This window comes from Marmota monax, unplaced genomic scaffold (genome assembly GCF_021218885.2).
Source record: "Marmota monax isolate L192 unplaced genomic scaffold, Marmota_monax_Labrador192_F-V1.1 WCK01_AAM20220418_F8-fsc00087, whole genome shotgun sequence".
Taxonomy (NCBI): domain Eukaryota; kingdom Metazoa; phylum Chordata; class Mammalia; order Rodentia; family Sciuridae; genus Marmota; species Marmota monax.
The window spans coordinates 4,358,519-4,430,607 of record NW_026693476.1 but is presented as its reverse complement, the minus strand read 5'-3'; the positions used below and the strand labels follow the sequence as shown (position 1 = coordinate 4,430,607).

The 72,089-nt window shown below is 41.4% G+C and overlaps 2 protein-coding genes across 3 annotated transcripts; one reads left to right on the top strand and one right to left on the bottom strand.

Annotated features, from left to right (window-relative positions):
• Nucleotides 1-3,676: 3,676 nt before the first annotated feature.
• Tshb (thyroid stimulating hormone subunit beta) lies at nucleotides 3,677-5,306 on the top strand. The gene is made up of 2 exons (XM_046458277.1): nucleotides 3,677-3,838; nucleotides 5,052-5,306. The coding sequence occupies exons 1-2, from the start codon at nucleotides 3,677-3,679 to the stop codon at nucleotides 5,304-5,306; spliced, it is 417 nt and encodes a 138-aa protein (XP_046314233.1).
• A 6,289-nt stretch (nucleotides 5,307-11,595) lies between these two features.
• On the bottom strand, nucleotides 11,596-64,524 carry Tspan2 (tetraspanin 2). Of its 2 annotated transcripts, XR_006854777.2 has the most exons (9): nucleotides 64,397-64,524; nucleotides 49,221-49,323; nucleotides 36,011-36,108; nucleotides 34,617-34,691; nucleotides 33,154-33,252; nucleotides 32,823-32,989; nucleotides 32,524-32,707; nucleotides 31,871-31,942; nucleotides 18,091-18,151 (listed from the first exon to the last, which is right to left on the bottom strand). XR_006854777.2 is itself a non-coding variant. In XM_046458300.2 (8 exons), the coding sequence occupies exons 1-8, from the start codon at nucleotides 64,463-64,465 to the stop codon at nucleotides 14,282-14,284; spliced, it is 666 nt and encodes a 221-aa protein (XP_046314256.1). In that variant the 5' UTR covers nucleotides 64,466-64,524; the 3' UTR covers nucleotides 11,596-14,281. The 2 variants fall into 2 exon arrangements, 1 of the variants encoding a protein (XP_046314256.1); XM_046458300.2 differs by lacking the exons at nucleotides 32,524-32,707; nucleotides 32,823-32,989 and adding an exon at nucleotides 11,596-14,347 and having other exon boundaries at nucleotides 18,068-18,151.
• Between the last annotated feature and the right edge of the window lie 7,565 nt (nucleotides 64,525-72,089).

Below are 72,089 nucleotides of genomic sequence, written 5' to 3'. Positions count from 1 at the left end.
AGGTAGGTTTCTATAATGAGAAGGCTCTGTGAAATAAAATGTTCTTATTCCAAGTTTCTTTTATTTTCAAAACTGTATTTAATTAAAAATTGCAAGTGTAAGAGATAATTTGTTTTAATAGGCTCTAAAATTTTTAATTATTGCTCTAAATTGTTCAGTAGTTGGTGAACTACATACATAAGTTAAGAAAAAATTCCATTAACTTAAAGGAAAAGAAACAACTGGTTGGTTTCCTAAGGAAGAATGTTTGATGTGCATGACATTCTCCTGTTTACATTTGATTCAAATGTTTTTATCAATTGAATGTGTATTAAATCTTCTCAATTACTAATGGTCATTTTTGATCAAAATATAATTCTGGGAAGTCTTAGAGTAAATTCAGTGTTTAGTACCTGCAGGGGCAATATACTCTATTAAAATGTTTTTTTAGTTATTTAATAGTCAAACCTCCTTGGATGATATCCAACACAAACATTTGCCTATAGTACATTTTGCTCTCTAGAAAAATGTACTGCTTTAGGGAAATTCTGGTATTGTTCATAAGATGGGCAATAGATTCTCCTTCCTTTTTTCTTTTTCTTTTCTTTTTTTTTTTTTGTTGTTGTTGTACTAGGGATTGAACGCAGGGTGCTCTGTCACTGAGCTATATCCCCAAATGGTCACTCCCTGTCTCCCCCCCCCCCTTTTTAAAAAAATTTTGAGACAGTTTTGCTTAGTTGCCAAGCTTGGCCTTGAACTTGTGATCCTCCTGCCTCAGCCTCCCAAATTGCTGGGATTACAGGTGTGCACCACCACTGGACCTGGCAGCAATTGATTCTTTACTTCCTTTCTGAAATCTCATAGAATCACAGACTATTTGTGCTGTAGAAACCCTCGAGATCATCTTCTGTTTTTAAGCCTTTCTTTCATAGATGAGGAAATTGAGGTTCAGAAAGATTATGAAGATGAAGTTTTAATTCCAATAAAGAAGTAAAGGAGAAAGAAATAGTTCTTACTTTCTGTATGTCAACAGAAGTTGTATCACTGTTATGGCTGGTAATTCAACACTTTTAATATTTTACTTTTGTTAGTTTAAAGTTCTGCATTTATAAGAAGAACTTCAAAAAATGTGTGCAATGAATAGGGCATCAATGGGGAAAAGTTATAACACAATTTTTTGATCCTAGAATTTTAAAGGGGGTCAAGTGTATTTGTCTGTTTCTATTTTGCAAACAAAATTCAGACAGATTAAATATTTTAGTCAATTTTTCTTAGATCCATGGAGAATTCTGTTGCTTAATTTCTAAATCAATCTTTTTATCACTTGGTCACCACACATCTATTTTATATAAAATTGTAGAGCTAGAGGTTAAAATAAGTGAAGTTAATTATTTCCTGTGGTAAAAGATCAGTAGGTAGCTGCCCAGACAGACAAGAACTGTATGATCATGGTGGATGAGTGTTTTACATAATTTACCTAGTTCATAATTTTAAAATCCTGCAGACGTTACTCCAGGTCTGTGGTTCTTAAATAATGAAACCAACTCTATATCATAGTGGGAATTCTTAAGTGAAACACTTAAGAAAACCTAATTCCATAAGTAAGGAATTCCTGTTGGGGGGCTGGGATTGCAATTCAGTGGTAGAGCAGGTTGCCAGGAGAGCAGATTGCCAGGCACGCATGAGGCCCCAGTTTGATCCCCAACACTGCAAAAAATAAGGCCATGGGATTTCATATATTTTTTTCTTTTTTTTTAGTTGTAGATGTACACAATATGTTTATTTCATTTGTTTATATGTGGTGCTGAGGATGAAACCCAGTGTCTCACACTTGCTAGGTGAATGCTCTGCCACTGAGCTACAACCCTAGCCCATAAATTCTTATGTTTTTGCTTCCTAAATCAAATACAAAACAAAAATAAACAAACAAAACCCCTACAAGGAATGCTTGAATGGGCAATATTTTACTTAAGAGTTCACTAGTCCTTCCTCCTAAAATGATTTAGTTCACTTCCTTTTCTATTCACAAGTATAGTAAACCTAAGGAGATCCTTGATAATTGTGAGTTATAAGTTGGACTCTTTCAGAGAACCTAGAACAATGGTATTATTTGAGTTCATACTTAGCTCCTCCACTGGACTGTCAATCCCTTAGATCAAAAACCATATCTTACTCATTTTGTGTCTCAGTGCCTGACTCTGATGCTCACTATATATTTTTCCAGTTTATCTTCATTTCTCATTCTAGGAATAAGAAGTTGGTTGAATGACTACTAGTTTTTAGAAGTTGACATGTAAGATAAATCCCTGATTACCTCTGAAAAATATGCTCTTCATTTTTTTTCCTTACAAGTTTATTGAAGACAAATTCTAGTTAACTGAGGCTTGTGTGTATGAGTTTCAGTAAGTAGGGGTATTAGCTTAAAGATACTGTTTATATATAATTGAAAGTTTTGAGAAAATATTGATAATTTTTTGATGATTAAATAAAGATGTTTAGTGAATAATTATTTAATATTATGAGAAAACGTCTTGTGTTCATAGATAATACTACTCCACTACAGGGTGTATTTTCTTTACTGACAATGATACTTGAGAAGAAAAAGAACCCAAACACACACACACACATACACACACACCCCTATCTAGTTGTACAATATTAGTAAAATGAAAAAATCTTCTTAATCTTTGAACTGATCAACCTACATCCCAAAGTCTGAAATTTGATTACCCTCTCTTAGTAGCAAAACAAAAATAATTATGTCATAACATTATCCAGATCATTACAATGCCCAATTGGTAGTGAACAAGTTTTCCATTAGACAGGCTCTATTGAGATGCATGTTCTACTTCTGCAAGGGGATCCTCTGTTGTTTCCCATGCAGCAAAAAAACATTTAGTATTTCTTTCTTACTCATAATAGATCATCATCATTGATTGTGTTATTTTCAATGTGTCAAACTGTATATTTTGCCTCTATATTCTATTCAAGATAATGAGTTTCATATATCTTCTGTGTAAAATTATCTTTTATTTGGTCCAGTTCCGCTTCTTTCAATCTTAAAGGAATATTCTATGGGTTCAGAAGGTGGGTCCTAGATTTCTAAGTTAGCCTATTAACACTAGTGTAATTTTAGTTTCGCTTTTCTGGACTTTCTCTAGCTTCATGATATCTTCCTTGACTGGAAATGGTGGAATTATATGCAATATTATTTGCACTGGAATGGTACTAAAATTTGGTTATGCCTTTTCTTGGTTTCTTTGTCCTTTCTGATTATGAACAAAAGATTTGTTGGCCTTTTAAGTTATTGGGCCAGAGTTTTTAGAAAACTACCATTCTAGGAAATCTCTTCCTGAAGGATAACTATTAATTGACTTCTTATAAAGGTAGTTATTTGGATTATATTTCTACTGAATGAATTACTTCCCATTTGATTCCCATATGCATCTCTGTGTTGTGTTAACTTCAGGCTTGCCATTTTGCTCTGGCAAGCTTTGTGGCACTTGAAAGCGGGACCTCTACAATGTGAGCTTCTCCTCTACTATGAGTATGTGAATCATAGCCACATCAAAATGTATATTTTAAGGTTTGAGAGTATTAAGTATATAAAAACATGTAAGCTTTTCCCAAATGTGTCTTCCAAATGTTCTGAAAGAATACATGTAATAGGTTTTTAAATTTTATCTTTTATTTTAGCATGACTGCCATCTTCCTGATGTCCATGCTTTTTGGTCTTGCATGTGGGCAAGCAATGACTTTTTGTATTCCAACCGAGTATACAATGCATGTCGATAGGAGAGAGTGTGCTTATTGCCTAACCATCAACACCACCATCTGTGCTGGATATTGTATGACACGGGTATGTAGTTCATCTCACTTTTGGACATAAATTATATAAACATAGAAGCAGTTCATTCCTATCTGTAAAGGAAATGAGGTAAATGACAACCTCATTTTCCAAATCCAATGATTATTGGCTCCTTAAAAGTAGAGCACACAGTTTATAATATTATGTGGATTTACTCAGCAAAATGGGTACAGATAAATTTATAATAGTTTTGCTATCCATATTTGTTTAAGCTTATCTTATTCCCATAATCAGGGATAAAAGAAAGGAAGGTATCAGTTTTGTCTCTGTAGGATTCAGTGTAGATGTGTTATTGGGGAACAGGGTAAAGGAATCCTCTCTTAGTTGTTATTTGTGACAAAGAATGGAACCACCATTTGACCTAGCTATCCCACTCCTCAGTCTATACCCAAAGGATTTAAAAACAGCATACTTGGGGCTGGGTTGTGGCTCAGCGGTAGAGCACTCGACTAGCACGTGGGAGGCCCTGGGTTTGATCCTTAGCACCACATAAATGAAATAAAGATATTGTGTCCAACTACAACTTACAATATAATATTTTTTTTAAAAAACAAACAAACAAAAAAAACCCAGCATACTTCAGGGACACAGCCACATCAATGTTTATAGCAGCACAATTCACAATAGCTAAACTGTGGAACCAACCTAGATGCCCTTCAGTAGATGAATGGATAAAGAAAATGTGGTATATATACACAATGGAATATTACTCAGCAATAAAATCATGGCATTTGTAGGTAAATGGATGGAGTTGGAGAGTATAATGCTAAGTGAAGTTAGCCAATCCCGAAAAACCAAATACCAAATGTTTTCTCTGATATAAGGAAGTTGATTCATAGTGGGGTTTGGAGGGAGGAGCATGGGGAGGATTAGACAAACTCTAGATAGGGCAAAGGGGGTGGGAGGGAAAGGGAGGGAGCATGGGGGTGAAAAAGATAGTGGAATGAGTTAGACATCATTACCCTTAGTACATGTATGAAGACACGAATGCTGTGAATATACTTTGTATACAGACAGAGATATGAAAAATTATGCTCTATATGTGCAATATGAATTGTAATGCATTCTTCTGTCATATATAACAAATTAGAATTAAAAAAACAAAAAAGAAAAAGAAATATAATGAATCAGCATTCATCTGTTTCCATTATCTATGTTTTCTAAAGTCCTATCATATTATGCTCTCTTATGTATTCATTCTCAGGATATCAACGGCAAGCTGTTTCTTCCCAAATATGCCCTCTCCCAAGATGTGTGTACATATAGAGACTTCATCTACAGGACTGTAGAAATACCAGGATGCCCACATCATGTTGCTCCATATTTCTCCTACCCTGTCGCTGTAAGCTGCAAATGCGGCAAATGTAACACTGATTATAGTGACTGTGTACATGAGGCCATCAAGACAAACTACTGCACCAAACCTCAGAAGTCCTATCTGCTGGGATTTTCTGTGTAGCTTTAAGAGCAATATAATTTGCGATTTGGTTAAATGTGTTTACCTGGAAAAAAAAAGCCTAATAAAATGTCATTATGTTTGACAATACCTTGTATATATCTTGAGTATTATTCCATCCACGTGCATACTTACACAGGCATTAGAGAGCTTAAGGAGCTTAAGAAAAGGTGAGTGAAAAAGCCTTTTGTAGTTTTCACATGAAAGAGGAGAATGGAGGTAAAACAGAACAGAGACATGCAGTGCTAATGAAAGCCAGACTTGAGCAGGTCCTCCTAACAGAGGACCAGGAGTTTGTCTTGACAGAGAAGGTGAATGTGGGTCCACTGCAGCAATGAAGAGAAAGCAATGTGATCAGAAGCTGAAGGAACACATGGCATCAGGGTACTAGAGACATTTTCTTCCAAAGGCTAGAAGCCAGGCTGGAATGGAGGTAGGCAGTAAGGAATATGTGAAATATGTAATATAAAGCTTTATCCTACTCATTCAAATGCACAGGATAAAACTCCACCAAAACTCAGCAGAGTATGGAACTCTTTAATTTAATTACTCTGGTGGGCCAACTGACCTATGAAAGTTATACCCCAAAAGGTCAATTTACAAAGCCTAGAAAAGAGGCCACGATCATTTTACATGTGGAAGTCTAAATCCTTCCTAGTCCTTGAAGTAACAGGAGATACTTTCCAGCATTTATACAAAAAGCTACTTGTACTGTTTTGACTTTTGATATCACATTCACTTTCTATATCATGAAAAACTAGTATAATTATGAAAGGTTTTAGGGACAGGGTGTGAGTGCTAAGGGATTTAAAGGAGTAGAACCATCCTAAATTTTAATCTAAACCTTCATTAATATTGAAACATTGTTTTTTTTTTTTGGTGAATATGCTTAGTAAATGGCTCTTTATTTTCTTTTCCTCCATTAGATACTCTGTGAGAGTTTGGTTTCAACAGACAATTGAATTGAGAGAGGTCTAGTGGCTTGCAGACTTGACCTCAAAAAGACTATCCTGTATTTGTCCATTACTTTCCATGCTCACTGCCATCATCAAAGTGAAAACTAATTGTCATTAGGGCCATTTGGCTTTGCTGTATCCCAATCACTGGTTAAATTCCACTGGGTATCTTGTAAATGTCTGTCTGCTGATAGTGCCCTTGGGGAGGATGATGCGGTGCAGATAAATTAGTACCAAACCCCTGATTTGCCCTTGGGAGGAAACAGATGTGCATTTATATACAAAAGAGTTAAGAACCTACGTTATTTTTGCCTTAATATCTGAAGTTAATATTTTTATAATCTCCAAATATTAATCTGGGGCTTTGGGTTCTCCTATCTGTGGATAACATGGATGCTTAAATCTACCTATCACTTAAAACTGTTTATCAAATACAGATTTTTAATTAATGAGTAAAAAGTCTAATGTTCAATCTAATTGGTACTAGCCACAAATGACTTTCACGTATACTGAAAAACATTTTTTTTCCATGGACTCAAACCCTGGAAAGACCAAGAGTTTTAGGGAGGCCACTCATAATAGTCCAGATGGAGATTTTAATAACTTAAGTAGGTTTCCTCAACTTGCAGTGAGACAGCCAGACCTGGACATGTGTATGATGGGCCTGTACCATCCTGAGCCATAGAACTCTAGAGTGGGTACAGGAGAGACAAGTTGTTTCTTCCACTGAAGACAATCTATTTGGATAGAGGCACACACGAATTATATTAAACTATTCTTGAAAGTGGAGTTATCCAAGACAGAAAAAGCCTTAGTATGGAGCTTAAGGATTGGGATGACCAGTTATTTGCTTCAGTTGGATCCAGAAACTTGAGAATATGATGTGCTGTTTTGGAGGGGCTTGGCATCTCTTGGTTTAAGAAAAGGAGAATGGATAAAGTTTAGAAAGGGAAAGCTAGAGAATCATTGCTTGCACAACAGGGGAAAGATGGAAAATGGAATATTTCTGAAGTGATTCAAACTAAAGTTTAGAGGAGTCAGTTCTTGGCAGAAGAAGTTTGAAACTCAGTGCTTTCAGGGGAAAAAAAATCTCTTATTCCTCATTTGACTCTGAAATATAAAGAATTCTTTCATAACTTAGATGGATTTGGGATCAGTATAGCAGCACCTCTGTTTTTCTAAAGACCAAACTCTTTAGGAATAAGTGAATGTACCAGGATGAATTTATTGGCAGGAAATTCTGGTAACTGAAGCTCTTTTATATAGAAATTGCCTCTTTTTTTTTTTTTACTTACGAGCAGCAAGTCTGAGTCTTTAAGTGCAATTAAAATTCTTTTATCAAGGTCACTTCCGCGCTAACACTTTTTTTCGATGTTGGGTTTTCCTCTACCCTCTCAGCAGTCCTAGTTTTTATTTTTAAAGACAATTCTGTCTCACGTTCTCTACTTCTGCTATCTCCTTTCTACCTGCTGCCTCTGTCATCTTAGCATCCATGTCCCTGCTTCACAGAGTTGCACCTTTTTCTCTGCAAGTTCTTCTTATGCATACTTTCAGTTCAAGTTGTTCGAACTTTCAATTCAAATGGATTGAACCACAGTTCATCTCTTAAGCCTTTACTTTCTTTTTCATCCTTAAAACCTTTATTTTCACTCTAAAATTTCACCATTAAACCTTCTCTTTCCTTTTCTGTAACTAGACTTAGGTTTCTGACACCTCACCTGAAAAGGCCTTACTGATCCAGCATCTTTCCCACTAGTTTCAGAAGATGTTCCTGATCCCATCCCCCATCTTCTCCAGCACCTTGCTGTTTCCTCCTGTATCTTTTCCTACTTCCTCTTTTTTGACACATCTTCAGTGTGAAGCATCCATAGATCTCTTCCCATCCTAAAAAAAAAAAAGAAAGAAAAAAAAAAAGAAAAAGAAAACAAACTTTTCTTGGCCTTATGTAATTTTCTAATTATTTGTCCTCTCACATCTTAAATTCTTATGCCAAGTTTTTGTTTTGTTTTGTTTTTAAATAAAAAAGCCTGCTATATTAACCATCTACTTCTTCACTTTGCGTTCTCTTCTCAGTCCACTACAATTTTACTTCTACAATTTGAAACTATTTTAGTAAGGGCAATAGTGAGTAACTAATGGTTCAATACACAGGATACCTTTTAGTTTTGATCTTCCCTGATCTCTCTGTTTCCCAGTGGAAGTCACATATCTCTGTTCACAATATAACATAGCCATGGCATTTATAATTCGTCTTAATGAGGATGAAATCAACCTTCTCTAATTTTTTCATGCCTTTTCTTTCTACCTTTCTCCATAATGACTCAAAATCTATACTATGGTTTTTAGCAAGCAGTGGTAATGTAAGTCTGGACTATATTTTTCTTAGTAATTGTGCTTAATGCCATAGGGTGAAAATTCTAAACTTCATGAAAGAAGGGCTAGAGCTATAATAATCTTATGTGTTCTATTAACCGTTTGAACACTATTAAGTGTAGAGCATATAAGAAACTTGGCTTTGTATGAATTTGTCCTTGGATGTCCTAAGGAATTACATCCATTTCATAATCTGAAGTTGGCTTCATGCTTAAACCAATACTTTATTGCTGAACTAGTTAGAGTTGCATTAAGATGTTATATGGCAGCTACTAAGGGAACATGGGAAGCTAAGAGACTCTCTGGCCTGAGATTAAGAAATGGGTGGAGAGTAAAGAATTGTTGCATACTTTTAATAAGAGTATTTGATTCTAATTTTTTCAGCTTGATTTTTCTCTGGGGATTTAATCATGAGAAGTGGCTCATCTTGTTCAAATGTCAGTACTATCACTTTTATGTGGATGATTCCTGAACTGCAGTTTTAGTGCAAAATTTTCTGAACTTCAGGGCTGTGTATCCACTGGCTGTGTGTATTTTCTTTTGGATATCCTGCGGTCATGGTGAATTTTTAAACAGTGGCAGAAAACCAAACTTGAATCTTTTTTGTTGTTGTTGTTGCTTTTACTATTATACTATCATTCATGCATGGAATATAATTTGCTCCATTTCAATCCCCAGTATTTCCTCTTTCTCCTCACTCCTCCCTCCCTTTTCCCTTCCTCTACTCTACTGGTAGAGGAAGTCATCTCCTACATCTCTGATCCAATCTACTTTTCTTCCTGTGCAGCACTATTTTCCAGCTACTGAGTCAGAAACCTAGGTTCCTCTCCTTTCTGATTCCTCAAATCTAATTTCTCTTAAGTCTACTTCCTATGAGGGTTTCTAGTACATTAGTTAGAAATTCTTATAAGTCAGGTCTTTGCCATCCAATCACTCCTTATATTTAAGCTGAGTGATCTTTACCTTTAGGTACATCTATAAGGCACTAATTTAGAAAAACAATAAATAGGAGGAAGACCAGTAGAGTAGAGGAAGGGAAAAGGGAGGGAGGAGTGAAGGGAAAGAGGAAATACTGGGGATTGAAATGGAGCAAATTATATTCTATGCATGTATGATAGTATAATAGTAAAAGCAACAACAACAACAAAAAAGATTCAAGTTTGGTTTTCTGCCACTGTTTAAAAATTCACCCATGACCACAGGACAAACATTAGCTGTCAACATGTTCAGTGTTTTCATGCTCTGTGTATTTCAGGGTCTTCAGCACGCTTTCCCCACAAACCCTCTTCTTTCTTCCTCTTCCCCTACCACTTTTGACTTGGCTAATTTGTAAGGGATTTTTAGCATTCAGTTTAGAGACCCTAACATTCAGGAGATGTCTCTCCCCTGATCTTCCCAACTTTGAGTGGGTCTTCTCTGGATTAATGATTATCATAGTACTTGTCTCAATATACCCACCAGCTTTTCTGCACTCTAAGCTTGTGACAGCAAGCAGACTTGCCTTGCCCATCATACCACATTAGTAGTCCTATAAAATGTTCCACAATGCACAAAAGAGTAATCCCAAACAAAGTTACAAAAGCAATTCCAATATTAATGTGGGTGCATCTTACAATGTGGAGCAGGCCCAGAGAAGAGCATAGGGACTTTGGCTATTGATATCAAGTTTTTGAATTAAAATAGGTTTGGGAAATATATCAAATGCTCTTCAATAATTCAACAAATGAATATGTTCCTATAGATAACTGGAATCATACAGAAGTATCTTCAATTCTCTATGATTTTTAGAAAATTATTTATAGTTAACAAAACTCAGGAGAATTAACATAATAATTATAGCAATAGCTAATATTCACTAGTTGCCAGGTGTACTAAACACTTTATATTGGTTGTTTTACTTTGATTTAAATTTCTATTTATTGTGATACTGGGGATTGAATACAGGGTGCACTGCCACCAAGCTACATCCCAACCTTTATTATTATGTTTTTTTCTTTTAAGTTTTATTTTGTGATAAGGTCTCACTAAATTGCCCAGGTTGGTCTCAAACTTGGGATTCTCCTACTACAGTCTCCCAAATTGCTGGGATTATAGGTGTGTGCCACTGTGCCTGGCTAATTTATATTATTTAATATAAATAAAAGCCATCATAAGTTACACAGAGGGAAAACCCCCAAAACAAATATGAACGTTTTGGAAGCGTTTTTGGCACATTAGCTAAACACTTCATGAAATCAACATCAATGACAAAGTATAGGACATGTTACTTCTATCCTTCATGCTTTTTCTGTTTCCAGGGGATAGCCATCTGAACATGGTTCCTGGAATATATTTCGCTTTTCTTGTTATAATAAAGATACCCCAAATTAATAACACTCTGTATTGGTGTAGGTGTTTCACCTTTAAAGGGATACTTATAGCTACAGATACTATGTACCTATATATTTAAAGAAAAAAAATGAAGAATCATGTTGAAAGAAAGTAAAAAACTTTTGTCTCTCTTAAAATACATATTAACACAAATTTGATTTTGATGATCCCAAACTAAAATACAGCTAACTTCAAGGGCCCTTGAGTGTTCTCCCACAGGTTTGGGGAAAACTAGGTTTCTGAGATTGAGAAGCTGGTGGTCAAAGAGGATGGCAAGGAGTCCAGGAACCAAGAAGGATATAATGTGCACTTATTGAAGCCCTAAAGGCTGCTCCCAGAACAATGGAAGCCACCTTTTGCGTGTGACAGAAGAGTGGCTCTTCTTTTTAATCTTTGATAAACTTTAGAAAAGTTGCTTCCCTCTTCACCCATCTTCCCACCAGCCTCATTCTCACCCAGCCACTCCTTTTAGGCATTGTTCACAGAAAAAGGAGAGCAACATTGTCATTGACTGCATGAAGGACCACACTGTACCCTGGGTCATTGTACAATCTTACCGATTAAGCCACAGATAACAAAGAAGCTATTCTGGAGAAGAGAAGTTCAACTTGGATTAAAAAATAGTAGTTGAAATACAACTATATGCAATGAAAGTCTTTAGGGTGTTGCTTTTGAAAATATTCAGCTCTTAATAACATTATAGGAAGATGACCAGTTGTTTCATATACCATATTGTTTGGTTATTGATAGTAACAAACATTTAAATAAGTTGTGTGAAGATGTGTCAAAAGATATACAAGGATTTTAAGATAACTCAGACAAGCAGTTCCAATACATAGAAAATTTAATTTAAAATAACTTAAAATATTTCATCATTAAGAAGTTTTAATTCAGTGCCTTGGCACCAGGGGTTTAAGAAAATGTTTGTGTCTGATCTCCAATTAGTTCAGGTAAACAAATAACTGAAATATTATGTATACAAGTGTGTGCATATGTCTAGATATATAGACATACATATATGTGCACATACATATATGTGTACATGTATTCAAATTATAGATGTATATACACTCAAATGTTTTCAAGATATATATATAGATATAGATATAGATTCAAGGTATATAGGGATTTTCTATCTATATGAAACTATGTCTCTGTATGCATGTGTGTGTATATACACACATATAAAATCTACCCTCACTTAGCAGTGGAATTTTCTAATTTTACTTATGGCACTTATTTTGGAAAGCTTAACCCCCTAAAAGGGCACATTAATCATATATGAAACAGATTTCTAGTCTTGTACTTTAACAAAATTTTTTAAACATTTAAAAAATTAATTTATTTCTACTCTTTCACTTTTAATACCGTAGTCTTCTTTAAGATTGTTAATTCAGATATGGAATGAAATTTATTTTTTGTGGAATAAAAGATAATTCTGAGCTGGAGGAACCTGAGTATACACTTGGACCTATCTCCTGTCATTTAGGGGAACAGATGAACTAGTTACTAAACTTTGCTTAAAAGGTTACGTTTTTCAACTATTAGAATGCAAATATTTATTTCATGAAGTGATTTTCTTAAATCTTTTTTTTTTTAGCTATAGACACAGCAAAGTAGCCATGCACAATTAAGTTTTTAGCTTGCTTCCAATCTGACTTTTTTTTTTTCCTAGAAAAGTTGTCCTCCAAAGTTAGTATCAATAGCAAGTATGGCTGAAAGAAGTGTGGTGCTTCATAACCACTACTTTGAGCAGTTATATCTTTTCAGCAAAATGTTTGTTAAGGTTCTTGGGAACCTGGCACTTCCACTTAGTGCACAAAGTTTTGTGTTCTCACATTTATAAGAAGCTCACTGGGAATTTCCAAAGTCCCCCATATTTTCACTTTTGTGTGACTTTTTGAAATGCAATTAAAAAAAATCCATGATTTACTAAATGTAACAAATTGCTAAAAATTACTGACAAATAGGCCAATTTAGGTCCTAAATGTGGATTTCCTTACTTAAAATCAAGAATTAAGACCAAAAAAATAACAAACCTGAAGATTTTATTTTCATAGAGGACTTGCATAGAAAGGAATATATTTGTATTGCGTATGTTTGTATATAAGTATTTTTGTTTCCTGAACTTCTCTTTATTTTGGGTATACAACTCAGAGATGTTTTTATTTGGCCACTGATGCTCATAAAATAATATCTAATTGTGCAGGAATTTTTTTTTATTTAAGTGGTCAAAACCGTAGTTATTAATATATGAAGAATTCTCTCTAGGTGAATAAATAAGAAAAGTACAAAAAATTAGGAAAATATGTAAACTCAAGTTATGAGGTATTTCAAAGGTACAATAAAAAATTTCTTTCCTACAATTTGCAACTGCCAGACTTCTTGCTTTAGTTGTTCTATTCTCATGTTTGGAGAAACATAGAAGAGTTCAAGATAAAAGCCCTTTTGGGGATATGAGGGTTGCAGTAGTTCAGAGCAGAGTCAGAAAAAGAAAGGGATAAAGCAATACTTACATGTATTTGTATAAGAACAAAAATATTGCCTTAAAAGTTTTTTTTCAGTTCTATAAATACTTTTATAGGGCACATGATTGTCTGTGTGACTACTCTTTCCAGAGGGAGGTTTTGTTTTTGCTTTTTTTTTTTAATACTAGGAAAGCATGACTTATTCAAATTAGATTTTCCATGCTATATTTAGTTTTATAGATGTGTTAGTTTTAAAACTGTGGTTTACTGTATTTTGGGGGAGAGAATATATATTAAAAAATCCTAGGAAACCCTATAATCAGACAGAGTCAATTTCAACACTGCACCATGATCTCTCAATTCTGTAGCTTATTGCTTCCATTAAGTAGAAATCCCCAAATTCTCTGTATGCATCTAATTTTCCTGGCTGATGTCTGAGAAACTGAACCATTATCACATTTTCTGAACATCCAGGTTTTAAAAGTTTCTCAAAGCTATTTGATCTTTTTCTGGTAGTTAAATAGGTTATTCCTCTTACAGAACAAGAATCAGGAACTCCCAGCCAACAGATTTCTATAATGTATATACCAGAAACACACGGCTCACATGTGACTATGTTCCCAGTCAACATACCATTCACTCAAGGGGCAAACCAGTAATGAGCCAGACGTACATACATGTGCAAATGTACAATCGACAGTAAATTATTTTAGATTCTAATGTCCTCTTAACATTAAAAATGAGCTGAAAGACAGCTCCTGTGACATTTAGTATGAAAACTCTAGATTGCAATTTTCATGATGAAGTAGCTTCAAATCACATCTCGTGAGTTTCGTATTGCACAGCAAAGGACCATACTGAATATCATGCCAAAGATCTGAAACAGAAGGAACACTTGTTAGTGACTTTCAAATGTGTATTATTTGATTAAAAGGTCAGCAAACTGCTTAGGTGTCCAACTCAAGTTAATAAGTAACAATTACAATCAATAATTACTGGGTTATATGTTTATGTGTTCCTTGAAGATGGCTACGGAGCAATAGTTCTTTATTCGCTGCTTAAAATGCATTATTATATTATTATTGTTAACAAATAACAAGTCTCTGTTTTAAGAAAAGGACTGTTTCTGGCTTATAAAACAGGTCTTAATAGTTGTAAAAGATTGATATACTAACTGGTTTTGGAGTTGTATATTTTAGGGTTAATCCTAGATCATTTATGTATTCATTTGAAAAATGTGTTCATAACTTCTTGTTGTTTAAAGATACTTATGGTCCAAATAGTTTTCTATTGCTAGAAAAGCTTTAAATTCATACCAAAGTGTGGGGCATGTCTTCATTCCTGGCCCATTTTGATGTTCAAATAATTCTTCACTATTTAACTCAATATTTTTACCAAAGTACAAATGGAAGTATTTGAACTATGATATTCCTAACTTCTTCTACCTCTTGAATAGTTCTCTGAGAAGCAAAATACTTGGGCCAACTCAATATCCACTTCCATGGTTTGAACAGAAGAATTCCAGAAGATTGTTCCTGTCTTCAATCATTTCCTCGATGTTTGTGCAGAGCCTGTGGAACTCTGTCTGTGGATGTCCTTTCGTAAATGACTGTCAAGTTTTAGTTTTTAAAAATGGGCACCATAACTCTCATTAATTCATTCCATCATAAGTCAGACTAAGATCTGTAAATGCTAAACACAACAAGGCATGAATAACCAGTTGTTCTGGAAGAGCCCTGCAGACTTAAATAAGGGCATAGCAGGATTTCATGCTTCTGGCTGTCAGAACTCACTACTAGCGTGTGGCAGGGAGACACCTAATGGACATTTGGTTAACTGATTACACTGGGCGACTCTCACCTTATTAGAACAAACAACAAAATAATTAAATATCCCCCAAAGGATAATTGTATTGAAGGCTGGTCCCCAGCTATTAGGAAGTGGTAGAATCTTTACAAGATAGAGCCTAACATAAGGAAGGATATTAGGATGCCAGTCCCTCCTTTCTCTCTTTTGCTTCCCAGATGCCATGAAGTAAGCAGCCTTGTTCCACCTTATGTTCCCCACCATGTTTCTCTGCACGGGCCCAAAGTGCTCTGGGGCCAAATGACCATGGACTAAAACTCTGAAGCTGTAAACTTTCCTCTTTTTAAGTGGTTTATCTGAGGTATTCTGTCACCGTAATGGAAAAATTAGCTAACATACCATGGTCATAAGGTTGGTAGTACTCTGAAGAGATGCCCTCAGAAAGAAACTTCTTCAGTCTCAGCCTGCTGCTGTCAAGAGTCATGGGTGACTTCTTTCGGCTGTTTATTTGTTGAGATTGTAGAATAGTTTGGAGACTCTATTTATACCTCCATTATAGAATGTTTTCAACCCACCTGCCTCAAGATTGTCTTTGAGGAGCTGCAGAAATTGCAACCAAGCTAGCCCTGGATCAGATGGGGAGGGTCTGACAGATGTTGCTGAGTTTAGGGGTTCTCAGCATAGTGTTTTCAACCACTGTCCTGCCTCTCTGTGCACTAAATTCAGAAAAGGGGAAAAATGCTTGTGTGTCCCCTGAGAACTACCAGTTCATGGATTTCCTCACTGTTTTCACACTTTAGTGAGGGCTGAGAGCCAATCTTTATAGATGTCTGGAGAGTATATACTGGCTTGGCATTAGTTATCATCATCTAATCTCTGGACAATGGAAATCACCTCCTCACTGGCCTCCTGGACTCCAATCTCGCATTACTCCAATCTTTCCCTGATGGCTGCATCACATCTTTCTAAACCTCAAAGACTCCCCTCTCCTTAGAAATGAAGCCAAATTTCTCAGAAGGGCACATTAAAAATACCTCAATCATGTGCACCTCATACCCCTCCAGTGTCATCTCTGGTCATTCCTACATACCTGTCCATGGCTATCAGCTCCTCTGTTATACTCTTCTTTTGTACTTCAGGAGTCCCAAGCCACCTGGAAACATTATGCCTCACACTCTCTCATATGCTGACCCTTCGCCTAGTTTCTAGATTTGGGAACACTCAGAACGGCTAGCATTTATTGAGTGCCATATGTGCCACAGGCTTTATATGAATTAATTTGTAATAATAGTTTATATGTAATATCCCATTTAATCTTCACAACAATCTTATAATTTGGTATATTAAAATCCCAATTTTTAGCTGGGGGTGATGGTGTACACCTGTAATCATAGCTACTTAGGAGGCTGAGGCAGGAGGATCACAAGTTCAAGCTCATCCTGGGCAATTTAGTGATACACTGTACTAAGCACTTGCCTCCCATGTATGAGGCCCTGGGTTCAATCCTCAATACCACCAAAAAGCCCATTTTACAAAAGAGGAAATCGAGGCATAGAGAAATTAAGATACAATTCCAGGGCTTGTAAATAGTGGAGTGAGGAGTTGAATCCAAATCATGTGATTCCAGAGCTTGTCCTATTAGTCACTGTGCTGTGCTGCTGCTTCAAATCATAGTTAAGAGAGATCAGGGTGATATTATGCTATTTTGAATTGAAAATCACTTACCTAACTTAATATTGGTGGCCTTAAAATAGATGTTATTGTGCTGATAAGCTCAAGGTCACAATTAGGTCAATGTTGAAATTTATATCATATCTTAGAGGACTAATTATTGATGTATTTAATTAACTTTGTTCTTAGAAAATGTACCATGAATAAATGTCTTTGTCCTTTATGAGAATTCTCTTTTAAAATACTGCTATCTAAGAAACATAATGGGTGCTAAAATTACTGCATCAAAGTGGGTGTGGAACGGGATATTTACATGGTCTCAAAGCATTTTTCCATAAAACATTATCTATGAAGGAAGAAAGAACAACTTAAAATGGGCAGATCTTGGAAGATACTACTTTGTTAATGAGAAGACACTTAACATTCCTAACCATGGGCCAAAATGACATCTTGTGGCACCTGAGAGGTACAGTGAGAAAAGCAGAGTCATTTCTGTCACATATCTACCCCAAATTCATAACTTCATATTTAGCATATGGAAACAGCAGACAAACTCAAATTGAGGAATATGCTACAAAATACCTAGCCTATAATTTTAAAAAATGTTCAAGTCATAAAAGTAAAGAAAGGATGAAATGCAGTCAAGGTGCTCGAAAGGACTGAAAAGAACATTGTAAGAATCCTTTTGCTATTAAAAGATATGAGAACAGTTAACAAGCTTGAGTGGGGATTTATGGATGACTAATAGGAGGGTTTGTGTGTGTGTGTGTTTGTGTGTGTGTGCTTTTCTTGCAACTGTTCTGTAAGTTTGGAGTTATTTCAAAATAAAAAATTAACATCACAAAAAGTGAGACTTTTTGAGATCCTGACATAAATGTTATACCTAAATACATTTTTTGGGACAATTAGGAATTTGAACACTGTGTATGGATTGGATTATATTAAGCAATTATTAATTATTATAGTTATGGTTATGATGATGTGGTTATTTAATGAATAAAATGATGTGATGCCTCAAAATTAAAAAAGATACTGCCATCTCACACTTCAAGAAAAATCATATGCAAAAGTTTGAGGCTCCTTAGAGGGCAAAAAAAGGTAAGTTCTGGAACTTTCTCACCGTGAGACCTGCAATTCCAATACCGACAATTCCGATGAGCTGGAGCTTAACACTGATTATGGTCTCAATTTCATCAATGCAATTCTGTTTTGAAAAAAAGAAGAAGAAGAAGAAGAAGGAATGAAAACTGCTTGTATGTGTGAATCATCCCCCTCATCCAATCCTTTCCTTCTCTACAGATCATTCTTCTGTGAGAGCTAATCTATGTCAGCTTCTGCCCATATTTAAACCATTCCTCTCAGGTAACATCATCCTGGTAACCTTTAAGCAAAAATGCAATTTTGGGAAAAATACAATTCTCTTCTTTTGGTTTCCCTATTTAGGCCAGTAGCTGCTCAGAGCCCTAAAATCTGGCTGGAGGAAGTTGTTTCTCTGAGACCTGAGGTATATGAAAATTTGAGGCCTCTTCTTACTTTCAGTGAAGAAAAATAAATATCCATAAAATAAGAACCCTTTATTTTTATACTGTCACTTACAGTTTAAAAGATTTTCTACATACTCTATCTAATTAACTATGCAAGGTAGGCATTACCTATTAAGAAACTAAAAAGTCTGTATAGGTTCAACTTAAACAAAAACTGTCTGTGCGGGCCAGGTCTGGGGAGTTAGAGGACCATTCTCTCTTTTGGTGGCCAAGTGGGCTGTGGGTTTTTATCATTATGCCCATAAGAGACTGTGAAGCCTGGATTCAAAGGACCATCATGGACATGGGAAAAACCGGACAGAGAACAAAATAGATCACCTGTAACCATTATTTGTTTCCCCGGTTTCAAAATTTGGAGTCCTTTTAAGTAGAGGTATGCTCTCAACCCAACTGCATCCTCAGACTACTCAAATCCTTTTCTTGTCACTGGTGGGCTTCCTCTGATACCCACATAAGCTACACAAAACCCTCACCAAATCCTCATGTCTCTTTTCATACTTCATTGAGTCAACAAACATTCCTGGAGCAACCACTTTGCATCAGCCCCTAAAATGGGTTGGTGGAAGTAAAGACTAAGACACGGTTTCTTCTGCTTATATTACATCCGGGAAAAAGTTTCAGAAACACTCCTATAGACCGTGGCTTCCTTATATACTGCAGAAAATGGGAGTCAACCTGAAGCACTTCTTCCAATCTTCCTCTTCTTCACCTCAGCTCTCTCTCTCTCTCTCTCTCTCTCTCTCTCTCTTTTTAAATAATTAAATGGTACTTTATCAAGCCAAGGTTCACAGTATTATCTCAACAAGAAAAGGAAAATAAAGGGAAAAAATAAAATCTGCAACAAAAATGTCTATTTTTTTCTAATTTTTCAGTATATAACCTGAAACAAAGAGTTCCACATTCTTTCCTGAACACCCGTCAAGTTTGCAGTTCTTGATGACTAGAAATCTCCACTACTCATTTAAGGAAGAAATCATTCGAGCACAAAACTTACAAAAAGAAATTATGCACAGCTTAAGTTAAAATACATTCAATATGTTTTTCAATATAGAGTTATTCTTATGAAACATGTAGTCATTCAGTTGTCTCAAATCGACTTAGCCACACGGCTAAATGAGTCAATTCACGTTAGAAAGAAAGAAGTTTAAAAACATGCTCCCTTCCTTCAGTTCCAGGGCTGTCACAGGTAGCAAGCAAAGAAAGGGGACATAGCAGTATCATCCCTGACTTCTTCTCCTTAGTGCCAAAGAAGTGCGCTTCTCTGTTGAAAGTTAACCTCTTTCTTCTCTGCTCTGGGTCTCATTCCCTCTTTCCTCTTGAGGATGCCCATGAAGCCAGTTACCTTCCCGCTTCCCTATACATTAGGCCTATCCTTTATTGACATTTCCACTTATCAAATAACACCAGGTTCAAGTTCTACAATCTAAAGAAATAATAATACTCATAATACTGTCCTGTGATTGCCCATAGTCCCTCCTTTCCTTCATAGCCAGTTTTTGATTGTGAAAAACAAACTAACAAAACATGTATTGACTTTAATAGTCACAAAGGAAGAAATCTGGAAAACACATGTTAGAAAAAAGAAAATAACATTTCGAGTGGAAGATGGCGGCGAAGGGAGTGCATTACCCCCGTGTACCGCGTCACTGTGTGGGAGAATGACTAGTTAGAACGGCTAAAAGCAATCTTGTTAGGAATTTCCAGCAAAATTGGGGTGCTCCAAAACCTAGAGGAAGGATTTCCATCGCACGAGGATCAGCTACAGGGGCTCAAACGCGAGAGATTTGTCCGCACGGAGGGTCACGCTGCTTATTCAGCAAATCGCCCCGCGGCTAGAGTCTGAGGCGCGCGCTGGGAAACAAGGAGATAGCAACGCAAAGATACAGCTCTGCGGGCTTCTGCCAGTTGTGAAATCACCATACTGGGTTTGACGTACTGGGTTTGAGACAGGGGAAGGAAGCGGTCCAATTCGGTTCTCCACACCGGTCAGACCACAGAGGAAGCCAGCGGCCACCATCTTGGAGAGCTGATGTCACCATCCCTGTTTTCAACTGATCGCAGCTCATTCAGCCATAGAACAGGTAATTTCAGGCTGCCATTCGCTTGCGGCTCGTAGACAAATTACTCAGGCTCAGTGCTAAAGAACCTGTGGAAACTGCTTCATGGAGCCTGCTCCTATCAGAACATACACCGAGCACGGAGCGGCCGAATTCCGGCTCCGGGAACTGCTCTGGCCCAGGGATAAAGAACCCATGGAAACTGCTTCTCGGTCCGAGTCCTGCTGAATACTGTGGAGGTAAATACCAAACGAGCCTTCATAGGCAGTGGCAACAGGACTGAAACGGGGCTTGTGAGGGCCGGTCAGGACTCACCCGTTGCTTTGGTCACCCGGCAAAGGGAACGAAATGCTGCCATTCGCATGGGATACCAACATGGCAGAGATCTAATGTCATCAGAAAACGGCAGAGGAGAGAACTTCATCGATACCAGCGGCGACAGAAACAGTTGGTCTCCTGGTAAAGAAAGTGAGTCACAAACACCCGAGTCTCTCTCACTTTGTCATCAAGCCAGAGGGGCAGAGCAGAGCCGCCGCCCGCACCCGGAACAGGCCCAGCGACCTGCAGGCGTGGTAGTCACGTACCCCAATTGGAGTAGGGGCAGAGCAGAGCCGCCGCCCGCGCCTGCAAGGTAGGCAGACCTGCGACAGACCGGCGGATCAGGCCCAGTGGCCTGCCGGCATGGTACACACGTCACCCCAACTGGAGTAGGGGCAGAGCAGAGCCGCCGCCCGCGCCCGGAACAGGCCCAGCAACCTGCCGGCGTGGTAGTCACGACACTCCAATTGGAGTAGGGGCAGAGCAGAGCCGCCACCCGCGCCCGAAAGGTAGGCAGACATGCGACTGACCAGCGGAACAGGCCCAGTGGCCTGCCAGCGCGACAGACACGTCACCCCATTTGGAGTAGGGGCAGAGCAGAGCCACCGCCCGTGCCCGCAAGGTAGGCAGACCTGCGACCGACCGCTGGAACAGGCCCAGCGGCCGGCCGGGGTAGTAGGCACGTCACCCAGTTGGAGTAGGAGCAGAGCAGAGCCGCTGCCCGCGCCTGCAAGGTACGCAGACCTGCAACCGACTGGCGGATCAGGCCTGGTGGCCTGCCGGCGTGGTACACACGTCACACCAATTGGAGGAGGGGCAGAGCAGAGCCGCCGCCCATGCCTGCAAGGTTGGCAGACCGCCGCCCGACCCTGCAAGGGAGACTTTTCAACTATACAAGAGCAATATAAATATATGGGGGGAAAAATTTTCAAAAACACAACAGTTTCACCAAGCAGAAAGAAACGCAAGCAGTATGAAAAGACAAGGAAAGAAAGGACCACAAGCAATGCAGGTCAGCTCAACTTTAGAAGAGGTAACAGCTGCAGCAGATGGAATGTCAGATAAAGAATTCAGGATATACATGCTTCAGATGATCTGGAGTCTCAAGGAAGACATTAGACAGCAAAATCAGACAATGAAAGATCACTTCGACAATGAATTACACAAACAAATCCAGGAAGCAAAAGATCAACTATACAGGGAGATAGAGGTTATAAAAAACAAACAAACAGAAATCCTAGAAATGCAGGAAGCAATAAACCAACTTAAAAACTCAATTGAGAATACTACCAGCAGAGTAGAACACTTAGAAGATAGAACATCAGACAATGAAGACAAAGTATTTCAACTTGAAAAGAACATAGACAGCTCAGCAAGACTGTTAAGAAACCATGAGCAGAACATCCAAGAAATATGGGAAAACAAAAAGAGACCAAACTTAAGAGTCATTGGGATACAGGAAGGTATAGAGGTCCAAACCAAAGGAATGAGCAATGCATTCAATGAAATAATATGAGAAAACTTCCCAGACTTGAAGAAGGAGACAGAATCCCAAATCCTAGAAGCCTACAGGATGCCAAATGTGCAAAATCATAAGAGATCCACACCTAGACACATTATAATGAAGATGCCCAACATACAGAATAAGGAGAGAATTTTAAAAGCTACAAGAGAAAGGAAGCAGATTACATTTAGGGGCAAGCCAATCAGGATAACAGCTGATCTTTCAACACAGACTCTGAAAGCTAGAAGATCCTGGAATAACATATTTCAAACACTGAAAGAAAATGGGTTCCAACCAAGAATTGTGTATCCAGCGAAATTAAGCTTCAGGATGGAAGATGAAATTAAAACCTTCCACGATAAACAAAAGTTAAAAGAATTTGCAGCTAGAAAACCATCTCTTCAAAACATCCTCGGCAAAACATTACAGGAAGAGGAAATGGAAAATAACAATGAAAAACAACAGTGGGAGGTAGGACAGTAAAGGGGGGGGGAATAATCAAAGAGGAAAACAAACCATGTTTAGTAACAGAAATAAACAAATATGGCTGGAAGAACAACCCATATCTCAATAATAACCCTAAATGTTAATGGCTTAAACTCACCAATTAAGAGACACAGGCTAGTAGAATGGATCACAAAACAAGACCCAACAATATGCTGCCTACAGGAGACACATTTGATAGGAAAAGACATACATAGGCTGAAGGTGAAAGGTTGGGAAAAATCATATCACTCATATGGACTTCAGAAATAAGCAGGAGTGTCCATACTCATATCAAATAAAATAGATTTCAAGCCAAAGTTAATCAAAAGGGATAAAGAGGGACACTACATACTGCTCAAGGGAACCATACACCAACAAGACATAACAATCATAAATATATATGCCCCTAACAATGGTGCAGCTATGTTCATCAAACAAACTCTTCTCAAGTTCAAGAGTCTAATAGACCACCATACAATAATCATGGGAGACTTCAACACACCTCTTTCACCAATGGACAGATCTTCCAAACAAAAGTTGAATAAGGAAACTATAGAACTCAATAACACAATTAATAACCTAGACTTAATTGACATATATAGAATATACTACCCAACATCAAGCAGTTACACTTTTTTCTCAGCAGCACATGGATCCTTCTCAAAAATAGATCACATATTATGTCATAGGGCAACTCTTAGACAATATAAAGGAGTAGAGATAATACCATGCATCTTATCTGATCATAATGGAATGAAACTGAAAATCAACGATAAAAGAAGGCAGGAAAAAGCATACATCACTTGGAGAATGAACAATAGGTTACTGAATGATCAATGGGTTATAGAAGACATCAAGGAGGAAATTAAAAAATTCTTAGAGATAAATGAAAACACAGACACAACATATCGGAATCTATGGGACACTTTGAAAGCAGTTCTAAGAGGAAAATTCATTGCGTGGAGTTCATTCCTTAAAAAAAGAAAAAACCAACAAATAAATGATCTCATACATCATCTCAAAATCCTAGAAAAAGAAGAGCAAAACAACAGCAAAAGAAGTAGAAGGCAAGAAATAATTAAAATCAGAGCTGAAATTAATGAAATCGAAACAAAAGAAACAATTGAAAAAATTGACAAAACTAAAAGTTGGTTCTTTGAAAAAATAAACAAAATCGACAGACCTTTAGCCATGCTAGCAAAGAGAAGAAGAGAGAGAACTCAAATTACTAGCATACGGGATGAAAAAGGCAATATCACAACAGACACTTCAGAAATACAGAAGATAATCAAAAATTATTTTGAATCCTTATACTCCAATAAATTAGAAGATAGTGAAGGCATTGATAAATTTCTTAAGTCATATGATCTGCCCAGATTGAGTCAGGAAGATATAGACAACCTAAACAGACCAATATCAATTGAGGAAATAGAAGAAACCATCAAAAGACTACCAACTAAGAAAAGCCCAGGACCGGATGGGTATACAGCAGAGTTTTACAAAACCTTTAAAGAGGAACTAATACCAATACTTTTCAAGCTACTTCAGGAAATAGAAAAAGAGGGAGAACTTCCAAATTCATTCTACGAGGCCAACATCACCCTGATACCTAAACCAGACAAAGACACTTCAAAGAAAGTAAACTGCAGACCAATATCTCTAATGAACCTAGATGCAAAAATCCTCAATAAAATTCTGGCGAATCGGATACAAAAACATATCAAAAAAATTGTGCACCATGATCAAGTAGGATTCATCCCTGGGATGCAAGGCTGGTTCAATATACGGAAATCAATAAATGTTATTCACCACATCAATAGACTTAAAAATAAGAACCATATGATCATCTCGATAGATGTGGAAAAAGCATTCGACAAAGTACAGCATCCCTTTGTGTTCAAAACTCTAGAAAAACTTGGGATAACAGGAACATACCTCAATATTGTAAAAGCAATCTATGCTAAGCCTCAGGCTAGCATCATTCTGAATGGAGAAAAATTGAAGGCATTCCCTCTAAAATCTGGAACAAGACGGGATGCCCTCTCTCACCACTTCTGTTCAACATAGTTCTCGAAACACTGGCCAGAGCAATTAGACAGACGAAAGAAATTAAAGGCATAAAAATAGGAAAAGAAGAACTTAAATTATCACTATTTGCAGAAGACATGATTCTATACCTAGCAGACCCAAAAGGGTCTACAAAGAAACTATTATAGCTAATAAATGAATTCAGCAAAGTGGCAGGATATAAAATCAACACGCATAAATCAAAGGCATTCCTGTATATCAGCAACAAATCCTCTGAAATGGAAATGAGGACAACCACTCCATTCACAATATCTTCAAAAAAAATAAAATACTTGGGAATCAACCTAACAAAAGAGGTGAAAGACTTACACAATGAAAACTACAGAACCCTAAAGAGAGAAATAGAAGAAGATCTTAGAAGATGGAAAAATATACCCTGTTCATGGATAGGCAGAACTAACATCATCAAAATGGCGATATTACCAAAAGTTCTCTATAGGTTTAATGCAATGCCAATCAAAATCCCAACCGCATTTCTTGTAGAAATAGAGAAAGCAATCATGAAATTCATATGGAAAAATAAAAGACCCAGAATAGCAAAAACAATGCTAAGCAGGAAGTGTGAATCAGGCGGTATAGCGATACCAGACTTCAAACTATACTACAGAGCAATAGTAACAAAAACAGCATGGTACTGGTACCAAAACAGGCGGGTGGACCAATGGTACAGAATAGAGGACACAGAAACCAATCCACAAAACTACAACTATCTTATATTTGATAAAGGGGCTAAAAGCATGCAATGGAGGAAGGATAGCATCTTCAACAAATGGTGCTGGGAAAACTGGAAATCCATATGCAACAAAATGAAACTGAATCTCTTTCTCTTGCCATGCACAAAAGTGAATTCAAAATGGATCAAGGAGCTTGATATCAAATCAGAGACGCGCTGTCTGATAGAAGAAAAAGTTGGCTATGATCTACAGTCGGTGGGGTCGGGCTCCAAATTCCTCAATAGGACACCCATAGCACAAAAGTTAATAACTAGAATCAACAAATGGGACTTACTCAAACTAAAAAGTTTTTTCTCAGCAAAAGAAACAATAAGAGAGGTAAATAGGGAGCCTACATCCTGGGAACAAATCTTTACTCCTCACACTTCAGATAGAGCCCTAATATCCAGAGTATACAAAGAACTCAAAAAATTAGACAATAAGATAACAAATAACCCAATCAACAAATGGGCCAAGGACCTGAACAGACACTTCTCAGAGGAGGACATACAATCAATCAACAAGTACATGAAAAAATGCTCACCATCTCTAGCAGTCAGAGAAATGCAAATCAAAACCACTCTAAGATACCATCTCACTCCAGTAAGATTGGCAGCCATTATGAAGTCAAACAACAAGTGCTGGCGAGGATGTGGGGAAAAGGGTACACTTGTACATTGCTGGTGGGACTGCAAATTGGTGCAGCCAATTTGGAAAGCAGTATGGAGATTTCTTGGAAAGCTGGGAATGGAACCACCATTTGACCCAGCTATTCCCCTTCTCAGTCTATTCCCTAAAGACCTAAAAAGAGCATGCTACAGGGACACTGCTACATCAATGTTCATAGCAGCACAATTCACAATAGCAAGACTGTGGAACCAACCTAGATGCCCTTCAATAGACGAATGGATAAAAAAAATGTGGCATTTATACACAAGGTGGAGTATTACTCTGCATTAAAAAATGACAAAATCATAGAATTTGCAGGGAAATGGATGGCATTAGAGTAGATTATGCTAAGTGAAGCTAGCCAATCCCTAAAAAACAAATGCCAAATGTCTCCTTTGATATAAGGAGAGTAACTAAGAACAGAGTACGGACGAAGAGCAGGAGAAGAAGATTAACATTAAACAGGGATGAGAGGTGGGAGGGAAACGAGAGAGAAGGGAAATTGCATGGAAATGGAAAGAGACCCTCAGGGTTATACAAAATCACATACAAGAGGAAGTGAGGGGAAAGGGAAAAATAATACAAGGGGGAGAAATGAAGTTCAGTAGAGGGGGTAGAGAGAGAAGAGGGGAGGGGAGGGGAGGGGAGGGGGGATAGTAGAGGATAGGAAAGGCAGCAGAATACAACAGACACTAGTATGGCAACATGTAAATCAATGGATGTGTAACTGATGTTATTCTGCAATCTGTATACGCGGTAAAAATGGGAGTTCATAACCCACTTGAATCAAAGTTGAAATATGATATATCAAGAACTATGTAATGTTTTGAACAACCAACAATAAAAAATTAAAAAAAAAAAAAGAAAATAAGAAACATCTGTACTCCCACGAAGATAACGAACATTGTTTGGTGATTCTTACAAAAACAAATGTGCCCACATATGTAGTTCATTCCTTATATTCAATTGTGTGCTTTTTAAACTGAATATTACAATTTCAAAAATGTCTTGTTTAAGTAACATTTCTTAAAACTGTGATTCTTAGTGGCTGTAAGATGATGAAACCTTCATCAGACAAAGGTATTATAATTTATTTATACTAGACACTAGTATGGCAATATGTAAAAACGTGGATGTGTAATTCTGCAATCTGTATACGGGGTAAAAATGGGAGTTCATAACCCACTTGAATCAAATGTATGAAATATGATATGTCAAGAACTATGTAATGTTTTGAACAACTAATAATAATAAAAAAATTCTCTCTCTCTAAAAAAATAAATAATTTATTTAAACAACCCCCTATTGTCAGATAGTAAGCCACTATCCAATATTTAATTCTTATGAACAACACTATAGTGAATACCGCTGTACAAAAATTTCTATCCACACTTATCATTCCTTTTCCTTAGAATTAATTCTGAGAGTGGAATTTCTGGATTGAGGGGCATGAACATACTTAACATTCTTGTCTTACATAAATGTACTAACCTCTTAAGACTATTGTACCAATTTTTTAAAAATGTTCATTTCATATCATTGTTGCCAAAACTGTATGTTATTATTAAGGCAGGAAAAATAACTTGGCCAAATTTCAAAGGTTAACCAATGGCATTTCTTCATTTAAATTTGTAATTAATTTTCAAGATTACTTTTAATTGCCTATGCTTTTATGTGTTTAGTGGTAATTTGGATTTGGGTTTTATTTTTTATGAGGTCTTTTCCATATCCTTGGCCCAAAGCCAAACTCCTGGAAAGGATGCCCTCTTTTTTCACATCCTGCAGTCTGGGCTCACCATTTACCTTCTTAAATGCTAAATCCTGTTGGTTTTTCTGCAGTTGCCTTAGTGGACCTTCTTGGGCTTTTATTTTCCCCCCCCAAACACTGCATTTTCTGCTTTTTTGTGTCATTGCTAAGACTGTTCCCTCTGTAGGCAGACTATCCCTTCTCCCTCTTTAATTGCTTAATTACTTCTCACTTTCCAAGATTTAGCTGGGAGGCATCATTACCTCTACTCAGCCTTCACCTGGTCCCCCATCCTCTGGCTTTCCGAAGTAACTCCCCTTTGTACTTCTATAGCACCACACAAATTCAACACATCACCACTCTGTGCCCAACTACATTTTTGTACTGTACTTATTTCTGTGTTTACTTCTCCTACCAGACCGCAAGCTCCTTGTCCATAGGGATCTTTTCTTATACATCTTTGTATCCACAGTGCTGGTGGGAGGTAAGTAGTCAATAATACTGAACTGACCTCCACCGTAGCACCTGGCCCTGGTGACCGACCATTCCCTTCTCCTTCTATGGTGTCTTCTCACTTGTGCCTGGCTACTCCTCTTAGTTTCCTCACTTGAGCACTCCTTGTATTTGGCTAGTCTTTTTTTATGTTTTCATAAAAAGTTTACATTTTATTTAGGCTTTGTATATTTATTCCAAGAATATAGTATGTGCCTCTGCTACATATATTCTCTCTCTCTCTCTTTTTTTAAAAACATGTGTATATGTCTTAATAAGGAAATATGTAGAATTTACTTTAAAAATTTACAGACACATATAAAAACTCTCAATCACACTTTCCATGTAGGAAGATGATAAATGACAGAGATGCCCATGGCTAGGCTTAACTGCTGCTATTCTGCAGGGTTCCCTTGCTGTTCTTTTCTTCCAGATCTCATGGGTCTAATCCGTATCTATAATTCTAAGATTCCATAAGTCACTGATACTCCAACTTCTCACCAAAGTCACAAACCAGATTTTCCAACTGCCCATTGGATATTTCCACATAAGTTCCTATGACTCCTTAAGAAATCATCGTGCTAAACACTGGACTCGTTTTCTTTCCTCCATAACTGGCTCCTTCTCCTCTATTCCTCAACTCAATAAATGATACCATATCTATACAGGTGGAGGAGCCAGAAACCCAGAAGACAGTCCCCCCTCCTCTGATGGCTGACTGGTCATCAGTCCTGAGGACTTTCCCTTCTTCTTGCCCTTCCTATTGCTCAGTCCAGTTGTCTCAGTTAATATTTCATGCCTGAGAACAAGAAAAGTCTTCTTGTTCTCATGTCTGGCTATTTATTTTCCATGAATCCTCCATACTGCTACTAGAGCAAACTCAATAAAACACACATCCTAGAAGGGGAATAACTAGGATGGTGGAAGGAGACGGTCATCATTACACAACATACATGTATGAAGATGTGAATTTGGTGTCAACATACCTTATATACAAAAAGAGATATGATATTGTAGTATAAAGGTGTATTAAGAATTGTATGCAAAAAATGAGTGCTCATGTATAATGGCATAATTTGGCATGAACATATTTTATATACAGAGTTACAAAAAATTGTGCTGTGAATGTATAATTATGAATGTAATGCACTCCACTATTGTCATGCATGTAAGAAATAAAACACACACACACACACACACACACACATATCCTATCCCAGACTCTACCTTTTGTGGTTCCCTAAGCCAGCAGTATGAAGGACAGACTTCTGGCTTCACAAGAGTATCCGAGGGCCTTCAAGAATGGGTCCATCCTCTTTGAAGAACTCATCTCCCACATACACATTGAGATTTTAGGCTCCTCGATGCTGCGCTTTCCTGAATGTAACCACCTTCCTCTGCCCCCATGCCTGTGCCCTATCCCGCTTGCCTGGAATATCCCTCTCACTTTCATTTGCTTATTGAACTCCTACTTAACCTTCAAAATGCATCCTGATAATCACATCAGGGAACCTTCCAAGGGCCCAGATGAGTCTGCTGTGCTCCCTTTCACGTAGCCTTGACTCAGCCTGTGGGGTGCTAATGGCTCCACCGTGGGTCTCCCCAGCTGGATGTCAGTACTTCATGGGTGGAGCTGTGCCTTGTTCATTTCATTCAACTCAGAAGGACCCAATAAATGTTCAAGGGTGATTAATGACACAGCCGGAACTTACAGCTCATCGTCCCTTCACAGCTAAATGCCTAAAAGCATCAATATTACCGTGTCTATAGTCTCATATTTCCTTTTTTCTTTCGCATGTTGTACCTACGCTTTCCCCAGTTACTTCAATGAGACTATGTGGCAAAGATCACTAATGATCCTCTAAGCAACAAATACTGTAGTATGGACTCTCTCGGACTTTTCCTTCACAGCCTCTTATTCTGGTTTCTCGTCCTCATCTTACCCTGTAAACAACAGTCTCCTCACTCTTTCCTTCTCTCTGGGTGTTCTGATTCACCCGAGGGCTTCAGCTACTGCCAACATGCTGAGATTCCTACACCTAAGTCATCCTCTCAGGCTACCTAGAAGTCCCACAGGTACCTGCGACAAACTTGATCAAAACTGAAGTTATCCTTTGCCTCCAGGATCTGCTCCCTTCACCTCTATCAGTGAGGAGAGCCCCTGTCCATACAGTCTCCCAAGCAGAATTATGAAAATCTTAGCCTCCTTCTTTCCACTCATAACTTATATACCGAGTAAGTCACCCAGTCTTGTTGATTCTACCTCCCGAACATTTCTGGAATATCTCGCCCCCTCTCCTTCACTACTGTTTGTGACTTGCTCTGGCTCCTTTCCTTGTAAGAAAGAATGACCACAGGTGGTCACCTAACTGGTCTCCCCCTATTGTCTCCAACCTTCCATTCTACCCTTCATGTAGGGCAGCCTGAGTACTCTTTCTACAATGCAAAACGACTTATGTTTCCTTCTCTGCTAAAAGCGATGGATTTTTCAAACCTCCAGGGGCAACATCTTGCCTTTTTCTGCCTCTCCCAATGTGACTATTGCCATTCCCTCAGGGTCCCTGTCCTTCTGCAGTCCTGGAGCTTCACAACAGCGTGCCTCCGTTCTTGTGGCTTGCTGGGCCGGGAATGACCTTCCTTTGTCAAAATTGAATTCCAGGATCCCCTTCTAGACGGAGCTTCCCTACTTCTGTTGTGTTTCATGGCAGCCTGTGTAGACCCTTGCATATCAGAGCCCTAGACTAGTTGGCAAGGCCACTGAGGACAGGGACCATGTCCTTTTCATCTTAGAGTGGCAACATGCCTGACGCAGCAATTTACAGATGAGGCATTTATCAGCACTGTGACTCTACTGGAGAAATGTAGGGCAACATTTTGGGGGCACTCACCTCTGGACCTGGTGAGCATAATTAATACCATAAGCATGAGGGGCTTATAACTGGCAAGTGAGGGGCTGGGGTGGTGGCTCAGAGGTAGAGCGCTCGCCTAGCATGCGTGAGGCACTGGGTTCGATCCTCAGCACTACATAAAAATAAAATAAAGATATTGCATCTACCTATAACTAAAAAATAGATATTAAAAAAAATAACTGGCAAATATATACCATCATTCTCCGGGGTACTAGGAGGCCACAACTCAGCACTGGTTTGCTTATTTTGCACGGGGAAAAGGTGAGGCCCAGAGTCCACCGGGAGAGGGTCTCCTAGGGTCCCTGGAAGGTAGAACCTGAGCCTCCTTGCCCCCACCCTGAGGGCAAAAACCATTTCACACTACAGGGCAGGTGGGGGTCCCCGGTAGAAGCTCACCTTGTGGCCTAGAAGTTCCTTTGGGCACGTGGGTTGGACCTGTTCAGGGCTTTCTTTTCCACAGCACTGAAACTAGAAAGTCAGAAAGAGATGTTAGGACAGGAGCCGGGAAAGCGAGAGTTATGAGTCTGGGCATCCCTGCTGAGAGCAGGTGGTGCCGAGGCAGCAAAGCAGCTATAAGGTCCTTCTCTACAACCCAAACTGCTATTTCTAGAAAGGGAGCAAAGAATCGCATCGTCATGCTAGCAAACTAAGAAAATGACTTCCTTAAAGCTGTCTGAGTTTCACCATAGGAAGTGACTCAAGGCAACCGGAACAAGGCAAGAAGCTAATAGACAGCGTCTGTGAAAATTGCTGCTTTTTACACAGGAGCTGGGCCTTTGGAGTCCTTCCTTCAGAAGGGGATTCATATAACCTGTTGAGGAACTAAAGTTTTATGAGCTTTGAGAAGGGCTCATTAACTAGGGGCTGTCTGTGAAGGACAGAAGTGGTCACAGTAAACCCCAGGGGTCCAAAGACCGACTTTCAGACAGGCTAGCAAACAGGTGACTTGCCTTAGGGCTTGCCCTGTGAGACAGAGGGACCTGTGTGCTGCTCGATGGCTCTGGGGTACTTGCCAGCATTTTTTTTTGTGACAGAGAAGATCCAAGTACCTGAAAACGCTTGGCCCAAGAGTTCATAGCGTTTCTCCAGTATCAGTGTTTAAGAAATCAGAACGATTCTGGCTTGGCCCATTTCCTCTGTCAATCTTCTTTGATTAACTGTATGTAGCTCTGAGCACTCCATTGACAGCACAGGCCCACAGAAGGCTCCAGAGGGACAGTCTCACTTGCGACCCTTCATTTTACAAATGAGGAGATGACTGTGTATCAGGGAGACCAAAAAACTTGCTCAGGGTCACAAAGCTGTGAAGTAGCAAAGCTGCAGCTGGAAACTAGCTTTCCTGACTTACAGGCCACACTTGCTTCTGCCACACCACCATGCTGCTCTTTGAGAGACGCTGACATTTATTTGGGCTGCTTTCTCTGTGTTCTTGTTCGCCCTCCTTTGTCTCTTTTGGGCACACACTCTGACTTCCTCTTGTGAACTCGGTGGTAGGCCTCTTTCTCTTCTGGGGTTCTATACAGAATGCAAACTATGGCTCTCACAAGGGCTAAAATAAGATGCTGCTGCTTGCCTTTACTGAATTTATTTTTATTTTGAATCCAGGTGCTGGGGAGAGAACCTGGTTCATACATGATCTTTAGAAGACATGAGGTTAAGGAACAAGTCAAGTTACTTACTGCTGAGTGGAAGGTAACAAGAGTCCCATTTCCCTTTCCCCTGTCTTTAAGGTAATCATTGTAAGCCTCTTCGTACATGGTCTGTACGTGTCGTATAGCCTGAAAAATACCAGGAAAACTGAGGGTATGCTGAGTGGGAAGTTTCAAACAATCTCTTTTCATCAAAGAAAATCCCTTGTTCTATACCCTTTAAAAACACTGCCTTTCCATGTATTTAAAATGATTCTGCATATATGACACAGATTAGATTCTAGAGTTTCTTTTCTTTTTGTCATGCTCGGGATTAAACCCAGGGCCTTGTGCATGCTAGGCAAGTGCACTACTGCTGAGCACATCCCCAGTTGATTCTAGAATTTCTAAGATGCTTTTGAGGATGAAAGGACAGCCTAACCCAAGAAGAGTTTTCATAGACCAGAAAGATTTCTTAGAGTGGAGGTTTCCAAAACCTGATAGGGCTTCAGCATCAGTGGGAACCCAGTTTCCTGGGCTCCACCCAGGAGATTCTGATGCACAACCAGGGCTGGAAACTACGCAATCATGGTACCTCACTGGTTAAAAGGACTGAAGTCTTCTCATGGCATTGTTTAACAGATGTTCACCACCAAAGAAGACTTTTTGCATTCAAATACCATATAAAGTTTGGAGAATGCTTCTCTGATATAAAAACATGTGACCCCCTAATCCACAGAAATCTCAAAAGGTCCTACGATCTAGTTTCACTTCTGTATGGAGCTGAGTTTAAAGTAACCTATGAATATAACCAGATACTTTGGAAAAATTCCAAAAGAGGTGACATTTCTTATTGTATAGGTTTGTCATTTTTTGGTCTAAAATAAGTTCATTAACACATTATTGATGGCACATGAATTAATCTGAAATATAGTACACAGTGCCATTCTTCCATTCTTCTTTCTTTTCCCTTCCATCCCTTTCTTTCTCTCTCTCTCTCTCTCTCTCTCTCTCTCTCTCTCTCTCTCTCTCCCCAAGTGTTTATCTTTCCCAAAGCCTATTTCACTTGTGGGTTCTCCTGATACTGTTCTGGACACCTGGAGTTGGGCAGCAATCTAAACTGACTTTGGGAGCACACAATAGATCAAGTTTTAGTCTCTGAGGATGTCACAGACTCTGTTTATCTTAAGGATAAACCAGGGATGCATGTTCTTCTCAGTCCCCTTTTTACTTTTGCCTCATTGTGAACTAGGGATAATCTTAAACTAGTGAGCTTATTTCAAAAACCATACACTACATTATAAATTTAATAAATGCTATGAACAAAAATCTCCCTAGAAACACACATAGATGTGTACATATGCATACTAGTACATACACACGCTCAGTCCTATGCACTACTTCGTTAGATTAAGAAGTTCTGCTCATTCTATAACTTTGGGCACTATTTGGTTTTTTAAATAACACTCTATGTATCTCATAACTTTTGCCATAAAAAAGTAATTTTTACTTACTACACCCTTGCCTATAAAAGCAAATACTCCAGTGGTTACTTCAGCAGCGAATATCACCAGTAGGCAGGTAAAAAACTGTAGAGGAGAGAAAACACTAATTTCATTAATTTAATACCTTTTCAATGTATTCAGTCCCTTTGACTTTAGTTATATTGAAAAGGCATTAGGCAAGGTTATTAGTTTGAGTTGATCCAGCAGTAAGCATTTGCCCCTTTAGTTTCCTTTATGCAACCGTTGTTTTTTTCATTCATCTATTCATTCATTCAGCAATTGTTTATTGAGTATCTGTTCTACACCAGTTACTGTCCCTGGTTCTTAGTATACTATAGTGAACAAGGTCTCAATGTCTCTTCGATCATGAACTTCACATTGGATAGACGAAGATACTAATGAATAAAGGATTTAAAATTTGAATAAGAGAATTTTATAGAGTGACACAGAAATGCCACCATCCCAGGTCAGTGCCTGGCCACCTATGTGCTCAATAAATACTTGAAGAGCAAAAAAGACTCTATCAAGATATCAAGCGGGGTTAGGAGATAGGTATCATGGGGCCTGGGCTTGGAGAAGAGTATGGAAAGGCTTCTCTAAGGGGGTGTGTATTGTGGGGAAGTGGGTGTCCCCTTGGACAAATTTCCATTCAGGTCTTGGGTTTGCTTTGATCAAACCAAGTTCATTGATTTGTCATTGATAAACAAGAGAGAGATGCCCAACAGCAGGGGACAGAGAGAAAGAATGGGTGGGTGAGGAAACAAGTCAGGCATTTTTATATAGCAAGAGGTCAGAAGAAGCAGAGGTAAAAAATCCAAAGGTTGCCATGAGTGACTAAAATGAGAGACTGCCTAATAAAAGTGATGCTTCAGACTCCCAATGGAGAAACATAAAAACTCCCCCTGCCCCTTCTTTCTTCTTGTTTCACTTATACATTGGCATTGGCTTTATAGCAGTTAACTGATTTTTTTTTTTTTTTAACCAGAGACTGGTGGTTAAAATAAGCCACTAGAGGGATGTTTGGTTAAGTTATTGATCTTAACCAGAAATGCTTTTCTTATAGATAACAGCACTTCCCTTGCCTATAGGAATCTTTTAGCTGCCTCATCCACAGTGAAATATTATTTTTTAAAAAAATAATCATAATTGCCCCTTACAATTACCAGGCACTTTTCCTTCCTAAACATCTTTACACTAATGACCTCATTTTTTTCACACTTTCCATATGAGGCAGGAACAAAAATAATATTATTCTTATGCAAGAGACAGAGAAACCCCAGACTTAGGAAGATAAGGGAGAGTCAAGGGCTCAGTGAGTCCTGGGGGACCCTGGGCTGCAGGCCAGGCATCCTGACTTCCTTCAGACCAGCGCCTCTGACCCTACCCCTCCATGCCCCACTTACTGATCCGAGCACACACTGTGACTCCCGCATGGCTCCACAGCACCCAAAGAACCCCACGGCCATCATCAGGGCCCCAGCTCCAACCAGCACGTAGAGCCCTGTGGGAAAGAGGTCAAGGGAGACTATTCAGAGTCAGGCTAAGTGAAGTGCCTGGCTCCCCAGCCCCTGAGGGCCAGAGCAAACAGAAGGACTTCACCACCACAAACTGGGCTCCAAATCCTAGGTACCCAGAGCATTTGATTGTCCATACTGTAATGAGTAACACCTGTTGAATGCTTCCTGGGCACACCGTATGCCTTGGCAGTGTGCCGTGATCCTCTGAGGTAGGGGCTACTATTGGAAGCAAAAATAACCAACACAGTTTCGGCACCATGATGAAAGCACAAATAACCAGGATGGAAGAGGCTTCACGGATCAGCAGTACCTTTTATTCAGGATCACAGTCGGGCATTGGAGGGGCTCACTTTCCGGGTGGAAAATGGCCCTGGTTCCATAAGGGATCTGTGTTTTATAGTTTACAATGAGGGTGGCTTAATCACTGGGGACTGAAGCAGAATGTGTCAGTTTGGGCAGCCAGGAAAAAAGTTGTAAAAAGTCTGAAACTTAGTGTTACTGGGAGGGGATGGAGGCTCAGAGCTCTGTGTCCATTGCTTCTCTTCTTCCTCTGGGACCCATTGTTACCCAGAGCTTCACTATTTGCTTTTCTCCTTCCAGGACTCACACGGGCAAAGGGAAAGGGTGAAAGTCCAGGGCCCAGCGCTGAGCATCTGCCTCCTTGCTTCAGGACCCATATTCACTAGGAAGGGATGAATGTTTTGCCTTCTTCCTCCCCACCTCTTCCTCTCCTCCTCCCAGGGCATCCTGTCTCAGGGGTTGTCATTTTCCAACTGTAATCCCCAGTTCAGAGAAGAAAGCCAAGTTAAGGAGATAAAAGAAGCACACAGCCAGCAAGGAGTGGAAGCCAGAGCTGCCCACCTCCCAGAGCTCACACCTGGATGACCACAACATGCCTCCTCAGGCCAGGCTCTGCAGCTCAGATTCCTATACCTTTGCACAGGATGTAACAGTGTCCCCTTTATGCTTTGCATATAACCCTTGCTGCTCTGCCACTGCAGCTTATTTTTAAAATGGACATGTTTCTTTCTTTTCCTCTCTCCCTGTTCCTCCCTAATCTCTCCCCTCTTTAATCTCAGGGGAAACAGGATTATCTTTCTTCCCCAACCTACGCATATATATCTGTCCCTGAGTACATATCCACCATAGGAACGAAATAATCCAGACTTTGGGGATGGCACCAGAAGATCTCAGAAATGACCACCTCCCAAATTAACAAGTGAATTACAACTCCAACAGAGAGCACGTGGCATGTAGCCTTTGAATCACCTCTTTAAAAGGCTCTGTTCCTGCTGATGGATAGAATCACAGTCTCCTGTGTTTCTCTCTTGCTAGCAAAGCAATAATTCCTTTCTCTCAAAACCGTGTCCTTGTTATTGGATTGGCACTGGGGACAAGGATGGAGATTTTGGCAACAAGGAGAGTTCTATGATCCACAGGAGATTCATGACACTGAGTTTAGGGGTGGTCAGGAGCTGGTGCGAGAGCTGGGACACAAACCCAGGCCTTTCTCCTGAGCCTCTGCACTAGGGACTTAATGGCTGTCTCTACCTGAGAGGCCTGAGGCCCAGTGTTTGGGAGGAAAAAACAGCTGCCCAGGCACTGAGGGGAGCTGCTCAGACACAGAGGGGGCTTTTGGTTAAGGACAGGAGCAGAGGAAAGAGCAATAAAATATGGGTTTTGCATGATTTTTCTCCTTTAGAGGGCAATACCGTAGACCCTAGGCAAAAGAGGCTGATATTAATAATTAAGAGGGGCGAGAGATAAGGTCATATTAATATTCTTAATACAATATCAGCTACACCTATGAGGGGCTCATTTTTTCTGGTACTGATCTGAACACCTCGTGTTGATTTTTTAATGTAAAATTTAATTCAGGACAGGCCTGTGAGGTAGGCACTCTTATTACCTCCATTCTTTCGTCAGAGGAACTGGGCCTCCAAAGAGTAAGCCCTTTGCCCAAACTCACAGAGCTGCTTGATGGGCAGTGCAGGCCCTAAAAGCCAGCTCCTCGGCAGAACGCCATCCTGCCTCTCTGGCAACAGCAGCAACTTTAGTTTGGGTGGTGACTTTTACTTCCTACCTAAATCAAACTCAAGAACTGTTGTTCCCACAGGGAAAGAAAAGGGCAGACATGCTCGGGCTCTGAGAGAACTTCAGCCAAGCCTTCCCAGGTTTCCTTCTCTGATCCCGAGATAAGGGGGAACACAATGAGACCTGGTACTTGGCTTACTTGCAATAACTCTCATAGCCTCTATTTTCTTTTCTGCATTTTACTCAGATGAGTCACCTGGAAACCACTCCCATTTGCCGGAGGTGGGGGCTGGTGTCAGGCCTCTTTGGGGAACCCCTGAGCCTGCCATTCAGGCGCTTCCTGGGGCTCCACTGGGTTGCTGAAAGTGGTTTGTGGGCAGGCCTGTCTGTTCACAGACTCAGATGGAGCCGAAAGCCACGCTGCTTGGTTTCCTGCATTGCCCGGCCTCGCTCAGGGTGCTTCTCTGGGTTGGCTACTCTGCAGTCCTGAGGGAGGTTCAAGCTTCCTGTTGTTCCAGCTCTGCCACTTCCTCCTGTTCCATTTTCTCTAAAGGCTAATTCAGTGGGGAATGAATGTGGTAACTAGAGAAATAATCGCATATTAAAAACAATAATATTGTTGGCGGCACTGACGAAAAACCTTATCGTTTTTAATAGTTTTCATTTTTCAAAGCGATTTCACTTCCAACGTCTCATTACTTCCTCAAAACAACCTGGTTAGGTAAGACATGCGTTTGTTTTACAAATGGGGATCAGCAAGGCAAAACGCTGTGGGCCTGGACCCCTGACTTCCCACCAGGGTCTTCTCACCCAAACAGGCTGAATGAAGGGCAGCAGGAGGGACACCATATTCAACTCCTTCTCAACAGGTGGCCCATCTTACTCTGTTGATTTCCTGCTTAAGTTGTTCATGGCCTCCCCATTGTTACTGCTACAACTGCAACATGATCATCTGTGTGGAGTCACAGCCTGAGGACCAGCACACCCTAAACCCTCACCTATCCTTCACTCCGGCCATCTGGAGATCACTGTGGTCTGACCATGCCTTGATCTTTGCTGATTTGTGCCTTTGCAGATTCCCATATTTATCCCTCTGTAGATTTTTAAACCCACAAACCTTACTCATTCTATCTAGAGAGAATATGCTGGATATTTCAAGTGGATCAAGAGTAAATCAATTTGGAAGTGCTGGACTGAGATACCTCATCACCCATCTTTGCTTAGAGATACATGCTGGGAACCCATCTCAGCAAACATCCATGAAGCCATCAGAGGGCTGGACTGTCCAAGGTCAGGCAAATGAGAATGGAGTCCCAAGACACTGTGAGAAAGTCTGGAATATAGGGGAAAAAATGGTGCTCCTGCAGAGGCTCGGACTTAGTGGGCAGAGGCCCAGGGTCTGGGGAGGACAGAGTTGATCTGCACTGTGCACGGTTTGATCTCTCTGGCAGAGATCCTTATGTTTCTGAAACAATGAGCTCTTCAAGAGCATATGTTGGCCAAGTGTGGTGGTGCGTACCCGTCATTCCTGCAGGTTGAGGCAGGAGGATCATAGGTTCGAGGCCAGTCTCAACAACTAAATGAGGCCCTAAGCAACTTAGCGAGACCCTGCCTCAAAATAAAAAAATAAAAAGGGCTGGGATGTGGCTCAGTGGTTAAGTGCCCCTGGGTTCAATCTCTATTCCCCCCCACCGCCAAAAAAAAAAAGCTGAGAATCCCAGAGCTCATGGCTAAACCAACCTGTAACTGCCCTAGCATCTCTCTGTCCTGAGGCCTCTTTCCAGCCAGTCTCCACTCATGTAGGAGTGTGTTGTTGTGATTCCCCAACTCCCCCACTCCCAGTGAGCCCTGCTTATAGAGCTGGAGAGAAATCAAAAGAAACTATGCAAGTGGCAAAATTCATATATATATATATATATATATATATATATATATATATATATATATATATATTTCTTTTTTTTTTTAGTTGGACACAATACCTTTATTCCATTCATTTTATTTTTATGTGGTGCTGAGCCTGGAACCCAGGGCCCCATGTGTGCTAGGCGAGCACTCTATGGCTGAGCCATAGCCCCAACCTGTGGCAAAATTCCTTGGGCCTCCTGAACCCTGTCCCAAATCTGGTTGTAATATTCTGCACAACATAAAACCACCTATGACTTCCAAGGATACCTTATCCTTTATATGCTCCTCCTTAAAAAAAAATAGCTGCTGGATGAATAAATTAATTCGCAGCACATTTTAATTCCAAGATGGTTTCTACAGAGCCCTCTTCTTCCCACGGCACGTGTGATAGATGCATGACCTATTTCCCAAATCCCTCATGCTTTCCAAGCCCTGCTTCTCTTGATTTAAAGAGAGAAAACACTTTGAAATTTCATTTTTATCTTTAATAGCTGGGTGTTACAATGCCAGTGATCTCTAGTGACATGCTACCAACAAGAGCTTTTTCTGAACATCTTACTTCCCGACAATTCCTGCTTCTCTCTCAGATTTTGGATACGTCTTTTAAAGCAAATAGCATCATTTCAGCTAACACACAAAGGGGATGGCTTTTTAAGGCCTGTTGGCATAAATTCATTGTAAAATGGCTCCCCCTTTGTAGGGACTGGATATTGGTGTGGTCATAAACATTGGCTTTTAGCAGTAGACAGTTTCATATAACTTATAAATGACCATTTTTCATCTAAAAATAATGTTTTTTATGCTTCTGCATAAAAACTCTCCTTCTCAGCTTTTCCTGAATGCATATAATTCCACTTGTCCCTCAGTATCCCTGGGGGATTGGTTCCAGGACCTCCTTGGATACAAAGTCAGTGGGTGCTCAAGTCTCTTATGTAAAATGGTGTAATAGTTGCATATAACCTAAACACACCCTCCCATATACTTTAAATTATCTCTAGATTACTTATAGTATCTGATACAGCATAAAAGCTATATAAATAGTTGTTATACTGTATTGTTTAGGGAATAATGAAGAGAAAATTATCTACATATTCAGTATAAACAAGCTTTTTTTCAGAGTCTTTTTGATCCATAGTTGGTTGAATCTGTAGAACCCACGGCTTTGGAAGGCTGGTTTTAAATAAATATCTAGGGGAAAGGGAGGACTTGGTGCTCTCTGAATAACACCAAAAGCTATCAGTTACTGAGTCTTATTCTCAGTGCTTAACATGTCTCAGTCATGCAGTCACTCATCACTATTGGTAGTAAGCACCATGTCCTGGTGGCCAGCCTGCTCTGAGTGGCATCTGTACTGTGCACCTAACAGACGTTATCTCAAGAAACTGCTGGCTGCGCAGTTCAGTCTTATAAACTAGTCTCTTCTTTATCTCTTCTTCCTATTCTCTCGTGTCATTGTGCATTGCAGACAAACCCTTCCTCAGCATGCCCTCTTGACAAGTAATACCAATAGGTAAGATGTACCAAGGGCTCACTCAGAAACAGGTATGGCACTTAACCATGTTCAGATTTCACAGATGAGGAATCTGAGACACAGAGAATTAAGTACTTTTCCTAAGATTGCATAGCTAGTGAGGGGTTAAGGTGGAATTGAGCCAAAGTACAAACCCTTAACCGCCAGGCCACACACTCAATAGGAACTCAGAAGAACAGTGACTCTCTTAGCTAGAAATCTGCTCATTTAAAAATGGAAGGAGCATTTTCTTGAGAAAAGTACTTGAGGTGTCTAGAAATGATGATTCCTGGATTTTCCTCTGAAAGAGCAGGCCTGGCACCCCAAAATCTAGGCCTGCCCACCTTGCCTGTAAGTAGGTCCTCTTATTCTATGGTTTTGTTATCTTTAATATGAGAATGATTATCAGCTCGTTGTAAAAGTACTTTGGAGAAATGATCTCAATGCTATAAACTACAGCACCGTTCTGTTATCCAGCTAGCAAGACTGTCAGGTACAACTGAAGACCAAGAAGTTAAAAAATATTCCCAGAATGAGTCAGAGTTTTTAAAAAGGCAAGCCAGCCCCTTAATGTTCAGCACAGGAACACTTTCCTTACACATAACCTCCAGCCACAATCAAAGCCAGGCTCCAGGACTCTGAATCCAGGGAGAGACAGCTGCAGCCAGGCTGTGACCCTAGAGAGCCAAGTGGCTCCTGTTTGTGTGGGCAACCCTTCCATGGAGAAAGCTGCTCACATCCTCTGCTTGCAGACATGACCTCATGCGTTCCAGAACATGGGCCCTCCGGCCGCCCGAGGGCTGAGGGGATCACTCCCCACTCTGAGCTCCTAGAAAGAAGACCCTGGGGTGTCTGCCCATCCAAAAGGCAGGCCAGAGAGGGACCGCAACAGGACATAGCATGGGCAGGTTGCTGGAATTTGGAAGATGCGGGACTTCTCCTAAGAGTTCATTGAAAGAGGCTAGAAGGGAGAAGGTCTTGGAAGCCCCAGTAACCCAAGTCCTCTTACTGCCAGGATCTCCCTCCCCCACCTCAGCAACCCAGGGACACCACGGATCAGACTCCAGGCCTCAGCCTGGCCCCAAAGGGCCTCGAGAGATTGCGGCAGGCGGCAATCAGTCTGACTACCCTCTCCAGCTGTCCTCATTTCCACAGCTGGGTCCTCTTGTCTTGGCCTAGGATCTGTCACTCTCCCAGGCTTGGCAGTGGCATCTGGATCTTTACCCCAGGAAGGGAAACTCCATTACCCAGGAGCGAGAACCGAGGATGCCAGAAAGAAAAGAATCTCCCAAAGATGGGGAGTTCCTCCAACAACGCTTAACAGTCGTCTGCCCAGAAGCAGGGAGCTAAACAACATACCTTTCCTGGGGTCTCTTTCAGAGTGGGACTTGAGGCTGGGAGTGCAGTTATCTTTTCCTTTTCTTGAGATGAGGTCTTATAAGATTGCTGAGGCTGGCCTTGAACTTGCAATCCTCCTACCTCAGCCTCACAAGTAGCTGGGGCTATAGGAGTGTGCCACTGAGCCCAGCTAAAGCCTTTTTTTCTTGAAGAACCACTTGAATGTGCCATGTTTGTTTAGAACACTCTTTAGCAAAGGGGTCACAAGAGTTTAATGATTGCTTTGGAATTTATTCTTGCAAAAAAAGGAGTGTGAGAACAGTAGACAGAACCCCCAAACTGGGCCTGGTTTCTTTTTTAAACTCTTGTTACTTCATACTGTATACTATGATGTAGCATAAATGGTACCCTGGTTTATTTTTCTTCGTGTTTTGTTGCTAGAGAGAAGGTATCTTTCTTATTTGGAAAGTTAACTATTGAGAGAAAATATCAATTTCTACAAATATGTACATTGCTCTTCTTATAAGAAATATCTGGTGTAGAGAAAAGGTCCCAACTTCACAAGTGTTTTTTGTTGACATTATCCAGGGAGGCAGAAAATGAGCAAGCACAGGACTGGGTGTTCGCAGACCTGGGTTTTTGCTGAGCTCTGCAGGAAGAGCTAGGAAACCATGACTGACTGCCGGCCCCTGCTGCTTAGCCCTCTGGTCCCTACTTTCCTTATTCCACCTAGTGCTGAGTTTCTATGATGACCTACTTCCCTAACCTCTGAGCACTGACCGTGATCATCCTCAACACCATCTGCTCCAGGATGACCTAGAGGAGAACTCAGGGTGGGTAAACCCACACCCATGGCCTGTACTGCCAAGGGCAAGCAAGAAGGATTCAGACTCTGCTTTTGTACTGTTTTCCTTGCCAAGAATCCAGCTCCTTTTCTCTACTTAGATAAATGAATCTCCTTGATTCTCAATCCATGAGGCTTGAGAGTGCCAACTTACCTCAAGCTCCAAGGTGGGCATGAAGCCCAGGCTTACACCAACCAACAGCTGGCCATAAGGACTGGTTTGGGGATGGGCACTATACCCAATATGGCCACTGCAGGTTAGGCTGGGGATTTCAGGTGGATCTGGCTGGAATGAAAGAAGCGTGTTCTTTTACTGGGGTTTCTCTGGAGTTGGAGCCTAGAGCCACTGGCAGCCATTTTATCAGGTGGAGAGGAAACTTGCCTAAGAGGGTTGACAAAGGGAAACAGAGCCAACAGATGGCTACAGGCTGGATTCTGTACATCATCTGAGTAGTCCCTGGGACCAGTACTAATCCTGGACTCTTCAGTTATGTGAGTCAATAAATTTCTATTTTACTCATGTCAATTGGAGGAGGTCTCTGTGACTTGACATAGAAGAGTCTAGTCAGATAAGTCCATGAAGATATGATATGATGGGACAGCTCTCTCATTTCTCAGGCAGTATGCAAACTGCTCTTGTCTAGGTTAGAAAGCAGACTCAGGAATGTCCGTGAAGTGCTAGTTCACCCTTCTGCTCAACACAATAATCTCCTCAATTAACAAAACACTTGATCCTGATTTTTTTTGTCACAGTAGTGGTGAAATACCAACAAAAAGGACAGTTCATTTTCTTCTGTGGGAGTCTGTTCAACTTTTTTTTGAGTTATCCAATCATTAAAAATATTTTCTTATATTGAATCCAAATCTGTATCTGTGAAATTGCTCTAGCACTTTGTTTCTGGAGCAACAGAGACAGGCCACTTGGGGACTGGCTTCCATCCCTAGATCCATGTAACTGCCTTCAGTAACTCACCTGAAAATCATGAATTATTACTGCCAGACGTGGCTTTTCCTTCACTGGTATCTTGTGCCATTTTGATTCCTTCTGTTCCTGAGTCGGATTAGTTAGGCTTAGTTGGAGTCAACAATATTTCTTACCTTTCTTTCTTTATAATTCTCATTGCAACCACTATGGGTTATGCCCTTATTTCTTCACACCTGGCTATATCAATAATCTATACCTTTTTTTATTTTTTTTTAAGTCTTGTGCCTGCCCTCTTATTCTCTGTTGCCAGAATAATTTCTTTAGAACGCAGGACAGATCCCACTGGGCCACAAGCTCCAAATTATCTATTGCTTATCAAATTAATGATGACATTCAAGGCCCGGCCCTTTATATCTGTTGTCCTTCCCTCTCTTCTAAGTAAGTAATCTTAGCTTCCCACCATGCCCCACTCCTCACCCCTGAAAGCACCTCTGTGCCATCTGGGTTTGCTCATGGCTGGCCTGTGCACACGCCTTGTGCATTCTTGACTCTCAGTCTTTGCAATCCTCATCTTTTTCTTTTCCAGTCTGGTATTCAAAATATAACCCAAATCTTTCCTGCCTTACCTTAGAATGACCTTTGATGCACCCACTGCAAATACACTCAGCACCTAGTTACACACTAGCTTTTATTGTAAATTTAAGTCGTTAAGACTATGAGTCTTTTCAAATATACTGCAAGTTATGTGAAGGCAATTACAGCATTATTATATTTTTTGTGTGTGACCCCCAGTTCCTGGGCCTATAAGTTGACTGGAGAATGATATTGATAGGTTATATTTTTTCCCTCAAATGAAGGAATCTACAAAAAGATGGAAAGAGAAATTACTTGAAAACTATGTTTTAGCAAATATTTAGCAAAATCCAAACAATTAAAATGATCATGGAGAGCTCTTTAAAATAAGTAGATATTTAATATCATTGAGAGGGATACAGCTCCTCTAGATGTTTTTTTTCATGGTCTTTGAAAAGGGGTTTTCTTTACTACTGCTAAAAAATGTCCACCTCTATCGCAGAAAAAGTACTTTCTTTATTGTTCCTAAAAAAAAAAAAAATGTCTAGTTCTAACTCAAAGTACAATTTAGAGCTTGAAATCCTTCACCTGCAAACTTGGCAGTGAGGGTGTAGGTGGCTGAGTTTAGGCATTTGATTATTGCCAAACAACTTGAAGGAGATTATGAATGGAACTGAACTGGTTGGTGTCTTCCCAAGCATTTTCCTTCTAACTAAGGGTGAACTTTTCTCCATTGCCCTGAACAATTAGCCACAGTCCTCATAGGTAAGGTAAAAATGGCGGCTGCCTACCCTATATTTATTTGTCAATCCTAATTCAGAATCATGAATAAAGCTTTCCCTAACTCAATCTATCCCAAACTGCCTGTCCTTCGAAGCTCTATGGGAGCAGCCTGCGCGCTCTCGCTCTCTCTCTCTCTCTCTCTCTCTCTAATTCAGTATTTATGTACCATTCATGTAGTGCCTACCATGTGCTTGTGACTATTATCTGCTCTTGATTATTGAAGAGTTCCTTCTCCATATGTCTGGAGAGGCAATGAAGCCTATTTAACATGGGATTAAATGGGATCTTGTTAAAACTGAATTCAAAATTGTGGGGAATGCTATGTGATCGGTAGCTTCTGGAATATCAGCAACATGAGTGTTATGGTTTAGATATGAGTTGTCCCCCAAGATCTCATGTGTGAGACAATGTAAGAATGTTCATAGGTGAAATTAGATTAGGAGAGGCATAATCTAATCAGTAGATTAATCCACATGGACGGATTAACTGTGTGGTACCTGAAGGCAGGTAGGGTGTGGATCACTTGGGGGTATGCCTTTGGGGTTTACATTTTGTCCCTGGTGAGCAGAGGTCTCTCTGCTTCCTGGATGTCATGTCCTGAGTTGCTTTCCTCTAGCCATAGAGTCAGATGACCATAAACTGAATTTAGGAAACTGTGAGCCAAGATAAATTTTTCCTCCTCTAAGTTGTTCTTGTCAGATATATTGGCCATAGTGGCATAAAGCTGATTAAAACAGCGAGGGAAGAGGCATTCCTTCTCCACTCTTCCCTCTGCCTGATCCTGGTGTCCCTGGTGTGGGTTGAAGGTGACAGAACAAGGGTGGGTTAAGCTTGTCCTTGGAACACTTGAAGGCTTCTCTGGAATAGAAAAATGCTTCTTGAGAAGTTTTCAGAGCCAGGAGTCTCTCAAGGAGGAATATTTGAAGTGTATGTTTGCTAGCTTTGATGGAAGTGTGCGTACCACCTAGGAGCCATGTGGATAGAAAAGAGCATTTCAGGGTTAAGTCTTTAGCAGATTCCTCTGTTTTTTCCTTGCCACAAAATGCCAATCTTGTCCAACTGTTATAAGTCCTCTGGGGAACTTGGGCCTTGCTCCAGACCCAGGCATGATTATCAATTAATCAGAGAGCCAGTCATAGTTATTCTCTTCTTGGCCATGATTAGATATAATGCAAATCTGGCCAATAAGCTGCAAGGAGAAATGTGCTTTTCAGGAGACTCCTGAGAAAGATTTCATTTATCCCTCAAAAGGACCATATGAAGTGAAACTTCCTTTTTTCTTGTTGGGATGTTGTTGTCTGAGGACACAATGTTGGAGCCACTGCAGCTATGTTGGAATCATAAGGGGACATCTTAGGACACGCAGAGGATGGCAGAGTAGAGAGAAGAACCGGGGTCCTTGATGACTTTGTTGGGCCCTGAACTAATTCTGGAAATTCCCCATCTCCAGACTTCTTTAATCACATTTCATCAATTTTTGAGTTTTTTTTTAAAAAGCATTTTAACAATTCTGAGATTAGAATTTATCTTTTATAGTATGTTATAATTAAATTGGCAGCATTTTTTTTCTTAATGTAACCTAAAATAATTGGGTGTTGTTTTTTTAAAAAAAATCTATATGTAAGATTTCATAAAACATAAATGTTCTTATTATATTCATCTTTTTTAAATTAATTTTTAAAATTTATATATGACACCAGAATGCATTACAATTCTTATTACCCATATAGAGCACAATTTTTCATATCTCTGGTTGTATAGAAAGTATATTTACACCATTCGTGTCTTCATACATGTATTTTGGATAATAATGTCCATCAAATTCCACCATCATTTCTAACCCCCTGCCCCCTCCCTTTCCCTCCAACCCCTCTGTCCTATCTAGAGTTCGTCTATTCCTCCCAATCTCCCCCTCCCTACCTCACTATGAATCAGCCTCCTTATATGAGAGAAAACATTTGGCATTTGTTTTTTTGGAATTGGCTAACTTCACTTAGCATTCTCTTCTCCAGCTCCAACCATTTACCTGCAAATGCCATGACTTTATTCTCTTTTATTGCTGAGTAATATTCCTTTAGTAGATTTTCTGCTACTTTCCTTTGTAAGTATTGTAATCAGTATGGCGATTTTCCTCACAGGATGATTCTGGGCGTGGAAGGTGTTTGGTGGAGGAGGTGGCCCAGCCGCCGTGATTTGGTCCTTCATGAGGACATCCATGGCTCTGAGTGGGGCCTGGACTCTTTCTTTTCAGAAAGAGATTCTGCTCTTATTAGACTCTGGAGCCAATGACCTGTATGGGTCCCTGCCTCTCCCCAGGCATAGATGTCACAATAAGCAATCCAAGTTTACCCTATGGCTGGTGGGGTTCTTAAAACAGCCAGTCAGTTATGGGGGTCGCTTGCATTGACAATGGGCTTGGAATTTTTGAAATCTAGAGTGCATGTCCACTTAGCTGGAGAATGAGATAAGGCTCCAGCAGAGGGCTGGAAACAGAGGGAGCTAAATGCACGGTGACCATTTGTACCCCTGCTCATCTCACTCTGGGTGGGAGGCTGCACCCCATCCCATGCTCCTCACCCCTTTCCTACTCCTGGCAGGAGGCAGAGCTGATGCCTCTTCTCCAGGGCTAGCCTTCTTGTCCCCCCCCCACCTCCTCTCTGCAGTCCCTAGTCATGGAAGGACTGGGATCAGCACCTCCCAACCTTGAATATCTCTCTTCATTTTGAGTTACCTTCTCCTCCGGTGCAAGTGGAAATACAAAATCACAAAATCAAATCCTGACTCTGTAGGGGCACCCTGTCTCCCTGGATGGACTAGTGAATAACAGACTTGTGGTACACCCATTTTCCTCCAGGGACAGAGGAGGTTTTCTAATTCTTTGAAATGAATTTTCATTACATTTCCTTGAGACTTCTTTTCTGGCTGCGCCGGCCTTCCTATACTTTGGAGAGTGGAGGAATGGGTCATGTGAGGGAGCAGGAGAAGCAAGGTCCTGTCCACCTGCCTCCCTAAGCGCAGCACTGAGGGCCAGGTGGAGCACAGGGCTCCAGTGTTGGCTCCTTCTGCCTCTTCCCTGCCCCTCCACGCCTCCCCCTCCCACCAAAGCTCAAGTGCAGCTTCTGCTCCATGTCTCCCAGCTGTCCTACCTGAGCTAAAGCTTAGGGAAGCTCAAGTCACTCACCCATGTAGAAATACTCTGGGGACTTGTCCTCCGACGACAAATCCTTTATGGTGCCTCCAAATCGAAACCATAGTCCAAAAGCAATGACGGCTGACCCGGCCAGCTGCGGGGCAAACAACACCGTATTTACAATGGAAGTGAAGAGGGGGTGTGCAGACCCACTAGCAGGTGCAGGCACAGACAAGGGCTCACCCTTGGACATTACCTAGTCCACCCTTCAGCTCTTATGGGGGAGGAAAGGGAGGTTCACAGAGGTGGAAGCATGTGTTCAAGCCCCTCGGCCTGGTGTGATGATGGCACTAGGCCCACACTACCAGCTAGCTGTCTGGTGGTTATGTGGCACACGTGCCATGCTGAGGGCATCTCAGAAACACTATCCTAACAACATCCCCCTGGCAGCATCTTCTCCTTGCCTTATTGTCCTTTGCTGGTTCATTGAAACTTGTCACCAATATCACAGTGAGAGGTGACTGGGTCTCAGGTGCCAGGTCACCAAGAGCAAGATGAACTCCAAGACCTGGGGGAACTTGTCTTTCCCAGTTAGAGGAAAATGCACCAACCTTCAAAATGCACCACCCACACCTCATGATGCACACTCTCCAATTAGAATGTAATTCCAGAGGTTTCTGTAACCCTCTCGCCCCCAGTCCTGTGTGGTGGTCACTGTCCTGCCCCTTCCTGGGGATGAAGTAGGGAACCTGGCTTTTTTTTTTTTTTTGGTTACTATTTTGAGTTTCCATGGAAAGTGAGAGAAGAAAAAATAATTTTCTGAAACAGTGTGGTCTGCGCTGTGCGGCTGGGGGAGAGGCTAGGCGGTTGGCACGGGCAGTGGCTGGGCAGGCTGGCAGCTGGTAGAGTCATCACCCGGGCTCCCTCCCTCCCCTCTGAAGGTTGCCGTGGGGCTCAGCATTAAAGCCAGAAGCCCTTTCTGCCTTTGCAGGACCGTCACTGCTGCAGGCCAGCAGGCTCCTGCCGTGGTGTTCTCAAATTTCACTGTATCAATCAATCAACGCATATTTACTGGGCACCTTCTGGGCACAAGGCATGATGGGAAAATAAGCAGAAATGTAAAAATAGCCTCCTGCTGCTGCCACCCTGTCCAGTCTCTGTTGGGCTGCCCCAGTCTTTCCCCAGACAAGCAATTCAGAGCCTGCCCCTGCAGGAACAGAGAAAAGCACGCCGGGGGCTGATGACATGAAGACAGGATGAAAATCACAGAGGCAGAGGTTTAACAAGGAAAAATCAAAGTCAGGGTTAGCCCAGAGACTTTTGCATATGGGTTCCTTCTGTCTTGTGGGCAGCTTGTAAAGGACCTGGTGCTGTCTGGCTGGGTTTCTACCAGGACTTTATCCCCCTTCACCTTCTGTCCCCCAGGGCCAATTCCCTCCTCCCCGGGTTTCTTCAGAAACGCTGCAGGACTTCAGTGAGGAGGAGTCTGAGGGCAGAGTTTTACCAGCTGGACTCTCCCCATGGGGAATAACTAACAGTTTCCAGCCTCAGAGGAAAGCACTAATTGAATAGTGTGAGGGGCAGCTAAAGGAACTGGGCACAACCAGCTTTTGAAAAAACTGCTGAATTTTAAAAATCAGTAGCATGGCTTGAAAATCTGGAAAGAAGTCATGTTAAAAATGTTAAAATAGTCATAATATTTATCATCGAAGGGAGAGATTACAGGTGGCTTTCTTTTAACCTTAAAAATGTAGTTTTAAAACAGCGTTACGTGGTAGTTTTTTTTTTTCTATCAGAAAAAAAGTGAGGATAGTATGCTTTTGTTGTGCTTTAACTTAGAAGGAAACCAGTTTGGGGACCTCACTGTTGCTGTGCAGGAAAGAGGGTGCTGCCCTCAGTCAATTGCTGTCCCTGCTCGTCAGGGGACAAGTTGTCCAGCAAAGCCTGACGGGCAACCTTACCACCCTCTGCAGTGCCTGATGGAAAGAGAGTTTCCAAATACAAAGCAAAAATCTATTGACAGAGGCGCCAGGCCAAAGCCAGAAGCCACCAAGCAGACTGTGGAGGAGGTGACTGGTCCCAGGGACACCCTACCATGAGGCCACATTTTTGGAATCTCTGTACACAAACTCTAATTTATAGCTGTCTGGGATCATCCTTCCAGACGGAATACATTTGTCCAGTTCTGGCACGGATGTGTTTGATGCATAATGGAAAATTAAAAGAGAGGTTGCAATTTAAAGCCATCGGGCAAAGGGGAAAAAATCTGCGCTTGCTCATCCCCGCCCCAACCCCCAAACCACACGGGTTTCCTCCTGGTTCAAGGAATTGTGGCTTAGTTGAATGTCATCACTGTGTGGAGGGGAATCCTCCCAGTGTGCTGCCAGGGAGCTAGCCAGGGCTGATATTGCGATGAGAAACAGAGTGAGCACTGCTTTGGGAAGAGGCACAGCAGGTCCTTTTGAACTCACCAATCCTGTAAGGCTCATGCAATGCTCTGTGTTCACTGGACTTATTAGCCTGGTCTACCACACACCAGAAATTGCCCCCCAAAAGTTCACACCAATTGCCATTCAGTCAGCATGGAGGTAAGTGAATCTGGTGTCCCTAAGTTCTCATTACTCTCTGTTCCATGCAGCCAGAAGAGATCGGCTCCCCTGAGGGAAGCCTGCAAGCCCCTGTAATCCTAAACTACCAGGCCAACACTCCCTTTTGCCCTAATTCTCTCTTCTTTTAATCCCAGTCTTTTTTTTTTTTTTTTTTTTTTTGCATTCAGACATATCCGCACCTCTGTCAAGGTTAAAAACAACTAAGGAACGAGAGGACATCCATGGCTCTGAGTGGGGCTTTCTTCTTTTCTTCTCTTGCCCCTACCCTCGTCTGCCTTCACTTCCTCTCTTTCTTCCTTGAGTGTTTATTCAGCGGGAATCAACTCTGATCTAGGCTAGCTATTGTGCTTGGCATCAGGGAAACAACGAAAAAGGTGGGGATCACAATTCAACATGGAAGATAATCAACATGAAGTCATAAATGCAATATGAGGCAGGGAACGAGCTGAAGAGGGAGAGCGTGCACACGGCCAAGGGATGGTGCAAAGCACAACCACCAGTGTGCAGCAGTTGTTCACTTTTGATGTATACCCAGAAGAGCAGAGAACTGGAGGGAGGTGAGAGCTCCCAGCCGAGGAGCACAGGGAAGGGCTTCATTTCCTTACCCTGATGCTGGGCTGGGGAAAGAGACGAGTCTGGGGGAGGCCAGAGTCTGGGCTTTAGCAGGAAGCTGGGATGCAGGGCTTCTGCCTACCTTTGCATCATCTTGGGAAGCCCCAGAGCCTTGAGTGAAGAAAGGATGGAGACCCTTCTTTTGATGGGAACAGTCAGGAGCATGAATCTTGCTTGGGTGCCTGATACAGCAGGGAGCCAAAGATAAAGGCCTGAGTGACTGTGGACCAGAGAGAGAGAACACTAGGGAGTGAAGCTAACAGCTGAGAGGACCAGAAAGAGTTCACCACACCATTTGAAGAACTTTGTTGAGGGGTCCTTCTAGGGCCAGTACCATGCCTAGGGCCTTTGAGAGAATGACAACCAGAAATATTGTTTTGTAGGAACGGGCTTTTTCATACAGCGGAATGGGTTGGACCTTCATGTTAATCATTTAAAAAAAATCACTTATTGAGCATGACTGTGAGCCAGGAGCCTAGGACTCAGAGTTGACAACGAACCAGTCTTTCTCCTGGGGTTCTCAGGGACTCATGGAAAGCTATTTGGTGGCCTAGGTAAAAACCTAGTCCTGCAGGTGAGGATCCAATCACAGGCCCAGCCTACTAGAATGCACACAAGAAGACGCCAGATAACATCACCTCTTCAGTCATTTCCCCTTTTCTGAGGACCAGTTGTGCACAAGGCACTAAAAAATGTGTTGAAATGAGGTCTGAGGGCAAAAGTGTGCCCACTACTTAAAAACATAAAATAGAAAAAACAAAAACCAAAAAAGGCGAGAAGAATGCAGTGAAAGGAACAGTGGTGTACAAACCTAAGCCATTAAAGAGGGGCTCGCCAGATTTTCCTGGGTAAGTTATTCCAGTAGCTAACCATATTCCAGAGTGTTTGCGGGACACAAAATTGCAAATTGTAAGCACATGTCTTTAGAGAAGGCATGTTTGCATTCTAAAACTAAAGAAGCAGAAGAGAGGACTGAAGATGGATTTAAAGAATTTTTAAAGCAAAGTGGATGGGCAGAGTTTCCTGTAAGTCATGGCTATCTGAAAAAACTAAGCCATTTAGCATAAAGCAAAACTTGTTTATGGATTTCACCTTGATTTTAACTGCATTTATTTTCACTTTCCTGGGCCTGCTGATAAAAGGACCTATCGTGAGGACATAGTTTTTTTCACTTAAAAACAAGAAAGATTTTATGAATCACAAACATGGTCCCCTGTGGTAGTCCAGCTGGAGACGGGTAGTGCTGGGATGCAAAAACGCAGAGACCACTCCCTGGACCTGGCTCCTCCTGTCTGCCCAGCCTTCCCCTCCTGGACACAGGCCAATGTGGATCACAAACAGCAAACGCTTGGTACTGCTGGTGAGCAGTAAACCTCCTTTCTGGGTCAAAAGCACCCCCAGAGACAGTTCTAGATAGTACATATGCTTATATCTAGGTACCAGACCAAAGAATGATCCTCAGAGGCCCTAAGCCACAGTCTCAGTTCCTTCTTCCACTGGAGGCCACTGCTCTTGCCGTTTCCCGAGACAGAATGCTCTCCTCCCTCCCCTACCAGACTGACACCCACTCAGTGCTCAGCTTTCCTGTCACTTGGGGAAGACTACCCTAGCCTAGTTATTTGTCTTTTTTCATAGCACATGCAACCATTTCTATTTAAACATTTCAGTAATTTTTTTCAAAAAGCCCTGATTTCTGTGAGGGCAGGGATGGGAGCTGTGTTGCTGTAGTACAAATCCCTTCCTCTTGTCTTGCAGAATGGGCTCCCATTCTGTCAACTGACATATGACATATGTCACTGAAGGAGCAGAAGACCTACAAAAGATACCACTTAGGCTATGCTGTGGATGGAACTGCGACCCCTCACCCCACGATTCACACACTGCAGCCCTACCTCCCAGTGCGGTGATATTTGGAGATGAGGCCTTTGGGAGAGAATCAGATGAGGTCATGAGGGTGGGACTAGTGTCTTTATGAGAAGAGACACCAGAGAGGCTGCTTTCTTTCCCTCTGTCATCGAAGATGCAGTGACAAGGCACCACCAGCTCACCAGGAGAGGGTCCTCATGAGACCCGACCATGCTGCCACCCTGCCCTCAGACTTCAACCTCCAGAGCTGTAAGGCATACGTTTCTGTTATTTAAGCCACCAAGTCTTCCCCCCCCCCCACCCTTCCCTCTGTTTGGTGCTATCGATTGAACACAGGGCCAGGTATTTCTTTCTTTCTTTCTTTCTTTTTTAATGTCATCCCAAGTTGACTAAGACGGGCTGACAGGAGGAATTGTGAACAACCTCCCTCACAGCTCTCCAAGGGAAGACTTCACAAAGGCCTCTTTTCAAATTCATCTGCACCGGGGAAACACTGCAGATACCTTGGAAGGCACTGAGTGAACACAAGGTTGAATATACACAGCAAAACAGTCGCCCATGGACAAAGAAAACCAAATTAGAGTATGTAGCCTCACTTCTGTTTCCTCAGTGACATGTTAGAGTAGATCTATGCATCTCTGTTGGTGGCAAGAAGAGGGGCATATGAACACTGCATACGATTATAGCAATACTCACACCACACGCTGCATGAGAATGAAAGAATAAACAAAACCAATCCTATACTCTTGCTTCTCCAGGATGAAGCCATGGCCACATGCAACCCAGTTTGTTTGTTACTCTCTTCTTTGGGCTGAAGTCACACAAAGTTGAAAATGACACTTTCATCCTAGGGTTTTCATTAAATGCTTTCAAGCTAATACTTGCTCTCGGTGGCAATTATCATCCTAGATGGAACTATAATGAGCACTCACTCACGATATTTGATCTGATTGAAACCCCATTATGATGCCATGAGGGTAATGCAGCCTCCGCCTTTTAGCAGGCAGATGTCAGAAGCACATTTGCTTTAGAAGATGATACTAATTTTCTCAAAGTGGAAAACTGGCTCCCAAGACTTTCATCCTATTATGCCCTGAAAGCAGGACCAGGATTAAGATGGCACTTTCTCAAAATCAAGGATTTTATCAGAAAAAAAATACGAGAGCTGAATGTCATATGACATTTACACCAAATGCCCCTGAGGGAACTTGCTGCCCTGACCTCAACATCAGGACCAGGTGAGGGGGAACTGGAGGCAGGACCAGGACGGCAGGTGATGGTGAGAAGCCTCTGATTGTCTGGAAATACACAGCAGCTCCTTAAGGTATCTGCGTGCCAGATTTCCCCTACTATTTTCTTCATAGAATTTCGGTAAGAACAGGCTCATGCCAAGAAAGACTTCTTTCAGGTAAGAGTACATTTCATGATCAATCAATGCTTAATTCGTTCTCTGGGCTGGTAGAAGCCCCATAGAATCAGGAGTGTTCTATTCACCTCTGGGCTATCTACTGGTGCCAAACACATGTTCTTCCATTTGTTGAGGTTTTTATAAAGTTAACTTGCCTGGATCAACTGTTTTTCGAGGAAGCAGTTTAAAAGTGCTGCGGGGAAGCAAAATAAGCCCGGGGTGAAAAGTTTTCTGGGAACCATAAAGCAGATAATTCACTTCTGGATGGTGGAAAATGTGTTTATGTGGTGGTTATACACAACACCTTTTATCTTAAAAGAAATGCAGGGGAAAGGAGTAGGAGAGGATGAAACAGCAAGAATTATGAGAATGTTGATGTTGATGGCTGCTTAATTTTCTCTAGACAGCAAAAATGAATGTCACAGACTACCAGCTAATGATCCGGTGAGCAGATGGTTTTATCAAGTGAAGGTCAAATATACACAAGTCTAAAATCCAATCCACCAGGTCACAGAAGTGAATTAAACTAAGTGTCGGCCTTACCTCCTCGGGAGGAGTAACTATGGGTAGAATAGACAAAAATGCCCTTTTCTAAGTTCTCTGCATTGCCTTCTAATAGATAAGACCCATCCATCTGGGACTTATCCTAGGCTCACCCTTCTATTACAAATTTATCTTGGGGACCAAAATGATCACTCACCTATACAGACATGTCATCTCATCTATATGATGCTTTATATAAGCAAAGACATTAATTAATATTTATGTTTCAGTGTAAAATTCTTCCAGGTGTTTGAAAGGACTACTTCTGAGCAGATTGAAAGATTTCTTAAATATTGATCAATAGGAATAATATTTAACCAGTTTTAATTGTTTCAGAGAAATAATGGCAGAAAAAAAATATTTCAGGCAGAACTCAGAAATATGGTGAGAGGAGGGGCATATGAACACTGCATATGATTACAGTATTCTCTATACAGTAAAATGAGTGTCAAAACACTTCATTTAGGAAAATGTTAGCTTGGATGGAAGCTAGTAGAAATCATGGAAGCCCAGGTTGGTGTTCTATAGATAATTTTCTTAACATTAATTTTACCAGAGCCTATTTGAGGTCAGGAAGGTATAGCATGGCCCATTCACAGAGTTACAGGCGGATTCTGGCACAGGGAGGGAGAACAAATTGGCTTTGGGTCTGAGTGACAGCAGCTTCCTATGCATCCCCAACCCCACACTGCCCCTGTTGGAGGGCTTGTCATTTCTGCTCAATTCCCTTGTCCCCTGTTTACAAGATGGTTCTTATCCAATCGCCATCACAATGGAGAGGGTGGAGCTTGGCCTATGTTTTGGAAAATCTACCACCTGCTCATCTAATTTTACTTCTTCTGAGTGTTCATACTGAATAACTGATGCTCGAACATGGGTAACAAATATGCCACATGTACAGACAGCGCTGTGGCACAGGGGAATTACTGTGGTCAAAACGGGGGTTCTAGCCAACTAGATTGAATCAGGCTCTGCACTCACGAGTCCTGTGACCCTTGGGCAAACTTCTTATCCTCTGTTACCCCCAGCTTCCTCATTTGCAGAGCAGAAAGAGTCATAGTATCTATTTAAGAGATTAACTGAGTTCATGTTACACACTGGAACAGTGAGGGCCCAGCACTTAGTCTTATTACCTTGATAGACTCACTAATGTTACATTCAGACCCCAAACTTGATCTTAGTCCCATGGTGCCAGTAACTTAGTTGTCTGCCATCTTTTGATGTTGGTTGCACTATGCTCCCACTCTCCGTGACAGCTGAAGTTCCTTTGAGTTTTCCAAACTATCTATACCAGAACACCAGTAGCCCTTTACAGACACTATTTCCTCTTTTCTCTAATTTTAATTTAAAACCCAATAAGAGAAAAATATGTCTTTGTGAGAGGAAAATAATTTTATTTAGGCTAGAGCTGTCCAACAGAAATTTCTCCAATGATGGAAATGTTCTCTATTTGTGCCATCCAATATGGTAGCCACCAGCCACCAATGGCTATTGAACACTTGAAATGTGGTCAGTGGGACTGAGGAAATGAATATTACATTTTACTTAACTTAAATTGATTTAAGTTTAAATAGCTGCACATGCTCAGTAGCACAGCCACTGTATTGAGTGTCTAGAAGTCCCGTTCGTGTCCAAGTTTTAGCCTTTAGACTTGGAGTGGTTAAGAGCACGTACTCTGGAGCCACATATCAAAACCCGGCTCTGCCACTGGCCAGCTCTGAGTCCTGCGTAAGTCTCTTACACTCTTTGTACTCTTTGTACTTCCTCATATAGAACCTGGGCATGATAATAGCTTTTATCTCATAAGATTATTGTGAGGATTAAAAATGCTCATATAGAAATGTGCTTAAGAGAACATTTAGTACATAGCTTACATTTATATAGTGCTTCCCATCCTTCAAGTTTTTTCTGCTTAAATTAATTTATGAAATTGTCTCTTGATACACACTCTCAATTTCCATCTTACTTTTCTTCTGTTTTAAAATGATTGGTTAGTGGTCTCAAAGTTTCTCTTGCTTCTGCCATATGTCAGGGTATTTTATCCATCTTTTCACACCTGCATTTCTGGAATACATCAAAACTAAATCTGGCATTGGATTTAATGATCCCGCTCACAGACTTTACACTTTCCAGGCCAGTATCATTTCTTATGCTGTGTATTACACTTGTCCCCAAATTTACTACAGTGGGAAGAAAATGGGATTTAAAATCAGAAGACGTGGGACATTCAACTTATTCTGCCTGACTCAGTTTCTATATCTGTAAGATGGTGGCAGTTATACAGTTCCATGGGATTGTTGTGATTCACAATCATATGGGATAATGGATGTGAAAGCATTTTGCAAACTAAACATCATCTAAATGTTCATTAGTATTGTTATTTTGTCCCTAATCAAAGCCAAAGAGGATGAAAATGTAGGCCAAGGTAAACCCCACTCATCTGTAAGATGTGCTCTTAGTCCATTGGATATCCCCGTCTTACTAGCCTCATTCTCTTGATTCCTTTCACTGCTTGGTGACCATGACACAATTTGTTTCAATGATCAATATAACATCACTTGCTTTAGAAACATGTATAATATCACTTGCTTTAGAAAAAAGGCACACTGTTGGTTGTGACACTGTTAATATTAACACTGGGCTGATGGAGGTAATGTTCTCTTTTGTGGCACACGGTTGGAGCACCAAGAGACTTCACGGATGACGTTCTAGAATAGCACAGTAAAAGGCAATGGATGATGGTAATTCTAGAAACCGTCAAGGATTAGTGTAGAAAAAAAGAATTGAAAACAGCCGTGGTAAAGTGGTAACTGGAATTAAAAGCCCTGCCAAGAGCAAGCCAAGAAGAAGGAGCTCCCTGCCCCAACCAGAAGTGAGGGCATCTGGTGGGTCTCTGACCTCTTCAGGTCACATCTGAAACAGAGGTTCTCACAATGTGGTCCGAGAGCTTGGGACTTGTTTAGAGATGCAGACCTACTGAATCAGAATATGTAACTGAACAGGTCTGGGATGGTCTCTGCACATCCATGTCTAAGAGGCTCTTGACCCCAAAAGCTTTCCCATGCCTCCTCTTGGACTCTAATGGCACAGAGGCAGGGCAGACAACAAACAGCTCTGCTCTAAGGTCAGCGTGCACAGCCCTGTCAGCTGAAGCCATGATGAACCTCTACCAGGTGCTGAGACCTGAGAGAGAACAAGTGACAATCAAGGACAAAATGGAGGCTACAGAAAGGCACAAGTGCCTCCTGATCCAGGATATCTCTGAGCTGCCAGCACTTGGCAGGGTGTCAGGTACACAGCAGGAGCTCAGCACAGGCTTGCTGACTGAATGGATTATAGAGGAGGGACCCTCTCCTTCTGACTCCACACCTTTGATAAGGTAAGACTCTTGGCACTTTGATTGGTTGGATATGGGACACCTTCTTGCTTCTCCTCGCCTTTATGGGTCTCATGGAGTCTGGATTCTACTTTCTCACTTGTATCTCTAGTATTCAACTGTCACTCATATCGTATATTATTGAGTATTTACTATGTGTGTGGGGATGTGCCATACTTGAGGACCTTACATGTATTAACTCATTTTATTTGCACAAAGATCAGACTGAAGTGAGTACTTCATCAGGCCTGTTTCACAGAGGAGAAAAACTGAGGCTCAAAGAGGTTAAACAACGGAGCCAAGAAAATAGTCAGGCAGTGTGGTGCCAATCTACACCTTCCAAGCTTTGAATTCCTGGATCTGAATAGCCATGCTGTGCAGACCTGCCCGAGGTCTACCAGGACACTGTAACTACAGCTCTGGATTTCCCAGACTGACCCTACTGTAGACTCCTTGACCTCCTAGCAGCACTAGGTCCCTCTGATCCACACTGATAGGGGCTGACTCTCTGCTGCTGTCTTCTCACCTTGACAGAAATCAGGAATGAAGACTATCCTATAGTGAGGCTGAGCTGTTTTCTGGGGTGGTCTAGCATTTCTGTGGACTCCAAAGGGTACATTCTTTCTTTTCTTTTTTTTTTTAAAACCAGTTTCTCCAACAGGTGATTTCTGTAAAGTACTATTTGACATATTTGGGAAAGTAGAGGAGGCCACCTCTGTAAGATTCATTTGATCCAAGCTTCTTTTACTCCCAAGCCAAAGAAACACTATCTTTCCTACAAGCACCTGTTAGGTATCACCAAGTGCAAACCCAAAGCTGCATTAGTAATGGTGAGAAGGAAAGGAGAGAAACTTCAAACTTGCCATATACGGCATCTGGCTTTCAACAAAGAACTGCCTCGCTTCCTGTTGGACAGGGACAGTGAGCCACTCATTACAGCACAATGATAGGAAAACGCTGAGCAGACAACAATAAACCAAGGAATAAACAGCGCCCAGGTTTTTCTTTAAACCAACATGTGTGGCTGGGTGGGTTGTGGTGTTTTATTTATATTGCTATGCAACGGAGGAAAAAAAAAAAAACAAAGGTGATTTCAATGAAAGGCACAGGAAAATACTAAGCTATCTGACTGCAGTGCCTGAATTTAGACCTGACAGATGTTGGGAGGGTTTTCATGGTAGACATCAACCATGATATCAGAAATTAATTGAGTAGAGTTAATGGGTAGGCTTTACTTTTACTTTAAAAAGAATCCAGGCAGTGGCCCTGGGCCAGGCACTGCAGGCTCTGGCAAGATCTAGCTGAATGTTTAGAAAACCAGGAGCACAGCCGAGGGGAGCTTAAACCCAGCTGCCTGAGGAGGTTACAAATCTAGCTGTCAAATTGCAGCTCTGAAAACCTCTATCCCTGCCCTCCGGCCAATTTCTGACAGGACCCAAAATACTGTCATCCAGGGGACCTTATACCTCAGAAGGGCAGACATCTAAGGGTGTGTGTGTAAATGTTAAACACTCTTAAGTCACAGCTGAAGCCTGTCCTTCCAGGAAAAGCCCTCCAACTAGGAAAAAACAACTTCAGAAACTAGGGTGGGGCTTTTCTAGAATCAGGTTCCTTCAGTGACAATGGAGGTAGATATCTAAATAACTTAATCCATTCCGTTCTTCCCTGTCGGGCATAAGGCACTGGTTTCAGTTTGTCCCTTTTGTGTTGGTTGTGCGGCACAAACACGAAGATGGCCTCTACTTGCTGCTGTTGCACAACCCTGTCCCCTGCCCCCTGCAGCCCTGTGGAATTGAAAGAGAGAAAGGTCCCCATACTTCCCTACTGGGCTCAGTCTGAACAGCAGCCAGGTAATGATGAGCAGGCAGAGATAGGTCCACTTGGCAACTGATTATGTAAATCAGAAATCTATACTCAGTTTTCTAACCTGAGATTAATGCAGCTTCATTAATTCACTCTACAGATATTTATTAAGTGCCTCCTATATGTTGGACACTATTCTAAATGCTGGGGATACATTTGTGAACAAAACAGAAGAAAAAGAAATTCCTGCTCTCGGTGCTGTTAAGTTCTAGTAGGGAAAATCCACAAGTACACATTAAGAAGATAATGTATAGTTATTCCCAAATGAAGACAAGTTGGAAGTCATTTGGCACACATGTTTACTATTTGCCAATATTAAAGGAATCAGGGGAAAGAGATTTATGTTGAATGCTTCCTATGTGCCAGGCACTTACTAATAAAAATAATTCTTAACCTTTTTGAGCACTAACTATGTATAAGGCTCATAAAAGGTGAGGCTGGATACTTAACATATTTGATTTTAATGCTCTCAACAATTCTATTTCTCCACTCATACAAATGATAAATCAAGCTGAGAAGTAAAAATAACTTGCTCAAGCATACTCTGCTTGGATCTCTGCCCTTAAGCCTGATGGCTTCTTCGTATAGATGGTGGCTCACATGCCCCTTGCTCTGCATCTCAGCTGGTGACGCTGGTTTCTCACCTTTGCCTTAATGTCTCCTTCTTCAGAAGACTTTGCAGCCTCCTTAATGTTACTGTGATCCCTTCTCTGAACACCTTAGTCAGAACATATATACCAAAGGCCATATATGACCTCAGTGGCTAACACAGGGAGGGACTCAAACTTTGCTGCTACTTCCCTTCCTTACTGTGTTAATGGTCAATGGTGTGAAATTTGTCACTTGATTATATACTGAACTTTTCTTTTTTTTGGGGGGGGGGGCGGGGCGGGGGCAGTTGTTGTTCTATATGCATTGGTCTTGTTTCCTCAAGTAGATTAGCTACTTAGGAAACAGTGTTTGCAGTTACTAGTGCTTATTTATTATTTGCTTAGTCATTATTTAATAGTGGCTCTCAAACTTGCACATGGGTCAGAATTACCTGGGTGGTCTGTTAAAATAGATTGCTGGGTCCCTCTTCCAGAGTTTCTGATTCAGCAGGTTCAGGATGGGCAGAGAATGTGCATTTATGACCAATTTCCAAGGGATGCTGAAGTTGCTGGTCCAGGAGCCACACTTTTGAAAACCACTGGTTAACTGAATTACCACAGTTTTTAAAAGTAAGTAGGCAGAGTTTGAGACCCATCTTTGCCTCTTGCTAGCTCTGTGATCTTGGGCAAATTAACCTGTTTGAATCTCAGTTTCCTCATTTGTAAAAATGGGGATAATCCGATGCACATCAGTATTGCCATGAAGATGAAGTGTGATAATGAATGTAATGTGCTTAGCCCTGTCCTTGACATATGGAAAACACTCAATAAATGCTTCCAATTATCCTTGGAAAGCTGGCACAGCATCAAGCATTTAATAAGAACTGAACCCAGTTTAAGAACTTCTATTCAGGCTGCTATAAACTTCTTTTGAATTTATAAGCAGTGAGAGTGAAAGGTGCCACTGCAGCAATGACATCTATAATTAATTAACAGAGTTGGAAATTAAGCCAGCCTACTAAAAAATACAAAGTAAGGGCCTTGAGAAATGTTCCTCCTTATAGTATGCTGAATATCAATGTCCAGGTGTACAAAAGTCACATGTATCTTTAAAATGCAGGGGCTGTTCCTGGGTACCTCCTCCACACATTCCATTGCTGAAAGATGCTGAAGATGGCTACTTGGAAGAGCTTGGAGTTGTTGGAGTCACCCAGGCGTCTGGGCTAATAGGTTGGCAGACACAAACTGAGCCTATTATTCAATAATTAATTACTTGCAGTCATGGGAAGCAACCTCCACAGAGCAAATGGTTTCAAAGCACCTAAGCCCCTCCTGCTCCCTCCGCCCTCTAAAAACCTCTTCACCCAAAGCAGGACCTATATTTTCACTCAGGGTCTATTTGAGCAGTTATTATGGGTGGCCATCAAGAAAGCCCAAGAGGGACTGTGCAGAAGACAATTTTCAGACCTTTCTCAGAATTCTCCAGGACCTGGGGCTGAGTATCCAGGGGGCTAAGGATGGTGGAGTCCTAACCATTCTCTAATAATACAGAAGACAAGGGTCACAGTCTTATCTCTCTGTGAACTACTAATTCCCGGATTGTTGTCAGCTCCATAAAACCCTGCAAAGTTGAATGAGATCATCTCCATTAGCATTAGTATTTAGCTGCGGACAGGGAACTGTGGGGAGATGCTGCTGCCTCTTGGAAGCCCCTCAGTGCCCCCAACATCCTTCCCTAAAGAGCACTCCCACCTCCTCATTCACTGGGACCCTGTCATAATGCCTAGAAAAAGGATGATCCTCCCCCACCCCCACAATTTTCATTCCTACCCCTAATTTCCTAAAGAAATCCTCAGAGGCAGGTGGTGTGTCCACACACTCTGGATGGGGTGGCACCCCACAGGCAGCCCCTTAGGGCAGGGGTTTCCCTCCCAACCCACTGGCCAGGCCACCGGGCTCCCGCGGAAAGGCAGAGCGAGAAGGGGGTGTGTGTGTGCTTGGGAAGCTGGAGGGGAGCGCGGACCGCCGGGGCCGGGAGCCCTCGGGAGGTGAGGAGTGGCTGAGTCCCCGCACCTGGCGTCACCCGCCTGGAGATAAAAACCTAGGCAGAGGGGCTCCTCCCGGGTTAGAGCCGCTCGGTGTCTCCGCTTCTTACCGGTTCCCATTGCTCAACCTTCTCTTTTTTCCGTTCCCTCCCCCTCCGTCCCTCTTCTTTGTCTGCCTTCTCGCCTCCGCCGATGGAACACCCTGCCCTCTCCCGGAGCCGGCTCGGACGCACGGCGGTCAGCTCCCCCGAGACCCCGGCCCCGCGCCCGCCGCCAGTCCCCCTGCCCTGCTGGGCCTGCCGGCTCGGGTCTCACCCAGAACAGCAGGTTGAAGCCGAGCAGCAGGTACTTGATGCACCGCAGGCCCCCGCGGAAGCGCCCCATGCTGTGGCCCAGGCGGCGGGCTCCCGAGTCCCCAGGCCCGCGCTGCGAGCCCGGGGAGCTGCGGGCGCCGGCAGGGAGGGGCGGGGGGCGGGCCGCGGGCGGGGCCTGGGGGCGGGGCCTGCGGGGACCCGGAGCGACCAGCTGGCGAGTGGGAGGGGAGGCGGGCCGGACGCCGGGAGGGTGCGGATCCCTCCACCCAGGGACTCCCTCCTTTCATTCTGCCGCGGAGACTACCTTCCTGCCCTCCCTGGGGTCCCTGCTCCCGGCGGCTGTCCCAGCATCTGCGACAATAGAACGTCCGCCAGGGAAGCGGGCCCCATCTAATCAGCGCCCAGTGCCTAGACTCCTTTGAGGCCCTTCTTGATGGAGGACACATAGGTCGCGGCCTCGGTGGCTATGGAAACCTAGGAAGGTGGCTTCAGGTAGAAGAGATGGCAGGACCCGTGGTGGAGCACCCGGCGGAGTTTCCAGGGCTGTGGTCCCGCGGCGCCCTGTAAGCTCACAGGCCGCAGAGGCGGCTTGCAGGGGACCCTCCCTCCTGCCCCCGCCCCCTGCCCCCGCCCCGCGCCTCTCCGAGGGTTCTTACCTTAATAGGCAAGAACTGGGGGAAGGCGCGCGGTCCGGCCACCCGGAGCCCTGCGCCCCATCCTCCTCCCACCCCCATATCCTGCTAGATACGACAGATGAGAGGGCTTGAAATGAATCCAAATTCCCGGGATCTTGATTATGTTGTGGAGATTGGAGAAAAGGGGGCGGTTTTGGTTTTGCTTTGTTTTTATTAAGTTTGGCTGCTGGCGGGAACTCAGGCTCCCCACTCCCGTTGACTAAAGTGTCTACAATGTGTGGTGTCAGACAGTGTGGGGGAGACAGGGAAGTGTAAAATTCAGGGAGCTTATGCATTAATTTAGCAACATTCTAAGTGCCAATTATAGACCAGGCATAGTAGCAAGCCCTGGGGACTCAACAAGGAGGGAGTTAGTCAGCTCTCCTATTGCATATCTGTAGAGACAGATCTGTATGCAATTAATTGTAGCAAGGTGTCAGGACAAGTTAAGTGCTGGACAAGCATCCCTGGCCTCGCTGCATTGGCCAGGAGAGATTTTGCTAAGGAGAGTGAGACTGATCCCTTCTTGAAGAATGAGTCTCAGAGGAGAGGAAGAGCAGTCCAGGTAGCATGTGCAAAAGTTTGCAAGGGACCAAAGCTTTCTGGGAAAAGGATGAGAATCTTTGCTAGCCAGGTGGAGCAGGAGCCCGTGTGAAGGCAATGGGGAGGTGAGTCAGGAGGGTGCTAGAGCCAAATCACAGCTTGCAGGTAGCTGTTGAATGTGCAACACAAACCGAGGGCCTCAGCTTCCCACCTCCTCACCTGCAACATAGGGATAGTACTTGTCTTAAAGAATTGTTGGAAGGATTAATGAGTTAATGTTTGCAAAGTGCCCAGAACAGTGCCCGTACTGTAAGTACAGTATAAGTACAATATAAGGGTTAGCTGTTTCAATATAGTACTCAATCAGCCAACCATTCAGTCTCCACCATGTTGCCATCTTGGCCTACATCTGCATCCTTGGACACATGTTTGAAAAATCTAGTGAATTTTATTAACAAAAATGAGTAGAAGAAAGAAAAATGAAAGTGCTGATTCTGGTAGTAAGCATAAGTCTCACACAATGAACTAGAGACAAAGATAGAAGTTAATAGGTATGCAGATACAAAGCTTTGATTTCAAACACAGTTCTATATCTGACACCTCTGTTTTACTATAAAGGAAAAAAACTAAAGAGTAGTGTCTACTACCCAGCAGGCATGCAATCAATCAACTAAATGAACAACAATGATATTATAATTTAGATATATTGTTGAATTTCACATCTCTAAGACAAAATATATTTATTTAGACATTATATTCAATATTCTGGGAACAGAACCCTTATTATGACATGCAAAGCTGTTGTTCTTTCACACTTCGATTTTAGCACTCGTGTAATAGACAAATGATTGCCTGCTTAATGTAACAGTTTTAGATTTTGAGTCTAGACTCTCCCAATCCCCCCATTCACAAAGATGAAGCCTCTCCTTTTAGGGGAGTCTGACCCTTGGCAGGACTAGACTAAAATAATCCTCTTTTCCTTGTACTTAGTTCAGAAAGCAAAGTGACAGATGTTTCGGCAAATGGGATAGAGTGGTATCTAATGGGGCCCAGATGGTCTCTCTTCTTTTCAAAGTTATTGAATCTGGATGTTATACTTGAAATAGCTGTTTCCAACTTGGTACCATCCTCAAGACAGACCCAACAACATTGAGGACAACAAAGCAGAAAGTTGAAAAAACCTGGACCATTGAAATCATCCCATTCTGAAGCCAAGTGTAGTTTGAGTTTTGTCTGTTTGTGCATATATATATGTATGTGTGAATTGTGGGGGAGAGGCATCCTAAATAATGACATAATAAAGAAGTTAGCCTGTGATTAATTGTCACTAGCATCGCTCCTCCTTTCTCCTCTTTTTTCTCCTGTGTTGAACTCAGTCATGGTGCCTGAAACTCTAAGACAATATTGTGACTAGAGGAAAAATACAAGAAAATTGCAGACCTGCCAGCCAGGATGCTGTTGAACCATGTAACCAACATGTAACCAGTATCAGCCAATATCAGCTTTCATCTATTTCCAGATATATATGTGTGTGTGTGTGTGTGTGTGCATATATATATATACACACATATACATATATATCCCTTAATGTGTTTGACTTTGGGTTCTGTTACTTATAGTTGAAGATATTCCTAACTGATAAAGGGAAGACGATATGTTCATTTTTGGATCTGCTGTTTTAGATTTGGTGGGAAATCCAGATGAAATGGAAATTTGAAATTCTGGGCAGAGGTTTGAACTATAACTTTAAGGTAAGGATTCATTAGCAAATGGTGGTAAGTTGAAGCCAGTGGTCTTCAAACTTTCCCCCATGCCCTAAAATAATTATGAAATAAATAGTCCCTCTAGAACTTTCCCCCTGATATTTTACTATGAAAATTTTCCAGCATATAGAAAAGTTGAAATAATGGACAATGAACACCACATACTCACCACCTGGATTCTACAATAGACATTTTTTTTTAAGAGGGGATACAAGGGATTGAACTCATGGGCACTCAACCACTGAGCCATATCCCCAGCATTATTTTGTATTTTATTTAGAGACAGGGTCTCTCTGAGTTGTTTAGGGCCTCACTGGCTTTTAACTCACAATCCTCCAGCCTCTGCCTCCTGAGCCGCTGGGATTACAAGCATGCACCACTGTGCCTGGCTCAAAATATGTCATTTATGATGCATCTAAAATATCGACATTTTGAAAGAAAAATTGTCACATCACTCATTTCAAGCATCCAATAGAAACTAAACATCAGTGTGATCTGCTGCCTACTATCATCCATTTCAAAACACACCAACAAGTTGTTCTTTAACAGGGTGGAGATTTTACACCTTTTCTTTTTAATCCTTGAACTTATATTTTTATTCCATGTATGTAATCCTAAAGTAAGGCTTTTTTATGCTTGAAAGATTTTTATTCAATGTCCTTTTATATTTGGATAATTATTACATGGTGATTAAAACAAATTTTAAAAATTTCCCTTGAGAACCATAAGACTCTAAGTGTTAATTAACTTCTTCTAGATTGAGTTATTGCTAAAATTATTAGTAGTACACAATTGATTAAAATAATAAATATAATTTTAAATGAATAATCATTAAGTGTGATCATGAAAATATTACTGAGAATGTCTCTCTTAATAGGACTGGTGGGGTTGGTATTTTTTTCTACTAGTTCATGCATCCATGAATGGAAATTACTTATTGCTAGAACAACACAGAGCTCAGCTTACATTCCCTTAATATTGTCCTTTGTTTTGATATTTATGCTGAGAAATTTTGTTTATACAAACAGGTAGATGAGGATGGATGATGTTGTTACAACAATGCCAACCAATTCTTTAAACCCCTTCTGAATTAAATGCCCCATTCACATAATGGCCTAACATCAAAAATTATTTTTAATGATCAATCCATTTGCCTGACAATTGCATTTGTCTTTCTTCAATGTTATTCAGAGAATAGGATTGGAACCCTTCTAACATACAAGAGAATTTATTACCCATATTATAGTTATCTACTTTCTCAGCATCTACATCATTTGCAAGCTGATGGCTCAGGGCTTTTTACACCCTGGGGAAATGTACCATAAGTAGGCTCAGGGCTGGGTAATGGGTAGCTTGTGAAGGAAGATATCTTCTTCACAGGCGTATTCTCAGGCAGATTGATTTTAGGAAGGAATACAGAAATTGAGGACTGGGAAATCAATCTCTTAAAACGATTCATTTTGGAAAGATTTCTTACATCCTCTGGAAAGATTTCCTACATCCTCAGATACACATGCTCTAGAGATAGATTTAAGCCAAGAAAATGGTTGATGTGCCCATGGAGAATATGCAAAATCTTTAGAACAAAATCCTGGTTGGTCAGAGGAGCTATAACACTCTGTTAATCAGTTTTATGTCATTATAACAAAATACCTGAGATAAATTAGCTTTTAAAGATAGAAATTTTGTTTTGGCTCACAGTTTGGAGGTCCATGATATTGGCTTTTGCTTTGGGCCTATGGTGGGGGAGCACACCATGGTGGAAGTGCATAGTGAAGTAAAAATGTCCCTCCTCAATCACTTGAAAGCATCCCTCTTAGCCTCATCCTTTTTTGGAGGGAGTCCTAGGAATTGAACTCAGGGCCTTGTGAATGCTAGGCAAACATTCTACCAACTGAGCCATATCCCTAGCCCTAGCCCCAGCCTTTAAAGATTTCATCACTTCCCAATAATTTCAAGCTGGGAACCAAGAATTTAACACATGGGCCTTTAGAGGACATTCTAGATCCAACCATAGCAGACATGCGAAGGAGACTGGAAGAAATGATCAGAGAGAGAAAAGAAAAACCCAGAAAATGGTGTCACAGAGGCTGAGGAATGAATGAGATTCTGGAAGGAGAGAACAGTCACTGTGCGAATGCCCCAGCCGGAGCAGGTAAGATAATAGTATAAAAGTTTGGTGGCCTGGTGCCTTAGGACACTGACAACCTGGGTAAAGACCACTTCATAAGGGTGGGGAGTCCTAATCATTGCTTTTCCCAGAAGTTTAGCTGTAAGATGGATCAAGGTGGGTGGAAGGGTTTTCCCCTTTTTTCCTTTCTTACATGTCTTTATGGGAAGATGGAGAAGTGCTCATAGGCCTTGGGGAAGATAGGCAGAGCGTGGTTGAAAAAGAAGAAAGGTAAGAACAGCGTCTCTGAAGAAGTAGAGAGGGACAGGGGAGCCAGATCACGTGCAGTTTACATTTGGATCAGGAGAAATGGTCAAGGACGGAGCTGCAGAAACATTCTGTATTCTAAATCTCATAATCCCAGCATCTGAGCTCTTGGTGATCTGATTTTGCTGCCTGTGGAATTTTCTGCCTGTTGCTTTTAGCGTCTTGTTCCTTGTTTATTGTGTGATTTTTTTTTTTTTAAGCTGTTCATTTTCCTTGGAAAATTGTGAGGATTGTGGGAGTCCTCAGTTGAAGTTTTGTTTCTCCAAAAAGGATTTACTCAGCCTTCTGCACATGATCTGAAGGGTGCCACGGAGTGTTAACTCAACCCGCAGAGCAGTTGAGGGCTGGCTTGTGGTCATGCGCTCTCAGGGGAGATCTTCCCCCACTCCAACACCAAAGTCAAAACACGTGCAGTTCCTCGTGCTCTTTGGCACAGGGGGTTTATTTCTTGTCTACTTTTACCTTTAGAGTGTAGCTCCTGGGAGGTGGTGCAAGGTTTAGGTGGTGTCTTCGGATAGACTCCATGTTGGTGGCACTTCAGTCTTAACAAACCTCAAGCCATTGCTGCTGTGGAAACAGAAACTCGGGGCTAAAGGTGGTTTGTCGCCTGCTCACTTCCCAAGGTTCTTGCTTTCACTTCGTTTTGGCTTTTGTAGATTCTCTTCCTTTTGTGTCTGTATGAGTGTGTGTTTTAAATGCTTCTGTATTTTATCCAGTGCTTTAGTTTCAATTGAGAAGACAGTTCAGGATATCAGGTCTGCCCTTCTGCAAAGAAAGGAAGCCTGGTGTGTTTGCTATCATCATTTTGGTTTTGATAAGCAGGACACGAGCAGTTTCTGACTGCCGGGTTTGCAGTGTATGAATCCTGGTTGCTATGCAGTTGTTGCTGGAAAATAGTCTGTGGGCTCAGAGTTTCTAAACCAACCATTTCTTGGATGCCCAGAGAAGGAAGGAAAGCGAGGGCCTCGGCTTGCTGATTACCAACCATCTCCATGGCCACAGGTTGCTGGGCTCTCCTCTGTTTTCCCAGCAGCACTCAGGCAGTAAGAGCTTTCTTTTATCACTTCTCAGTTTTGGGTATTTGTTTGTAAGAGAAAGGACTGTGTACCTGCTTGTGGAGACACGTGTGACACAAGGCAAGGGACGAATGGGAGGAGAGAGCCGACTCCAAGCATAACAGATTGTTTCCATAGGACCCTACAGAAACAACTAACCTATTTTTGTTTTTGCTTTTACAGGGGCTGGGGGAAGGAGAGGAACATAACTCATTCAGGTCTGAATTTTTAAAGTTGGAGTATTTATTCTGCCTCGTAAATGATCCACATTTAAATCACCTGAATTAGGGAAGATGTTTTAAAAATTGTAGAATTTTTAAAATTCTACATCTGGCATAATTTTAGTATGACTTTTCTTCTAGTTTTTAAGCTTCAACAGAGGCCCCAAAGGCTGAGAACAACACTATAGGTTAAGCCCCTTTCCATTCTGAAGCAAGATGCAAGATAGTCTGTGTTAGTCGTTATATATTTAGGAATTGGCTCTATAAAGATTGCAGAGGCCAATCCCAAGATCTGCAGTGGGCAAGCTGGAGACCCAGAAGAGCCAAAGGTGCAGTTTAGTTCAAATCCAACAGACCAAGAAGCAGGAGAACGTGTAGTCTAAATTCCAGTCTGAAAACTGGGAGCCTCAAGGCCAAAAGAATGAATAATGTTTTAGGTCAAGGCTGAAGGCAGGAAAAGATTATTGTTCCAGGGTAAGCCCTCAGGCAGGAGGAATTCCCTCTTACTCATGGGAGGGTCAGCATTTGGTTCTATTCAGGCCTTCAACTGATTGGATAAGGCACACACACTTTAAGAAAGGCAATCTACTCAATCTCATGATTTAAATGAATGTTAATGTCTTCTAGGTACACTCTCACAGACATGTCTGGAATGGTGTTTGGCCAAATATCTGTGTACCTCATGATTCAGTCAAATTGAAATCAACTCTCATAGGTGCAAAAGAAATACAGAACAGGTAGGATAAACTAAAAGTGCACAGTGGGATGGTAGGTTTATACTCATGCCTCTTGGTAACTGTATCAAATATTAACAGAGCAAATGCTCCAGTATGAAAAAAAATTAAAACAGACAAAACAAAAAATCACAAAATTTAAGAAATTGCTGTTTATAAGAGCCACATCTAAAGCAATAGGGCTTAGAAAAGTTCAAAGCAAATGAATTGAGATACACACACTGACCAAATAAGTGAATAAATGAAAACTGATATAACTGATGTTAA

What these genes read in the sequence shown, in the direction of transcription:
- Tshb (XM_046458277.1), top strand. Translation starts at nt 3,677, where the DNA reads ATGACTGCCATCTTCCTGATGTCCATGCTTTTTGGTCTTGCATGTGGG. An exon ending in CTGGATATTGTATGACACGG is followed by an intron (nt 3,839 to 5,051) that starts GTATGTAGTTCA and finishes ATTCATTCTCAG; the next exon opens with GATATCAACGGCAAGCTGTT.
- Tspan2 (XM_046458300.2), bottom strand. Translation starts at nt 64,465, where the DNA reads ATGGGGCGCTTCCGCGGGGGCCTGCGGTGCATCAAGTACCTGCTGCTC. An exon ending in GCTTCAACCTGCTGTTCTGG is followed by an intron (nt 49,324 to 64,396) that starts GTGAGACCCGAG and finishes TTTGCCCCGCAG; the next exon opens with CTGGCCGGGTCAGCCGTCAT. An exon ending in TTGTTACCTTCCACTCAGCA is followed by an intron (nt 31,943 to 33,153) that starts GTAAGTAACTTG and finishes CTGACTTTCTAG; the next exon opens with TTTCAGTGCTGTGGAAAAGA.